The sequence below is a fragment of the Pinus tabuliformis genome, chromosome 3_2, assembly GCF_031772625.1.
Source record: "Pinus tabuliformis cultivar Carrire ecotype Pingquan chromosome 3_2, CPIR1, whole genome shotgun sequence".
Classification (NCBI taxonomy): Eukaryota; Viridiplantae; Streptophyta; class Pinopsida; order Pinales; family Pinaceae; genus Pinus; species Pinus tabuliformis.
In genome coordinates, this window is record NC_142302.1 from 482,239,175 (window position 1) to 482,296,641 (window position 57,467).

General features: G+C 36.9%; 3 protein-coding genes across 3 annotated transcripts; all 3 read left to right on the plus strand.

Annotated features, from left to right (window-relative positions):
* Nucleotides 1-15,675: 15,675 nt before the first annotated feature.
* LOC149181390 (UPF0496 protein 4-like) lies at nt 15,676-16,769 on the plus strand. Its single transcript, XM_089414185.1, has 2 exons — nt 15,676-16,087; nt 16,132-16,769. The coding sequence occupies exons 1-2, from the start codon at nt 15,676-15,678 to the stop codon at nt 16,767-16,769; spliced, it is 1,050 nt and encodes a 349-aa protein (XP_089270311.1).
* Nucleotides 16,770-28,575: 11,806 nt separating this feature from the next.
* Nucleotides 28,576-29,670, plus strand: LOC149181391 (protein BPS1, chloroplastic-like). Its single transcript, XM_089414186.1, has one exon. It carries the CDS (start codon nt 28,576-28,578, stop codon nt 29,668-29,670), a length of 1,095 nt encoding a protein of 364 aa, XP_089270312.1.
* A 14,563-nt stretch (nt 29,671-44,233) lies between these two features.
* Nucleotides 44,234-45,328, plus strand: LOC149181392 (protein BPS1, chloroplastic-like). The gene has a single exon (XM_089414187.1). The coding sequence runs from the start codon at nt 44,234-44,236 to the stop codon at nt 45,326-45,328; it is 1,095 nt and encodes a 364-aa protein (XP_089270313.1).
* Nucleotides 45,329-57,467: the final 12,139 nt, after the last annotated feature.

Consider the following 57,467-nt stretch of genomic DNA (forward strand, 5'->3'; position numbering starts at 1 on the left):
TGAATCACATCCTTTTAATCACAACTTTGTACATAATTATAAATCACAATTTTGTCCTTTGGAATGTTAACTGAAATATTGATTAAAAACTGTGAAGAAAATAACAAATACAAAACGCAAACACATTTGAAAGAGTATCTCATATAATAGCATTGTTTAACAGAGTGTCTCAAATAGTAGCAGTTTCCATCACAATTGGGGTCCAGTGAATAGATGAGAGACATATAGATGCCAATTTTATCATGTTTTCAATGCCTCTTCCTAATTGTGGATACTCTTATCAAACTCACAATATAAATACGATTTTTCAAGATCTTGGAGATGTTTGTTGCAGATATACATGAAAAGGTAGTGTCGGCTACTTCTATGGGGCAAGGGGAAATGACGAATGTGGGGATACTCAATTTTGAGATCATGGAAACAGAAGAGCCTTCAATTCAATTATTCTAATACAATTATCAACGCTGCTTCTTGGCATGACAAAAGGACAAAGGCTTGGATTCTTGTTTTAAATTATGAGAACCTAACAGGATTAGGGCTTAAATTATTCTAATACAATTAGGTCCGGTTCTCTCCTTGAGGGAGGGCAATATGTTATTAAAGTATAATTTGGGGAAAAAATTGATCAAAGAATAAAACTTGAACACGCAAGGGGACGCATAAGTTATGTCATTTTTTTTTTTAATTCTTAATACCATTTTTGTTTTATTAGAGCGGACACTAGGAGTTGTTGAGTATCCAGCCATTGGGGGTGGCGAGGGGTAAAGACGAGCGAAAACCGAAAAACATAAAATAAAGGATTCGGGTTTTGTTTAAGTTTTTGTGTGGAGGATTATGTGGCCAACGCCATATAAAATGGGAGTTGCCAACTTGCCAGTTTGGTAGGATGACCTGTTGCCGGCTGGAGCGGGCAGTGAGAAGGACGCGCAGGTGTGAGATTTGACCAGATGTGAAGCCACCCAGGCCACATGTCAGACAAGGCCACGAGTTCGAATCCTTGCGAAGCAACTATATTGCAAACCGATAGCGACACTTTGAATGTAATTAATGATTTCGTATGTCCGTATGATTTCGCCGGCTTGATCAGTTGGCATCAAGGCGCTAGCTACTTAATCTGCACGATCGCGCCTTTCTCCACAGAATTGCAGAGCAAACGAACAACGAAGGGGAATTATGATGGAGTCTTCCTCTGTATTTTCGTCTCTCGGGGCAGCGTTCCATGCCCTGCCGTCTCTGTCGTTCCATCGTCGAACCAGCTCGTCGTCAACAATATATCCCACGACTTACACGCATCCCCTTGTGGACGCCTTCCAGAGCTGGCTCAGTTCGGAGCTTCGTCGGCTACAGGAAAGCGGCACGTCTTATCAGCGCAGAGTGGCTCGGGCAAGCTCTGGAACTCTGCCTTGCCGTCCATTCTCGGGCGGAGGAGCTCTTTCCTCACATCCAACAGGCCATTTTGCACGAAAATCTCAAGTGGGTAGACAAGCCACTGGACGCCACCGTGAAGCTTCTTGACGTTTGCAATGAGCTGAGACAAATGATAAGTGATATCAAGGAATACCGCGCATCGCTGCAGACGATCGTTCGTGGCTTTTGGATGGTTTTACTCACAATTCGATCTGTGCCAAACAGCTTTTGAGGGCGCGGACGGCTCTTGCTAATTGTAAGGAATTCATGGTCAAGAAAGAGGCGCGGAGTCTGCAGCCCTCTTGCCAAAAGCGCTCCGCGCTGGATAAGTGCAACTCGATGCTGAGGCAAATAGGCGAGAAGCTGCTCGTGACTCCAACGAGCGGGAATTCAAGCAAGGCCGAGTTCCTTGAAATTTTGTAGGGATCAACGACGACGACGGTTTTCGTCTGCGGTGTTCTCGTGGCTGCTCTCTCTTTCAAATCAAAACGGCCCCTTTCGATTGCTCCTCATATGGGCCATTCTTTATCGGCATCCACGCTTCATGGCCTGCACCATAAACGCTTCATGGCCTGCACCATAAAGTGAAGGAAGAGATCGATAGGAGAAGAAGCAAGGGCGCACGGGCTCCATTACAAGAGCTTGACAGCATCGACGCCGCAGTCCAGCGTTTGCACGATGTGGTGAACAGATGGATAGCTGGCAAATCGTCTTGTTCGGCTTTAGGTAACGAGGCGCTGGAAATGAAGCAATCCATTCACTCATTGCAGAAATGCATCGCAGATATGGGGAAGCGATGCCTGCGTCCATATTTGAGTCAATGGATAGGTAGTAGGATGGCTCTCTTGGATAGCATCAGTGATTCTTAGTATTCCAAGGGTTCTATGGACAAATAGAGGACAAAGAGGGATTATGGAAACTTGAAAATCAAAGTGATCAGAATTTTTTAGATCGAGGACCAAAGCATAGATCTTGTCATCCTGATCGCAACGGTGTGAACGGTTCGTCAATCCGAAGTTGTATGAGAGAGAACGAGCCTGTCAAAGTTGGGCCGCCAGGTTTAAGGGTCCTACAATTTGACCGACCCCAGGGCATGAAACCTAGCTCCTGAAAGCGGACGAATTTCTTGGATCGTTACTTTGTTTAAAATCCCTGGTATTAGACAAATTCAAAAAAATGTTTGTTATTATATAAAAATAAATAAAAAAATATTAATTTGGGTGGCGGGCCATGATCCTCGCCACCCCCATCGAACCAACACATAGCAAAAATTATTTAAAGATTGGGCCAACATGGCATGACCTCCGTCGGCCCCAACCCACATAAACAAAGTCAATATTAATGGGTCGGCGACCATGACCCCATCGCACCCTCCAACCATCCACCATACTCTATATATAAATGTTAAAAAGCTGTGGGCGAGCCGCCTCCGATGGACCCGACCCACACCCAACCGCCATTACCATGTTTAATACAAATGTTACGCAGGTCGGAGGGTATCGAGCTCGGGCCCACCATGCAACGGCTCCATGTCACATAACAACGAACCAAACAACATTTAATACCATTTGCCGCAAAGGTTAAGGGGCGCGCCGCCCAATGCGGACCTGACCCCCAAAACAAAAAAATATGTGGGTTTTTCAAAACAAAATGCATGTAATTTTGGAGGGGTCAAGATTTTATGTCCCAACCTCCGCGCGTCTAATATGTCGACTTAACCACTAGGCCAACGACCTTGTCATTGTTTTATCCACCCGAAAAACATTATATAAACCCGTATTTTCTCAGTGTGTGGAGGCGAAGATGGAGCACGGAAATCGAGACATAACTTTTATTTAATTTATTGCAAGTGGAACCATGAGCCCAGAGAAGAGGTAGGTGGAACATGATTGGGCGAAATTCTCAAGAGGGTGAAATTTTTGCATTGTCCAAATTGAACAAATTTTATGTCAATCTTACACTTCTCAGCGACACGAACCTAATGGTACAGTGGGAATTTTGATCTGAGTAGCAGATTTTTAGATGACCTGGAGGAGGGAATCTTTGAGGAATCTAAGGGAATCTAAAAGATTCCTTAAGCCCAAGATTTTCATTTTCTCAGAATCCAGAAATTTGACAGTCGATTTTACCCTATTCGACACCACAAATCTGATGGTGCATTCTGATTTTCCATTTGATCATTTCATTTTTCTACCACTTTTCAAAGTGGAGTGCAGGTGTCAGCATTCATGTGCGAGCAGTGATTTCCATGCGATTCGACGCCGCGAGATCGATGGTACGGCCAACTTCAGCAATTTGACATCCTTTTCTTCAGATGTCCCCAGGATGTGAGCTATATGAAGTGTGTTCATGTATTTCTTTTTGCTATGAGATGCATTGTGCTACATAGATCCTTGTTCGTCGTTTGATGTGGGATCTTGTTTTCTTACTTGTTTCATGATTCTTGATTGATGTGATGCGGAATCATCTGTGGGATGTACATGCTCTCATGATTCGTCATGTTTTATTTGAGATCCTTTGTCGTCATATTGATGGGATACTCATGTTGTCACCATGTATATCTGAATTGAGATTCCTTTGATGCCATGTTGGCGAGATGCTCATTATTGTCATATGTATAATTATGTCATACTGATAGGAGTCCTTTTTTACTGAGAGTTCATATAGTGGAACATCTCTTGGAGCCACTCTTGCGTGAGGGCATCTTCCTTGTATAATAGCGACGCCACCACCTATGTACATCATCATTATTGACAACACTTAATGCAGCGGCGTACACCATCTTGATATTGGGGCCCGGAGACATAGTCCCTCCTGGACGAACTCCGTTATCAACGTCTTGTTATTTTATGTTGTTGATGATTGTCATGTTCCTTCTTCTTTACAACATGCCTATATGTTCAATTATGCTATTTTTAATGCAATTCTAATCACATCACGAAAGTAAAAGATACTGGTTAAATCTGGGAGTTGAGTCAACTCGGATCACCTAGCAATTTGAAAAGTCAAATGTTTCAAAATAGAATTGGCACTGATCCTGGAAGACTGTAACTCCAAGTATTTATTTAGAGTTCCTTGCACAATTTTGATCTTCAAATTTTTAAACTTGAGGTTGTACTTAGCAAAGAAATTCCACTGCACCTAATTGTTAGATACAACATCTTCAATCAATGAAATGAAAATTAGTGTCAACCTCGTCTCTTTGTAGGCAATTCGGCGGCACCATCGGTGTTTAAGCAGCTACAACTTAGTGTGTGATTATTCCCTTCGCTAATGAAGTGGATCGATGTTACAATGTTTCGATTGATGAATGGTTAAGGACACTAAGAGCTTGTTACCGTGGATTTCACAAAGTTACACATGATTTTCCATTAGGATGGGTGTTGCTTCAGAGATTATAAAAAATCTTGTTAGGTAATGCATTTTTTTTAAAAGGAACTCTATGCGATTTAAATCTTTAAATTTTTTTTTTTCTTCTGTTTTATCAATCTTGATATGTCGTTTGGACAGCCTCAAGGTCTCTCTCAAGGTCTCCTTCCCTTGGAGCACATGATCATTTTATATGTACATTATTATTGTTCAAAAATAAAACTGAAAAGTTTATTAAAAAAAATGATAGTTTACTAAAAAAAATATAGTTATATCAATTACTTTGGTATCACTCTTTATTCATCCTTAGTATTGAGAAAAGAAAGTATTGTGCTAACTTTCATGCTTTTAACAAAATAATGATCAAGGATAAGTTCCCTATTCTAGTCATTTACTATTTTTTGGATGAGTTTAAAAGTACTAAATTTTGTACTAATTATCACCAAATTTGAGGTCAATATTCCCTAAAACCACTTTTGGAACTCATGAAGGACACATTTTGGTAGTGCCCTTTGGCCTTTGCAATGTACCATCCATCTTCCAAAATCTCATGAACCACATCTATCAGCCTTTTTATATTATTTCGTCTCTTTTTTCTTTATGACATATTAATCTACAACAAAAAAACTTGGTATGTCCTTGTCACAAATGTGGATCATGTCTTATAATTGCTTTCTCATTAACAATTATTTATCAAAAGGTCTTAATGTGTCTTTGTTATCTTTGAAATAGACCATTTGAGTCATATGGTTTGTAATGATAGTGTGTGAGTGAACTTAAATATAATTGAAGTAATGAAGGATTAGCCATGTTCTAAGACTCCTAAATGTTTATGAAATTTTTTTGGTCTAATAAGGTACTACAAAAATTTCATCAAGAACTATGGAAATATTATTGCTCTCTTCACTTCCTTATTTAAGAAAAATGCTTTAAATTATAATGAAATTGTAATTTAAGCTTTCCAAGAATTAAAAAATGGTATATGTACAACCCTAATACTTGCAATGTTAGACTTCCCCCAAAACTTTTGTTTTAGAAAGTGGTGCATTAAGAAAATAAATTGGAGTAATTCACATGTAAGAAGGAATATTGTTGGCCTTTACCTTCTAACAACTTTGTAAGCGGCACTTGGACAAATCTTCCTAGGAAAATAAATATGGCTATATTGCATGTTGTCGATATCTAGCATCACTACTTGCTTATGCAACATTTTTAGGTTAAAATTGATCACCACAACCTCAAATACTTTATGGAGCAAATAATTTCATCCCTAGAGCAACAAAAAGTAATTATTAAAATGTTAGGTTGCGATAATGAGGTCATTTATAAAAAGGGAAAGGAAAAAGTGGTTGGCAATGCTCTCTCTAGAAAATATGAAGGGGAAGTGTTCCTCTTTTCACTCTTCTTCATGATAGCAAATTGATTAAATGAGATCCACAACTAATGGCTCACAAATCCCAATATTGATAGTTTGATCGAACAACTTCAACAAATTGTAATTCATTGAGCTTGTTCTTACACTTAGTTTCACTATGATTGACATATAGAGGTAAAGTTTCTAATAAGACAATAACCAACGAGGTTTTTGTTGCACATTTTTGAACAAGCAATAAATATTATGTAGGAACATTAAAATGCTAACGTTTTCCCAATATGACTTTATTTCAACATATAAATTCCTTCGAGATGAAGAGCTTATTCCGTCTACTTTTAAAAAATCCATTATAAAAAAATTGCAACTATAAATATTTTGGCTTTTGTGTTAGTTTTATGAACATCACATATAATATTTCAATATCATGTGTATACTTCTGCTATAATCTTTGCATTTTTTTAAGAAACAATTATAAATTTGTATTAATAAAAGAGAGATATTACAAAACTTCTGATAACTCGAAGTGTCAAATTTTCTGGAAGGTTTGGGTTAGAAGTGTAGGAACAACCTAAAAACCTTGATGACACCACTCAATTTGAAGATTGAAATTGTTCCACTAGAAAATTTTCCAAAAAGATCCCAAAATCCAAGTAAATTTACAACACATTTGTAAGATTCTTTTAGTTGTTTGGGATTTCACCTTTCATGAAGAGTTGTCCTTCGATTTTCTTTTAACTTGGGACCAAGACCATTTTTCCATTGAAACTGAAGAAACATCCAATTTTGGGGGTGTTCTGCTGTTGGGATCCATCATTTTGACTTGATGAGGGACAATCATTTCTACCTGGTCCACCCACGATAACAACTTTTGAGTATTAACAATTGTAGAGGTGAGCCCTACGAGGGATTTACAACCATTGCATTTGTCCAAGGGTGAGGATATTTGCACATTTTTTTTCTTTTGAAGGAGATTTGGAGGGACGAGAGAGTTGTTAGTTACCTTGCAACTCAAAATAATTCAGTTTTGATTGCCTTTAACATAGTTGAGGATGGGGCAAGAGACGACTCGAGAGTTTCATTCTTTGTCTTTGTAATTGCGATACCATTTTTCACACTAGGCTCCTTACAGAAAACATGTTCATTTTCCATGGAAGAGTGTGGAGAAGGATTTATTACGTTGTCCATACTTGAGGTGACATAGTCTTCCACATTTAATCTCATATTTTCTTTATTTTCAGCCGGGTTGTTTAATTCCCTTTTCAACTTGTTCTCTTTACCAAAGGTTGCAAGAGGGCTCTCCTTGGAGATGAAAAAGTAATCAAAGGTGGCTCAATCCAACCATTGAGGCTTTTTGCTAGATTTCTTCGCTGGATTTTTCCTAGCTTTGAGACATGATTTGATGAAATGTCTAGTTTTGTAACAACCTCTACAATGAAATAAAATGTTTTCATAATATAGTTTTTGCATCCATGAGAATGCAGGGCCTATTAAATTGATTTCAATAGGGAATCCCACTGAAATCCATTTCCATGTATATGCGTGTATATGTGGGCTTTAAGTAGTATTTTCTATCTACTCCTCAACAAAATAATTTTCCTAATACATTACTAATTGCAGTGAAAGAAGGGAGGTTCCATTAATGCAAAGGCAGGTTGGGAAGCCTTACTCAAACCAGAACAAATGAGAGAGGAGCCATGATGAGATCAAAGGAGGGAAACCGTGGATGCATGGAGAGCCCTGCGCTGCCCCAGAACCATAAACTAGAGTAATAGATCTCAGATCAAATCCTCTTACCAGAGGATATATGTTCAATTCTTCAGAAATAAAAGGGGTCCATTTCTCTGAGATCAAGGAGTGAAACTTTACCAACTTTGGCCGCAATCCAAAGAACCTGCACATTAATCCAACTTTTTTTTTCCAAACAAGAAAAAACAACTTCCTATTACAGTAGCAAAGAAAGTACATAGTTTTGTGGGAGGAATCAATTCTCGTACATCAACAGGGGGCTCCTAGATACCATCAATTCCTTATCTAGATGACAAAAAAGAAAACCAAAACATTCCCCAAAACAAAGCGACAATTTTCATGTGACCTTCCTCTTGGGAGAGTACAAATTTACACACACACATATATATATTTTTAGAAACATTATTTATTCAATTAATTTATAAATTTAATTTATTTTGTATTTTTTCAATTTAATTGGAATGTAATCATTAAACAAAATAAATAAAATTATACATTAAGTGATATTAAATTTAAAAGTAAGAAAAAAAAAATATAATTTAAAAGTATTATTTTTTTTTTTAATTATAATATATTTTTTTAAACTTCTTTTAATATAATAATATACATTTGATTATAATTTAAGAATTATTATTATACAAAGACCTTCAATTTAAATTCCGATCTTGATAAACCATCATCATCATAGCCATCACCATGATATTATAATTGTGAGATCTTGATAAGGGGTTGAACCAATTTTGAATTTGTCTCTAAAGAGGATTGTGAAGAAATCTTTTAAATATACATTTGATTATAATTTAATAATATATTGATAAGCTGCCATCATCATCACTTCAGTTTAAAATATTGATTGCTTGGGTTTACAATTGCTAGGGTTTATAATATTAGCACCTTAGGTTTATTGTTGCATTTGGGTTTATAAAATTAATAATTCCTTGGTTAATCTAGGTCAACCATGGTCCAACGTCACATTGTGACAAATATTATCTCAATATGAAAATCATCAATGGCCAACCATGGTCCAACATCAGAATGTGACAAAGATTGTCTCAATATGAAAATGAACCATGTTCAACCATGGTCAAATGTCACATTGTGACGAAGATTGTGTCAATATGAAAATCAACCATGTTCAATAATGATCAACCATGTTTATTTTAGGGTTTATAATATTTATCTTATATAGCTTGGGTTTATAATATTAATCCCCTCAGTTTAATATTATTTCCTTGGGTTTATAATCCTTTTGGTTTGAAGTATTAATCCCGGTGTTTATTAGTCACTTAGGTTTATAATATCAATTCCTTGGGTTTATTAATTTAGGGGTTCATATTCCTATAGTATAATATAAATACCTTGGGTTTATAATCATGGTCAACTATGGTAAAACCATGGTCCAATGTCACATTATGACAAATATTGTCTCAATATGAAACTCAACAATGTTCAACCATCGTCAACCATGGTAAATCTTGGTCAAGCATGGTTCAACGTTACAATGTGATAAAAATTGTCTCAATATGAAAATCAACCATGGTTAACCATGGTCAACCATGTTCAATCATGGTCAATTATGGTCCAATGTTGCATTGTGACAGGGATTGTCTCAATATGAATATCAATCACGGTCAACCATGGTTAATCATGGTCAACCATGGTCAAATGTCGCATTGTGACAAAGATTGTCTCTATGTCAAAATCTATCATGGTCACATTGTGACAAAGATTAGCTCATGGTCCAACGTTGAATTATTGTGACAACCATGGTCAACCATGCTCAATTATGGTCCAACGTCACATTCTAACAAAGATTGTCTCAATATAAAATTCAACCATGCTCATCCATGGTCCAACGTCGCATTATGACAGATTCTCTCAATATGAAAATGATCCACATCCAACGGTACTCAACCATGGTCATCCATGTTTGTTTTAGGGATTATAATATTTATCTTAGGGTTTATATACCTTGGGGATAAATATTAATCCCTTGGGTTTAATATTATTCCCTTGCGTTTTCAGTATAAATCCCTTAGGTTCATTGGTTTCTTGGGCTTATAATACCAATCCCGTGGGTTTAATAATCTAAGTGTTCATATTCCTAGGGTTTAATATTATCGATAGGGTTTATAATATTAATCCCAGGGTTTAATATAAATCCCTTAGGTTTATAATATTAATAATTCTTTAGGTTTAGTAATCCCTTGGTTTTTAATATTAATCCCTTGGGATTTTAATCTGTTTGGATTTTTATACAGATAATTCCTTGAGTTTATAAATCACAATCACATGGTTAACCATGGTCCAATGTCGCATTCTAACGAGGATTATTCCAATATAAAAATTAACCATGGCCAACCATGGTCCAACGTTGCATTGTGACAAACATTGTCTCAATATGAAAATCAACCATGGTCAACCATGGTCCAGTGTCTCATTATGACAAAGAATGTCTCAATATGAAAATCAACCATGGTCAACCATATTCAACCATGCTCAATCATTGTCAACCATGGTCAACCATGCTCAATCATGGTCAACCATGGTCACATTGTGACAAAGATTATCTCATGGTCCAACATCATATTGTGACAACCATGCCCATCCATGGTCAACCATATTCCAACGTCGCATTGTGGCAAAGATTGTCTCAATATGGAAATCAACAACGGTCAACCATGGTAAATCATGGTAAACCATGTTGAACCATGATCCAACATTACATTGTGATAAAGATTCCCTCAATATGAAAATCAATTATGGTGAACCATGGTAAACCATGGTCCAACGTCTCATTGCGACAAACATTATCTCAGTACGAAAATCAACTATGGTCAATCATGGTTAACCATGTTTGTTTTAAGTTTTATAATATTTATCTTAGGGTTTATATACCTTGGGTTTACAATATTTACGCCCGGGTTAAATATTATTCCCTTGGGGTTTTAGTGTTAATTTCTCAGGGTTATTAGTGTTTTGGGTTTATAAGAGTTCAGTAATCCTTAGGATTTATAATATTAATCCCTTGGGTTTGTTAATCCATTGGGATTATAATGTTAATCCCTTGGGTTTTATGATTGACGATGGTCAACTATGGTCTAACGTTGCAATGTGACAAAGATTGTCACAATGTGAAAATCAACCATGGCCAACCATGGTCAAGCGTGGTCCAATGTTCCATTGTGTTAAAGATTTTCTCAATATGAAAATCAATCATGGTCAACCATCATCCAATGTCGCATTGTGACAAAGATTGTCTCAATATGAAAATGAACCATTGTCAACCTTATTCAACCATGTTTGTTTTAGGGTTTATAATATCTACATTAAGGTTTATATACCTTGGGTTTACAATATTAATCCCTTGGTTTTAATATTATTCGCATGGTTTTTTAGTATTAATCCCTTGGTTTATTATCATCTTGGGTTTATAATATCATTACGTTGGGTTTAATAATCTAAGGGTTCATATTCCTAGGGTATAATATTATTGATAGGTTTTATAATATTAATGCTAGGGTTTAATATAAATCCCTTGGGTTCATAATATTAATACCTTCAGTTTTTAATAATCCATTAGGTTATTAATCTATTTGGATTTTAATATGAATAATTCCTTGGGTTTATAAATATAAACCCATGGCCAACTATGGTAAAATGTCGCATTGTGACAAATATTGTCTCAATATGAAAATCAACCATGGTCCAATGTCACATTGTGACAAATATTGCCTCAATATGAAAATCAACTATGGTCAACCATGGTCAACCATGTTCAATAATGGTCAATCATGGTTAATATGAAAATCAACCATGCTCCAAAATCTCATTGTGACAAAGATCGTCAATATGAAAATCATCCATGGTCAACCATCATTAACCATGGTCAATCATGGTCAACCATGGTCCAACGTTACATTATAATAAAGATTGTCTTTATATGAAAATATACCATGGTCAACCATGGTTAATCATGGGCAACCATGTTCAATAATCATGGTCACATTTTGACAAAGATTGTCACATGGTCCAATGTCACATTGTGAAAACCATGGTCATCCATGGTCAACCATTGTCCAATGTCACATTGTGATAAAAATTCTCTCAATGTGAAAATCAATCATGGTAAACTATGGCCCAACATCGGATTGTCAAATATTCTTAGGGTTTATCTATCTTGCGTTGAGAAAATGAACGATGGTGAACCATGGTCTAATGTCGCATTGTGACAAAGATTCTTTCAATACAAAAATCAATCATGGTCAACCATGGTCCAATGTCACATTGTGACAATATGAAAATTAATCATGGTCATCCATGTTTGTTTTGTGGTTTATAATATTTATCTTAGGGTTTATATATCTTGCGTTGATAATATTAATCCCTTGGGTTTATTAGTGTCTTGGGTTTATATCAATCCCTTGGGTTTAATCATCTAAGGGTTCATATTCCTACGGTATAGTATTATTGATAGGGTTTATAATATTAATCCTAGGGTTTAATATAAATGCATTTGGGTTTACAATTCATTGTGTTTATAATATAAATTCCTTAGTTTTGTTAATGCATTGGGTTTATAATATTAATAATCGCTTACATTTATTATATTTATCCCAAGGGTTTATAATATTAATCTGTTAGGTTCTCCATATTAATCCTTTGGGTTTTTAATATCAATCTCTTTGGTTTATTAATCCTTGGGTTTATAATAATAATAATATCTTTGTGTTTAATATTATTTATGAGATTTGTCTGCCTTGGGTAACTCAAGTGGTGATGTCCATGGAATGAAGTCTCACTGAACCAGAGATATTGGGTTTGAATCTTGTGCTACCCTCCCCGTAGTGAGTTGAATAATGTACATGTAAACTCGAAAATTAGAGAGTCCTACCAAACTTACAAAAAAAAATATTATTTCATGAAATTTATGATGTCTTTGACTTATAATATTAGTAACTTGATATTACTATTATAGTTATTAACATATTATTTAAGTTAAAACTATTTATTGTTATTTACCTATTTCATAATAATATTAATTGATAATAGTAGCAATATTAATTAATAACAATAATCTTAATGATTTTAAAATGATTATAATAATATTTTATTAATTAAATATTATATTTATATAACAATTATTTTTATTAATTATAATAATAATAATTTTGTTATAAATATTTTTTTTAATATTATATATTTATTAGTAGTTTGGTAGATACAAATGAAGCTTTTAGTTTTTATCAATTATATTACTATTTAATGCAATTGTGCTAGTTAATATAACAAAAGTTTAACCCAAACATTCCATTACTAAATAAAATATTATTATTATCATCGTAGAAATCATATTTAACCAATATATTTACATCTGCCAAATCAATACATGATGAAATTTAGTATAGTAGGACATTTTCTTTCTTTTCTTAATAATTAAAAAAAATCTTGTATTCATCTCATAGCCCCCAAAAAAAATGTAATGTATTGCAGATCTTTATATTTCCTTAATATAAATCCATGATGTTTTTTTTCTCCGAAAAAAGGAAAATCTTGTATTATATTATCATTCATAAGCTAATCATATTTAAAGAATTAGTGATTTGATTATGTTATCATTCATAAGCTAATTATATTTAAGGAATTAGTGATTTGAGCATATCAACACAGCCGTAGTTTGTTTGATCCATGTTTTGAAGGATTTTCTAACATTTTTGTTTTTTTGGTCTAATTGAGACAAAAATTGACCAGGGATTTCCTATATAAGTTAATATACTATCCACAGGGAAATAATGTTGTCTTATAATGTTATCAACACGTGATGATGATTGTTTGCATCGACGGGTAAATTGACCTGTCACGACACAATTTACTTGTCAAATACGTATTCCACAATGCAAAAAATAACCGTCAAACTAAACTTATAGGATAATTATCATTTTTTAATCCATGTTATAGAAACTTTTTTTTAATTGAAAACCGTCGACGTCAAGTATGTCGAAGTGACAACTATCAAAGTCGATTCATAAATGAGATTATTTTTAAGAAGTGAGATAGAAAAGAAACTAAAGAATACGTACGCATTCCGTAATAGATTTATTTATTTATCACCAACACAACCAAAAGCAACAGGATCGACGGATTCTAAGAGACGAGCTCTTCCGTACGAACTTCTTTTAATTAGTAATTTCTGTGTGATAGAAGGAAACTTTTTTGGAATTCGAAAACACATTTACATGTTTCATACTTTGACAGTTTTCAAACATTATAACTAAATATGTTTAACTTTGACTTTTAGGGGTTGTTTTTTGAAATAGTTTAACTTTGACTTTCACTGGTTGTATTTTGAAATTGAAACCGTCAACCTATAATCATATTGTTGAATGATATATATTTTTTCCAATAGAAGAAATTGCCTTCACGGCAGTTTTTAGGGGTATATAGTTTACCTCAAAATTGAACCATCCATAAGATCCGTGCGACCAAAACTGCTAGCGAACCATAAGATCAGTGGGACCAAACCTGCTAGCGAACAATTGGACCACATCCTTCCTTGTAAATCACAACTTTGTACATAATTATAAATCACAACTCTGTACATTGGAATGTTAACTGAAATATTGATTAAAAATTGGTAATAAAATAACAAATACAAAACGCAAACACGTTTGAAACAGTATCTCATATAATAGCACTGTTTGACACACAATTGGAGTCCAGTGAATAGATGAGAGACATATAGATGCCAATTTTTATCATGTTTTTAATGCCTCTTCCTATTTCTGGATACTCCTATCAAACTTACAATATAAATACGATTTATCAAGAAGATCTTGGAGTTGTTTGTTGCAGATAGACATGAAACGGTAGGTTGTGTGGCCTACTTGTATCTGGCAAGGGGAAGTGACGAATGTGGGGATACTCAGTTTTGAGATCATGGAAACAGAAGAGCCTTCAATTCAATTATTCTAATACAATTATATCTGGGATCCCCTTCCTAATAATTGTCAACGCTGCTCTTAGCATAAGAAAAGGACAAAGGCTTGGATTCTTGTTTTAAATTATGGGAACCTAACAGGCTTAGGGCTTAAATTATTGCATTACAATTAGTAAGGGGATAGCAATATGTTATTAAAGTATAACTTCGTTGATAATTGTCCATAGATTTGGGGAAGAAAAATTTGTTCAATGAATAAAACTTGGACACCCAAGGGGACACCGGCACATATGTTATGTCATTGAGATGAGATGAGACATTGTTGATTCTTGTTTGCTCGGTATTTTTTCGTTTTTATTCTTAATACCATTTTTGTTTTATTAGAGCGAACACTAGGAGTTGTTGAGGTTCCGGCCATTGGGGGTGGCGAGGGGTAAAGACAAGCAAAAACCGAAAAAACATAAAATAAAGGATTTTGGTTTTGTTTAAGTTTTGTGTGGAGGATTATGTCGCCGACGCCATTTAAAATGGGAGTTGCCAACTTGCAAGTTTGGTAGGATGAGCTGTTGCCGGCCGGAGCGCGCAGTGAGAAGGACGAGCGGGTGTGAGATTTCACCCGATGTGAAGCCACCCAGGCCATATCTCAGACAAGGCCACGAGTTCAAATCCTTGCGAAGCAACTATATTGCAAACCGACAGCCACAAATGTAATAAATGATTTCGTATGTCCGTATGATATCGCCGGCTTGATCAGTTGGCATCAAGGCGCTAGCGACTTGATCTGCACGATCACGCCTTTCTCTACAGAATTGCAGAGCAAAACGAACAACGAAGAGGAATTATGACGGAGTCTTTCTCTGTATTTTCGTCTCTCGGGGCAGCGTTCCGTGCCCTGCCGCCTCTGTCGTTCCATCGTCGAACCTCGTCGTCGACAATATATCCCACGACTTACGCACATCCCCTTGTGGACGCCTTCCAGAGCTGGCTCAGTTCAGAGCTTCGTCGGCTACAGGAAAGCAGCACTTCTTATCTCAGCGGAGAGTGGCTCGGGCAAGCTCTGGAACTCTGTCTCGCCGTCCATTCTCGGGCGGAGGAGCTCTTTCCTCACATCCAACAGGCCGTTTTACACGAAAATCGCAAGTGGGTAGACAAGCAACTGGACGCCACCGTGAAGCTTCTTGACGTTTGCAATGAGCTGAGACAAATGATAAGTGATATCAAGGAATACCAGGCATCGCTGCAGACGATCGTTCGTGGGTTGGATGGTTTTACTCACAATTCGATCTGCGCCAAACAGCTTTTGAGGCGCGGACGGCTCTTGCTAATTGTAAGGAATTCATGGTCAAGAAAGAGGCGCAGAGTCTGCAGCCCTCTTCCCAAAAGCGCTCCGCGCTGGACAAGTGCAACTCGATGCTGAAGCAAATAGGCGAGAAACTGCTCGTGACTCCAACGAGCAGGAATTCAAGCAAGGCCCAGTTCCTGGAAATTTTGTATGGATCAACGGCGACGACGGTTTTCGTTTGCGGCGTTCTCGTGGCTGCTCTGTCTTTCAAATCAAAACGGCCCCTTTCGACTGCTCCTCATACGGGCCATTCTTTATCGGCATCCACGCTTCATGGCCTCTACTATAAAGTGAAGGAAGAGATCGATAGGAGGAGAAGCAACGGCGCCCGGGCTCCATTACAAGAGCTTCACAGCATCGACGCGGCAGTCCAGCATTTGCACGATGTGGTGAGCAGATGGATAGCTGGCAAATCGTCTTGTTCATCTTTAGGTAACGAGGCGCTGGAATTGAAGCAATCCATTCACTCCTTGCAGAAATGCATCGCAGATATGGAAGCAGGCATCGCTTCCTTTGAAAAGCAGGTGGACAAACTGTTCAGAGTGTTGATAGGGAGTAGGATGGCTCTCTTGGACAGCATCACTTATTCCTAGCATTATGAAAGATCAAATGTTTCGGAATAGAATCGGCACTAATGCTGGAAGACTGTAACTACAAGTATTTAGAGTTCGTTGCAGAGTTTTGATCTTCCCGATTCTAAACTTGACGTTGTACTTAACAGAGATACTCCACTGCACCAGAATGTTAGATACAACCTCTTCAATTAACGAAGTGAAAATTAGTGTCAAGCTCGGTAGGCAATTCGGCGGCACCATCGGTGTTTAAACAGCTACAACTTAGTGTGTGATTATTCCCTTCGCTAATGCAGTGGATCGATGTTACAATGTTTCAGTTGATGAATGGTTAAGGACACTAAGAGCTTGTTACCATGGATTTCACAAAGTTACACATGCTTTTCCATTAGGATGGGTGTTGCTTTCAGAGATTATAAAAACTCTGGTTATATAATGCACTCTTTTTTAAAAGGGATTCTATGCGATTTAAATCTTTAAAATATATATATATATTTTTTTTTTCTTTCTGTTTTATCCATCTTGATATGTAGTTCGTGTGGACAGCCTGAATGTCTCTCTCAAGGTCTCCCTCCCTCGGTGCACATGATCATGATCATTTTATAGGTACACTATTATTGTTCAAAAATAAAACTGAAATGTTCATTAAAAAGTTTTATCCATCTTGATATGTAGTTCGTCTGACAGCCTAAATGTTTCTCTCAAGGTTTCCCACCCTCCCTTGGTGCACGTGATCATTTTATATGTACACTATTATTGTTCAAAAATAAAACTGAAAAGTTTATTAAAAAAAGTATAGTTGTATCAATTACTTCAGTATCACTCCTTATTCATCCTTAGTATTGAGAAAAGAAATACCGTGCTAACTTTCATGCTCTTAACAAAATAATGATCCACGATAAGTTCCCTATTCTAGTCCTTTACTATTTTTTGGATGAGTTTAAAAGTATTAAATTTTGTACTAACTATTACCAAATTTGAGGCCAATATTCCCCAAAACCACTTTTGGAACTCATGAAGGACACATTTTGGTAGTGCCCTTTGGCCTTTGCAATGTACCATCCATCTTCCAAAATCTCATGAACCACATCTATCAACCATTTTTTTTATATTATTTTGTCTCTTTTTTGTTTATGACATCTTAATTTACAAAAAAACAACTTGGTAGGTCCTTGTCACAAATGTGGATCATGTCTTATAATTGCTTTCTCATTAACAACTATTTATCAAAAGGTCTTAATGTGCCTTTGCTATCTTTGAAATAGACCATTTGAGTCGTATGGTTTGTAATGATAGTGTGTGAGTGAACTTAAATATAATTGAAGCAATGAAGGATTAGCCATGTTCTAAGACTCCTAAATGTTTATGAACCTTTTTTGGTCTAATAAGGTACTACAAAAATTTCATCAAGAACTATAGAAATATTATAGCTCTCTTCACTTTCTTATTTAAGAAAAATGCTCTAAATTATAATGAAACTGTAATTTAATCTTTCCAAGAATCAAAAAATGGTATATGTACAACCCTAATACTTGCAATGTTAGACTTCCCCCAAAACTTTTATTTTAGAAAGTGGTGCATTAAGAAAATAAATTGGAGTAATTCACATGCAAGAAGGAAAATTGTTGGCCTTAAGACCTTCTAACAACTTTGTAAGCGACACTTGGACAAATCTTCCTGGGAAAACAAATATGGCTATCTTGCATGTTGTTGATATCTAGCATCACTACTTGCTTATGCAATATTTTTAGGTTAAAATTGATCACCACAACCTCAAATACTTTATGGAGCAAATAATTTCATCCCTAGAGCAACAAAAAGTAATTATCAAAATGCTAGGTTGCGATAATGAGGTCATTTATAAAAAGGGAGAGGAAAATGTGGTTGTTAATGCTCTCCCTAGAAGATATGAAGGGGAAGGGTTCCTCTTTTACTCTTCTTCATTATAGCAGATTGATTAAATGAGATCCACAACTAATGGCTCACAAATCCCAATATTGCTAGTTTGATAGAACAACTTCAACAAATCATCATTGTATGGCTAATTGTTGTTTTATTTGTCTTTGTTTTTCTTGTCTAGCATCTTCTTCTACAAGTATTCAAAATGATTATTCCATAACTTCTAGAGGTAACGAATTTCGTTCTTTACGTGGAAATGGATTAACATGATTAATTCTATAAAATGATGTAAACTACAGTAATGACAATATGCCCAAATGGGCTACACAAGTTACACATGAGATCCTTGAATTGGAAACTAGAAATGGGTAAAGCAATTCGTTTCTTTATGAATGATATAAATGTTATACTAACCCTTCATATAATCTTTGATTTCATTTCTCCTTCTATCAGATATGATTTCTACAAAAATAAATTGAGTCCTAAAATATTTTTGCAATAAAATATAGCCAACCTAGTTAGAAAAGAGAAGTGCAATGGAAATTTAAAAAAAAAATGTAATAAAGATTTTTGAGTGGTTTTCTTCAACACACCTGGATAAAGGTCATGATAATCTTGAATAGAAGTATATCTAAAATAAAAATCATCATTCTGCAAATAAATTTAAATGTCTTACTAGTGACTATCATCATCTTGCAATCCCTTTTGTTTTGATTTGGAATCACATCCGATATTAGATCTGTTTCTGGCTTGGTCTTTTCATAAGATGTCAAACAAGGAAGATGACCTAGAGAATCCAATATGGTTTGATAAATTGTTTTGAGCCAAAAAAGATTTCTGCATAAAATATATCTAGCCTAGTTAGAAAAAGAATGCACAATGGAAATTAAGAAATAAATGTAACAAATATTTTCCGTCGGTTTTCTTCAAAAATCCCGGATAAAGGTCACGAGAATCCAAAAAAAAGCATATATATATATATATATATATATATATATATATATATATATATCATTCTACAAATAGATTTAAATGTCTCTTACAAGTGACTCCCATCATCATCTAGTCTCTTCTGGTTTGATCTCGAATCACATCCAATATGGTTTGATCTAGAATGGCGTCCTAAATTCAACCAGGGAGATCGTGAGGGAGGTCACAAAGGCAGGACGAGGGTAGGGAAGACTAATGATCGAAGTGACCTCGGTAAGTCAAAATTGCAGAAAAGCAACCCACCAAACAAAAATTCAAATTTGTTAGTTAAACTCACATTGCTATACATTCAAACCACACTAGTTAACTCGGCGTTGTAAATTGCATAGCCGAGAAAGATTTCTAGCAGGATGGTGAGTTTGACTAATTTGGAGATTAATGCCCCTAATTACAAATTAATTACTTTTTAATATTTTCTTTATTTAGGATATATTTATGGTCTTTTAGTTTGTTATGAAACAATGTGAAGATTTCATTCCCCTCACCAACATTTGTAATTATTTCTTATTGAGAGACATGCCCCAAATACACTTTATATCAAATTATTGAGCCACTAGTTATCATAATATTAATAGTTTTAATGTGAAAGTAGGCATGAAGAGTGAGAGGAATGTCCGGAATTTACCTGTCCTTATTGGAGCTTCTAGAGCCTTTTTCCTTAAAAAAAAATATAGGAAAAAGTGAAATTTAAGCAAATATATCTCTATTTGTATGCCAAGATATCTACTAAAAAAAATGGGTGATTGCGTTTGGAGTAGTCCATGATTCAAAACCCATGAGAATGAGTCCATTTTAGTAAGAATATAATGCAACATCCTAATATGGGCTTTACAATTTTCCCCGATGAACTCTCCAAGAAATCAAATTATTAAAAGGGTGAGGATATTTGCACATTTCTTTTCTTTTGAAGGAGATTTGGAGGGACGAGAGAGTTGTTAGTTACCTTGCAACCCAAAATAATTCAGTTTTGATTGCCTTTAACATAGTTGAGGATGGGGCAAGAGACGACTCGAGAGTTTCATTCTTTGTCTTTGTAATTGCGATACCATTTTTCACACGAGGCTCTTTACAGAAAACATGTTCATTTGCCATGGAAGAGTGTGGAGAAGCATTCATTACGTTGTCCATAGTTGAGCTCACATAATCTTCCACATTTAATCTCATATTTTCTTTATTTTCAGCCGGGTTGTTTAATTCCCTTTTCAACTTGTCCTCTTTACCAAAGGTTGCAAGAGGGTTCTCCTTGGAGATGAAAAGGTGATCGAAGGTGGCTCGATCCCACCATTGCGGCTTTTTGCTAGATTTCTTCGCTGGATTTTTCCTAGCTTTGAGACATGATTCGATGAAATGTTTAGTCTTGTAACAACCTCTACAATGAAATAAAATGTTTTCATAATATAGTTTTTGCATCCATGAGAATGCAGGGCCTATTAAGTTGATTTCAACACGGAATCTCTCACTGAAATCCATTTCCATCCATTTGCGTGTATATGTGGGCTTTAAGTAGTATTTTTTATCTACTCCTCAATAGAAGAATTTTCCTAATATATTACTAATTACTAATGCAAAGGAAGGTTGGGAAGCCTTACCCAAACCAGAACAAATGAGAGAAGAGCCATGACGAAGTCAAAAGAAGGAAACCGTGGATGCATGGAAAGCCCTGCGCTGCCCCAAAACCATAAACCAGAGTAATAAATTTGAGTTCAAATCCTCTTATCGGAGGGTATATGTTCAATTAGTCAAAAATAAAAAGGATCCATTTCTTTGAAACCCAAGAGTGAAAATTTACCAACTTTGGCTCCAATCCAAATAACCTGCACATTAATCCAACCTTTTTTTTTCACACAAGATAAAACAACTTCCTATTACAGTAGCAATGAAAGTACATAGTTTTGTGGGGGGAATCGATTCTCGTACATCAACAAGTGGCTCCTAGATATCATCACGATGACAAAATAGAAAAACCAAAACGTTCCCCAAAACAAAGGGCAACCAATAAATCACAAGCCATAGGGCCATAAATGAACGGCGGCTGTATATGCCCACCGTTCGATTTTGTTCGATTTTGCTAAGGCCGAAATCGAACGGTGGGCATATACAGCCGCCGTTCATTTATGACCCGATAGCTTGTGATTTATGGTTTGCCAAAACAAAGTGACAATTTTCATGTGACCTTCCTCTTGGGAGAGTACAAACTTAAACCAACACAACTTCCTATTACAGTAGCAATGAAAGTACATAGTTTTGTGGGAGGAATCGATTCTCGTACATCAACAAGTGGCTCCTAGATATCATCAGGATGACAAAAAAGAAAAACCAAAACGTTCCCCAAAACAAAGTGACAATTTTCATGTGACCTTCCTCTTGGGAGAGTACAAACTTAAACCAACACATATATTTTTAGAAACGTTATTTTTTCAATTAATTTATAAATTTAATTTATTCTGTATTTTTTCAATTTAATTGGTATTGTAATTGGTAAACAAAATAAATAAAATTATACATCAAGAGATATTAAATTTAAAAGTAAGAAAAAGAACGAATATAATTAAAAAGATTAAATTGTTTTAAATTATAGCATTTTTTTTTTTTAATATAATAATATACATTTGATTATAATTTAAGAATTATTATTATACAAAGAACTTAAATTTAAATTTTGATCTTGATAAATCATCATTGCCGTCACAATGATATTATAATTGTGAGACCTTGATAAGGGGTTGGACCAATTTTGAATTTGTCTCTAAAGAGGATTGCAAAGAAATCTTTTAAATATACATTTGATTATAATTTAAGAATATATTGATAAGTTGCCATCATCATTACTTCAGTTTAAAATATTGATTGCTTAGGTTTACAATCCCTAGGGTTTATAATATTAGCACCTTAGGTTTATCGTTTCCTTTAGGTTTATAAAATTAATAATTCCTTGGTTAATCTAGGTCAACCATGATCCAACGTCATATTGTGACAAATATTATCTCAATATGAAAATCATCAATGGCTGACCATGGTCCAACATCAGAATGTGACAAAGAATGTCTCAATATGAAAATGAACCATGTTCAACCATGGTCAAATTTCACATTGTGACGAAGATTGTGTCAATATGAAAATCAACCATGTTTATTGTAGGGTTTATAATATTTATCTTATATAGCTTGGGTTTACAATATTAATCCCCTCAGTTTAATATTATTTCCTTGGGTTTATAATCCCTTGGGTTTTAAGTATTAATCCCCGGGGTTTATTAGTCGCTTAGGTTTATAATATCAATTCCTTGGGTTTATTAATGTAAGGGTTCATATTCCTATAGTATAATATAAATACCTTGGGTTTATAATCATGGTAAACTATGGTCAACCATGGTCCAACGTCACATTATGACAAATATTGTCTCAATATGAAACTCAACAATGTTCAACCATCGTCAACCACGGTAAATCTTGGTCAAGCATGGTTCAACGTTACAATGTGACAAAAATTGTCTCAATATGAAAATCAACCATGGTTAACCATGGTCAACCATGTTCAATCATAGTCAATTATGGTCCAATGTTGCATTGTGACAGGGATTGTCTCAATATGAATATCAATCACGGTCAACCATGTTTAATCATGGTAGACCATGGTCAACCATGGTTAATCATGGTAAACCATGGTAAACCATGGTCAAGTGTCACATTGTGACAAAGATTGTCTATATGTGAAAATTTATCATGGTCAACCATGGTCACATTATGACAAAGATTAGCTCATGGTCCAGCGTCGAATTGTGACAACCATGGTCAACCATGCTCAATTATGGTCTAACATCACATTCTGACAAAGATTGTCTCAATATAAAATTCAACCATGGTCCAACATTGCATTGCGACAGATTCTCTCAATATGAAAATGAACCACGGTCAACGATACTTAACCATGGTCATCCATGTTTGATTTAGGGATTATAATATTTATCTTAGGGTTTATATACCTTGGGATAAATATTAATCCCTTGGGATAAATATTAATCCCTTGGGATTAATATTATTCCCTTGTGTTTTCAGTATAAATCCCTTGGGTTCATTGGTTTCTTGGGCTTATAATACCAATCCCTTGGGTTTAATAATCCAAGTGTTCATATTCCTAGGCTTTAATATTATCGATACAGTTTATAATATTAATCCCAGGTTTGATATAAATCCCTTAAGTTTATAATATTAATAATTCTTTGGGTTTAGTAATCCCTTGGTTTTTAATATTAATCCCTTGGGTTTTTAATCTATTTGGATGTTTATACAAATAATTCCTTGAGTTTATAAATCAAAATCACATGGTCAACCATGGTCCAATGTCACATTCTAACGAAGGCTATTCCAATATAAAAATTAACCATGGCCAACCATGGTCCAACATCGCATTGTGACAAACATTGTCTCAATATGAATATCAACCATGGTTAACCATGGTCCAACGTCTCATTGTGACAAAGAATGTCTCAATATGAAAATCAACCATGGTCAACCATCTTCAACCATGCTCAATCATGGTCAACCATGGTCAATAACCATGGTCACATTGTGACAAATATTATCTCATGGTCCAACATCATACTTTGACAACCATGCCCATCCATGGTCAACAATAGTTCAATGTCGCATTGTGGCAAAGATTGTCTCAATATGGAAATCAACCACGGTCAACCATGGTCCAACGTCTCATTGTGACAAACATTGTCTCAATATCAAAATCAACTATGGTCAATCATGGTTAACCATGTTTGTTTTAGGTTCTATAATATTTATCTTAGGGTTTATATACCTTGGGTCTACAATATTTACGCCTGGGTTAAATATTATTCCCTTGGGGTTTTAGTGTCAATTTCTCAGGGTTATTAGTGCTTTGGGTTTATAAGAGTTCAATAATCCCTAGGATTTATAATATTAAACCCTTGGGTTTGTTAATCCATTGGGATTATAATGTTAATCCCTTGGGTTTTATGATTGACAATGGTCAACTATGGTCTAACGTCGCAATGTGACAAAGATTGTCACAATATGAAAATCAACCATGGCCAACCATGGTCAAGCGTGGTCCAATGTTCCATTGTGTCAAAGATTCTCTCGATATGAAAATCAATCATGGTCAACCATGGTCCAACGTCACATTTTGACAAAGATTGTCTCAATATGAAAATGAACCATTGTCAACCTTATTCAACAATGTTTGTTTTAGGGTTTATAATATTTACATTAAGGTTTATATACCTTGGGTTTACAGTATTAATGCCTTGGTTTTAATATTATTTGCATGGTTTTTTAGTATTAATCCCTTGGTTTATTATCATCTTGGGTTTATAATATCATCACGTTGGGTTTAATAATCTAAGGGTTCATATTCCTAGGGTATAATATTATTGATAGGTTTTATAATATTAATGCTAGGGTTTAATATAAATCCCTTAGGTTCATAATATTAATACCTTCGGTTTTTAATAATCCATTAGGTTATTAATCTATTTGGATTTTAATATGATAATTGCTTGGGTTTATAAACCATGATCCAACAACGGATTGTCAAATATTCTTAGGGTTTATCTATCTTGCGTTGAGAAAATGAACGATGGTCAACCATGATCAATCATGGTAAGTCATGGTCAACCATGGTATAATGCCGCATTGTGACAAAGATTCTCTCAATACAAAAATCAATCATGGTTAACCATGGTCCAATGTCGCATTGTGACAATATGAAAATCAACCATGGTCATCCATGTTTGTTTTATGGTTTATAATATTTATCTTACGGTTTATATATCTTGCGTTGAGAATATTATTCCCTTGGGTTTATTAGTGTCTTGTGTTTATATCAATCCCTTGGGTTTAATAATCTAAGGGTTCATATTCCTATGGTATAATATTATTGATATGGTTTATAATATTAGTCCTAGGGTTTAATATAAATTCATTTGGGTTTACAATTCATCGTGTTTATAATATAAATTCCTTAATTTTGTTAATGCATTGGATTTATAATATTAATAATCGCTTATATTTATTATATTTATCCCAAGGGTTTATAATATTAATCTATTAGGTTTTCAATATTAATCCTTTGGGTTTTTAATATCAATCTCTTTGGTTTATTAATCCTTGGGTTTATAATAATAATATCTTTGTGTTTAATATTATTTATGAGATTTGTCCGCCTTGGGTAATTCAAGTGGTGATGCCTGTGGAATGAAGTCTCTCTGTACCAAAGATATTGGGTTTGAATCTTGTGCTACCCTCCCCGTAGCGAGGTGAATAATGTACATGTAAACTCAAAAATTAGAGAGTCCTACCAAACTTACAAAAAAAATAATTATTTCATGAGATTTATGATGTCTTTGACTTATAATATTAGTAACTTGATATTATTATTATAATTATTAACATATTATTTAAGTTAAAATTATTGATTGTTATTTATCTATTTCATAATAATATTAATTGATAATAGTAGCAATATTAATTAATAACAATAATATTAATAATAATAATGATTTTAAAATGATTATAATAATATTTTATTAATTAAATATTATATTTATATAACAATTATTTTTATTAATTATAATAATAATAATTTTATTATAAATATTTTTTAATATTATGGTTTATTATTATATATTTATTAGTAGTGGGATAGATACAAATGAAACTGTTAATTTTTATCAATTATATTAATGTAATTGTGCTAGTTAATATAACAAAAGTTTAACCAAAACATCCCATTACTAAATAAAATATTATTATTATCATCATATAAATCATATTTAACCAATATATTTACATCTGCGAAATCAATACATAATGAAATTTAGTATAGTAGGACATTTTCTTTCTTTTCTTAATAATTAAGGAAAGAATATTGTATTATATTATCATTCATAAGCTAATCATATTTAAGGAATTAGTGATTTGAGCATATCAACACAGCCGTAGTTTTTTGATCCATGTTTTGAAGGATTTTCTAACTTAACTTTTTTTATCTAATTGAGACAAAAATTGACCAGGCATCATCATGTGAGCGGAAATAATGTTGTCTTATTATGTTATCAATACGTCAGGATTGTTTGCCTCGACGGGTAAATTGAACTGTCACGACACAATTTACTTGTCAAATACGTATTCCACAATGCAAAAAATAACCGTCAAACTTAGCTTATAGGAAACCTTTCTTTAATTGAAAACCGTCCACGTCAAGTATGTCAAAGTGACATTTTCCTTCATATTTAATTACAATTATCAAAGTCAACTCATAAATGAGATTATTTTTAAGAAGTGAGCTCAACTAAAGAATACGTACGCATTCTGTAATAGATTTATTTATCACCAACACAAGCAAAAGCAACAGGATTGACGGATCCTAAGAGACGAGCTCTTCCGTACGAACTTCTTTCTGTGTGACAGAAGGAGACTTTTTTGGAATTCGAAAACACATTTACATGTTGAAATTGACATAGTTTAACTTTGACTTTCACTGGTTGTATTTTGAAATTGGAACAGCCAAACTATAATTATAATTATATTGTTGAATGATATATATTTTTTTCCAATAGAAGAAATTGTCTTCACGGCAGTTTTTAGGGGTATATAGTTTACCTCAAAATTGAACCATAAGATCCGTGCGTGCGACCAAAACTAACTGCTAGCGAACCATAAGATCAGTGGGACCAAACCTGCTAGCGAACCATTGGACCACATCCTTGTAAATCACAACTCTGTACAAAACAAAACGCAAACACATTTGAAACAGTATCTCATATAAATGCACTGTTTGACAGAGTGTCTCAAATAGTAGCAGTTGCCAACACAATTGGGGTCCAGTGAATAGACGAGAGACATATAGATGCCAATTCTATCATGTTTTTAATGCGTCTTCCTAATTCTGGATACTACCATCAAACTCACAATATAAATACGATTTATCAAGAAGATCTTGGAGTTGTTTGTTGCAGATAGACATGAAACGGTAGGTTGTGTGGGCTACTTGTATCTGGCGAGCGGAAATGACGAATGTGGGGATACTCAGTTTTGAGATGATGGAAACAGAAGAGCCTTCAATTCAATTATTCTAATACAATTATATATGCACAAGCTGTCATCTGGGATCCCCTTACTAATAATTGTCAACACTGCTCTTAGCATGAGAAAAGGACGAAGGCTTGGATTCTTGTTTTAAATTATGGGAACCTAACAAGTTCCGTTCTCTCCTTGAGATGTTTTCGAGGGCAATATGTTATTAAAGTATAACTTCGTTGAGAATTAATTGTCCATAGATTTGGGGAAGAAAAATTTGTTCAATGAATAAAACTTGGACACGCAAGGGGACACCGGCACATAAGTTATGTCATTGGGATGAGACATTGTTGATTCTTGTTTGCTCAATATTTTTTCGTTTTTATTCTTAATACTATTTTTGTTTTATTAGAGCGGACACTAGGAGTTGTTGAGGTTCCGGCCATTGGGGGTGGCCACTGGCGAGGGGAAAAGACAAGCAAAAACCGAAAAAGCATAAAATAAAGGATTTGGGTTTTGTTTAAGTTTTGTGTGGAGGATTATGTCGCCCGACGCCGACGCCATATAAAATGGGAGTTGCCAACTTGCAAGTTTGGTAGATGAGCTGTTGCCGGCCGGAGCGCACAGTGAGAAGGACGAGCGGGTGTAAGATTTGACCAGATGTGAAGCCACCCAGGCCATATCTCAGACAAGGCCACGAGTTCAAATCCTTGCGAAGCAACTATATTGCAAACCGATAGCCACACTTTAAATGTAATAAATGATTTCGTATGTCCGTATGATATCGCCGGCTTGATCAGTTGGCATCAAGGCGCTAGCGACTTAATCTGCACGATCACGCCTTTCTCTACAGAATTGCAGAGCAAAACGAACAACGAAGAGGAATTATGACGGAGTCTTCCTCTGTATTTTCGTCTCTCGGGGCAGCGTTCCATGCGCTGCCGCCTCTGTCGTTCCATCGTCGAACCTCGTCGTCGACAATATATCCCACGACTGACACGCATCCCCTTGTGGACGCCTTCCAGAGCTGGCTCAGTTCAGAGCTTCGTCGGCTACAGGAAACCAGCACTTCTTATCTCAGCGGAGAGTGGCTCGGGCAAGCTCTGGAACTCTGTCTCGCCGTCCATTCGCGGGCGGATGACCTCTTTCCTCACATCCAACAGGCCATTTTGCACGAAAATCGCAAGTGGGTAGACAAGCAACTGGACGCCACCGTGAAGCTTCTTGACGTTTGTAATGAGCTAAGACAAATGATAAGTGATATCAAGGAATACCAGGCATCGCTGCAGATAATCGTTCGTGGCTTGGATGGTTTTACTCACAATTCGATCTACGCCAAAAAGCTTTTGAGGGCGCGGACGGCTCTTGCTAGTTGTAAGGAATTCATGGTCAAGAAAGAGGCGCAGAGTCTGCAGCCCTCTTGCCAAAAGCGCTCCACGCTGGACAAGTGCAACTCAATGCTGAGGCAAATAGGCGAGAAGTTGCTGGTGACTCCAACGAGCGGGAATTCAAGCAAGGCCCAGTTCCTGGAAATTTTGTATGGATCAACGGCGACGACGGTTTTCGTCTGCGGCGTTCTCGTGGCTGCTCTGTCTTTCAAATCAAAACGGCCCCTTTCGATTGCTCCTCATACGGGCCATTCTTTATCGGCATCCACGCTTCATGGCCTGCAGTATAAAGTGAAGGAAGAGATCGATAGGAGGAGAAGCAAGGGCTCCCGGGCACCATTACAAGAGCTTGACAGCATCGACGCGGCAGTCCAGCATTTGCACGATGTGGTGAACAGATGGATAGCTGGCAAATCGTCTTGTTTGGCTTTACGTAACGAGGCGCTGGAATTGAAGCAATCCATTCACTCCTTGCAGAAATGCATCGCAGATATGGAAGCAGGCATCGCTTCCTTTGAAAAGCAGGTGGACAAACTGTTCAGAGTGTTGATAGGCAGTAGGATGGCTCTCTTGGACAGCATCAGTTATTCCTAGCAATTTAAAAAGTCAAATGTTTCGGAATAGAATCGGCACTGATCCTGGAAAACTGTAACTACAAGTATTTATTTAGAGTTCCTTACACAACTTTGATCTTCAAAATTTTAAAGTTGAGGTTGTACTTAGCAGATAAATTCCACTGCACCAGAAAGTTAGATACAACCTCTTCAATCAACGAAGTGAAAATTAGTGTCAAGCTCGTCTCTCTGTAGGCAATTCGGCGGCACCAGTGATTATTCCCTTAGCTCATGAAGGCGATGAATGTTACAATATTTCAGTTTCCCGGATTTCACTGAGTTGCACATCATTTTCAATTAGGATGGGTGTTGCTGCACTTTCTAAAAAATTACAATCAATGTTTCAGAGATTATAAAGTCTCGTTATGTGGCAAAATTTTTTGAAAGGGATTTTATGCTATTAAAAATTTTAAGATCTTCTTTTTCTCTTTTAACGATCTTGATATGTACTTCGTCTTGCCCAGTCTCAAGGTCCCCCTCCTTCCCTGGATGCACATGATCATTCTATTTCACTCATACCAAAAAGGAGCCTCCCACCCAATGTACACCCGTATTACTATCTGTTTGTTCAAAAAATGAAATTAAAAAGCTTATTTAAAATTTGCTAGCTGTCAAGTGTCAATTACCCTAGTATCACTCATTCATACTTAGTCATCACGGTATTAAAAAACAAAGGCACATATCCTCCTTATTCATCCTTAATCATCACAGTATTAAAAAACAAAGGCACTTGGTATATGTCTGCTAATTTTCATGCTCTTATAATCATCAAAGGATAAGTTCTCTATTCTACTCATTGGTAATTTTTTTAGATGAGTTTAAAAACACTTAATTTTGTTCCAAATTTGATGTCCATTCTCACTATCACTAAATTTGTATGAAAGAGGCTAATATTTCCCAAATTACTTTTGGAATTCACGAAGGACATTATGACATCTTGGTAACGCCCTTTGGAATCTACAATGTACCATCCACTTTCCAAAAGCTCATGAACCACATTTATCAATCATTTTTTTCTTTTTCTTTATGACATCTTAATCTACAAGAAAACTTGGTATGAGCTTGTCACAAATGCGGATCGTGTCTTATAATTTCTTTCTCATTAACAACTATTTAACAAAAGGTTTTAATGTGCCTTTGGTCTCTCTGAAATAGAACATTTGAGTCATAAGGTTTGTAATGATAGTGTGTGAGTGAACTTGAAGACAATTGAAGCAATCAAGGATTGACCATCTCTTAAGACTCCTAAATGTTCGGAGAACCGCTTATATTGGAAGGGACGTTGGCATGGGCAGAAAAAAGGAAACCTACGCGATGGCAAGCTTACCAAGACGGAAACGGAGGTTATGAATTTTTTTTGTTCTAATAGGGTACTACAAAAATTTCATCAAGAGCTATAGAAATATTATTGCTCTCTTCACTTCCTTACTTAAAAAAATGCTTTAAATTGGAATGAAGCTAAAGTTTAAACTTTCCAAGAATTAAAAAACGATATACCTACCACCCTAATACTTGCAATGTTAGACTTCCAAAAAACTTTTGTTTTAGAAAGTGGTGCATTAAGAAAGAAAATTGGAGTAATTCACATGCAAGAAGGAAGACCCTGGACCTTTACCTTCTAATAACTTTGTAAGCAACACTTGGAAAAATCTTCCTCAGAAAACAAATATGGCTATTTTGCATGTTGTTGATATGTAGCATCACTATTTGCTTATGCAACATTTCTAGCTTGAAATTGATCACCACAACCCCAAATACTCATGGAGCAAATAATTTAATCCTTAGAGCAACAAAAATTAATTGTCAAAATGTTAGGCTACAATAATGAGATCATATATACAAACGGCAATGGGAATGTGGTAGTCAAGGCTCTCTCTAGAAAATATCAAGGGGAAGGGTTACTCTTTTCACTCTTCTTCATTATAGCGGATTGATTAAATGAGATCCATAAGTAATGGCTCACAAATACCTGGATTGCTAGTTTGATCGAACAACTTCAATAAATCCCCGATGCATCTTAAGGCTACACTTGGTACAATGAAGGGATTTGCTACAAATCAAATTTGTGTTTAAAAACACAATCCACCTTCAAATCAATTGTGTTATACAAACTCCATCTGTCTCCAACAATAAGTCATTTTAGCCTCCAAAAAAAATATGAATGGATCAAATGATTACTTTTTTGGGAAGGCATGCAGAAGGACATTTGCACTTTTATGGTCAAATATGATATTTGACAATCACATATAGGAGGAATAGTGAAAAATATACATGAACTACAATGGAGAAACTTTCTATAGACTTGATTGTAGGTTTACCCAAATCTAAAAATTAAATCTATCATCGTGATTGTGGTTCACTACCTTTCCAAATATGTTCATTTTTTTGCTCTACAACACCCCTCTAAAGTTTCAGTGGTTTCTCAAGTCTTCATGGATAACATATCTAAAATACATGGTATGCAACAATGCATTATGACAAGTCATGGTTCCATTTTCATTAGCAATTTTTGGCAATAACTGTTTAGGCTTTATGGCACTCAATTGAATATTAGTGAAAATTTGTCACCCCAAAAGTTATGGTCAAAATGAAGCTATCAACAAGTGTTTGGAAGCGTATTTAAGGTGCTTCCTAATGAACAACAATCACAATGGGTTGAATGGTTACCCCTAACAGAATGGTAGTACACTAAAACTCATCATAGTGCTACCCATTTGACCCCCTTTAAAGTTTTCTATGGTCAAAATCCCCCATTGATACTATCTTACTTTCCAAAAATCTCAAAAGTACAAGAGTTTGAAAACCATCTAATAGATTGAGCCAATATTCTCCATAGTCTCGAAGATAATATGACAGTTCATCATAATTATATGAAGCAATAGGCAAATAAACATCATTTTGAACATCATTTTAAGGAAGGGGATTAGGTGTTCCTTCATATGAAACCTTATAAGTGAACCTTCTATAATCACCTCATCCCACATTTATCCACTTTCAGCAGTTTACCCAAGGTAAACATGAGCTGAGCGTTACTATGATAAGACTCAACCTCCTATATGACCTTAAGGAAATGCAATTGACAACTTAAGACCTTACTGACTTCCCTCATGTGTTACAAGACCTCTAGGAGCTACCCAACTCCTCCAAGTGTCCAACCCTTGAGCTAACTCCCTTTTTTCATTGACCTAGAGCCTCAATTTCTCCCTTGAAAAGGCCTCCAAGCAAGTGTAAGCCTCCAATCGCTCCCATAAGCCTTCTTCCTAGTGACCGTGGACTTTTACAGTCAGTTATGTCCTAGCAACCTCGAATTATGGACCACATTTTTAACGCTAGGACTCAGGCCTCTACCCAGAACTCAATGAAACTTCCAAAAATGATAATTAACATAGAAACAAATCCTCTAAACCAAAAACTTGAACAAGGACTTGACCTAACCCCTCCCAACCAGGACTGTCATTTCGTCAAACATATGATGAACATACAACCTACAGGTCATGAATGCATATTTGAACATAAGGATCTGGAAACTTATCTGAGGTTTAACAAGAAGGATTTATGCCTTCTCATAATAGTTGACATACACCAATTAGGTCATGCATTTATTAATCAAACATTCATTAAATGAAATGTGATAAGATCTATTCTTAGATCTATCATATAACCATGCTTGTAACCATCATATAACTAGATAGATAACAATGATAGAAAAACCATTAAAGCCACATAATAACAAGTAAATTTACTTATGAAAGACAAGAGGAACTTAGCTCTTATTAACTATATTCAAAATCCAACCAAGTCAGGGACTTCCACGTACTAGGCAACCATATATTGGGCTGAACTGAATCTTTCTTTGAGCCACTCACCCCCATGCCATATTCCAAGAATGAATATGGGATTTCATGGGATAAAATAATCCATGAAAAACGAAGGGAATCCAAAGTTTAAACCACCTCCACCCTCACCATCCAATGATCTCACCTAAACCGGTCTTGAGATTACAAAACCAAACTGAGCTTGGATGCCTCAGAATTCCTTCACCGTCCCTTGAGGAATTTTCTTATCTCCACCCACCCATTGAGAGCTTCTCGGAGAAAACCATCTCCACCCCCAACCCTTGGGATTTTCCTAAGACCACCTCACCCGGATCCAAAACCTTTTGACAATCCAAGGATCAACCAAGAAAGAATCCCATCACACCATGGCTAACCGAAAATGGAAAGGAAAGGCTAGAAACCATTGTTAAAACTCGAAAAAATCCATGCCATCGACAACCATGAAACCAAATACACACTTTCACATACCATGCATGCCAAAACCAACTAAGAAATCATTCATGCAACTTGTTACCTGCAAGTATTCCCACTAAAGTTGCTTGATCCAACCTTTCCTTGCTTGATCCTTTCTTTCCTTTTCTTTCCTTGTCCTTCCTTGTCCTTCCTTTTCTTACTTGCTTTCCTTCTCCTCTTGGTTCTCTTCTCCTCTTTGAAGACCAATTCTGGAAATGAACTGACAAAAAGCTACAAACTAATTCTTTGATTTCTTTTTATTCTTAAGGCCTCTAATTTTTTCATTTTTCCTTAATTTTCCTTCAATTTCCTCCTCACATGCAACCTGTGACCTTTCACCTCCCTTTTCTCCTATTTCCCTTTATTTTCATAAAATAAAATGACAATAATACATTTTTTCCTTTTCAAAGCCTTTGTCAATGCCTTTTCCAATTTCCCCTTAGCCATAATAAACATCAAGTGATTCCCACTAGGATACTTCACCCAACATTCAACTTGGAATAAGTGTCCCTTGACCTTGGCCTTATTTTTCCTTTATTAACCTTTATTACTTGAAATTTTAACTCGGGGTTGTTACATACCTCTCCCCCTTAGCGGAACACTATCCTCGGTGTTATTATATGACACCTAAAACCAGTAAAACTACTGAAAACCAGAAGCATACTGCCTATGGAGCTTTATAACTTAGCTCGTTGTAGTATTTACAATGAAAATATTGCTCAAAAGAAAAACCATCATGACAAACATGACAACATGATAACCATACCGCTTATTGGAGCTTTATAACGCATCGAATGGAAGTATTTACATCCATGTATATATATACATATACCAAAACTTCTTTTCCTCAACTGACAAACAATGAGGGATACATAGTCTACATATGATAATCCATCTCCCATGTAGCTTCATCGGGCCCAAAGTGCTTCCACTGCACTTTAACCTACTCGGTTTCTCTATTTTGGAGAATGAGTTGTTTTCGCTGCAATATGCATTCAGGTTCTGACTGGAATTCTCCTTTTGGTTCCACATGCAATATAGACCAGTCAGTAACATGATTAACATCCTTTACATATCTTTTAAGCAATGAAACATGGAAAACATCATGGACTTTCACTTTTGGAAGTAGTGCAATTTTGTAGGCCACTGGTCGAATCCTCTCAAGTATCTCGAAAGGCCCACAATATTGTGGTGCCAACATGACACATGATCCAATCCTCAAGGAGCTATTCTTAGGATTGACGCGCAAATACACATGCTTCCCAACCTGAAATTCCTTAATTTCCCTGTGCTGGTATGCATAACTCTTCTGCTTATCATGTGCTTCCTTTAGATTCTTCTTTATAACCTGCATCTCCTGTTCCATTTCTGCCAACGTATCTGATCCAATGAGTACCCTATTCATTGGATCACTCCAGCGGATGGGAGCATACTACTCCACCCATAAAGTGCCTCAAACGAACTCATCCTCAGTGACTCCTGATAACCATTGTTGTAAGCAAACTAGACCAATGGCAGGTACTCCTCCCATCTTCTCTACTGGTGCATGAAGTACATCCTCAACATATCCTCCAAAATATTGTTTAACCTCTTTGTCTATCCATCTGTCTGTGGATAATAAGTTGTATAGAAGGCCAACTTTTTCCCCAAAATTGTAAACAACTCCTTCCAAAACTTGGAAGTGAACTTAGAATCCATTTTCGACATAATCTTCTTCGAAACCATGCAACCTCACTATCTCCCTGATAAAGACATGTGCCACCTCAATAGTTGAATAAGTAGTCTTCACTATAATGAAGTGAGATACCTTTCTCAGTCTATCAACCACAACCATGATAGAATCATTTTTCCTTGACGTCCTCGAAAGATCTATAATGAAAGCCATCGAAATGACCTCCCATTTCCATTTTGGAATCTGAATAGGATGAACCAACCCACCTAGATGCTTACACTCTGCTTTCACTTGCTGAAAATCTAAACATATAGCCATAAACTTTCCCGCTTCTTTCTTCAGATTCGACCAATAGTAGAACTTCTTCACTGTTGTCAATGTCTTCTGATATCCTAGGTGACCTGAATATGGCTTGACATGAAATTCCCTTAAGATAAACTTCTTGAGCCCACTGTCATCTGACACATAGATATTGTCCTTGAATCTCACCAAACCATCTATTGTGAGATGATAGTCCACATCCTGATCACTTGTATCTTGTTGTAACTTGTGCCTACACTCCATGTACCTATCATCATGTTGGCCTGCCTGTAAGATTTTATCCTGTAAATTTGTCCCATAAGAGCTCACTGCTGCAACGTGGTTCATCCACGATCTCCTACTGAGATCATCTGCAACCTTGTTCTCCTTACCCTTAATGTATCTGATCTCGAAGTAAAATTCACTAATCGTGGCAAACCACCTAGCTTGCCTATCATTCAAATTCGGTTGGTCAAACAAATATCTCAACCCACCGTGATCACTCATTAATAAAAACCTCCTGCCAAGAAGACAATGGCTCCACATATTCAAGGCATGAATAATAACTGCCAACTCAAGATCATGAGTCATAGCTAAAAACACCTGTTATCTGTATATTGCATTAGTCAAAAAATATGAGAAGATTACAATGCTTTCCTCAAGCTTGAGCAACCTCTGCACTCCTAGACAAACCTAGGCTAATACTTAACCAATTTTATGTTTTCCCAAGTCCCTATTTCCTTGGGAATTAGCCCCTATTAATTGGGGAAATTCCTCAATTGGAATTGCACAATCCTCATAGGCCTTCCTCTGACTGCATGCACCACCTGTACAATTCAGATGATTATACAATTGATAGTACATTGTCCCTTAACTCCAATCTCCACTGGGTAACTCTTAGATATGACATGCAAGAGTTATTTATGAGTGAATCATCAGTTAACTGGTTGATCACTACAGGCAGCACCACACTACTAGACCTCCCACTAGTAATTCTTCCATTAGTTGGAACTAGTTTAACTAACTTTAACTCAATTAAACTGAATTAATTAATTACAACTCAAAATAAATTCAACCAGGGCTCCTATAAAGTAGGAAACACTCTACATGACTCAAGTTAGACCCTCAACTCGAATTAACTGAGCCAACGAAGTCAAATTAACTTCTTAACTAATACAAGGTGTCATGTGATGTGGAATTACAATTGTATCCCAAATTTAATTCAAGGAAAAAATTAAATTAGGATTTTCTTATTGCATTTTCAACATGTTATGTACATTAGAATAATAAATTAAAACATTAATATTGATATAAAATGAAATCGAATTAATAATATAATAATTATATATAAATTAAAAAGAGACGCTATTTCAATGTAAAATGAAAAAAATGAATAATTTATATTAAGTTAAGGAATTTGAGTTGAATAATTCATATTGAACCTTTATTTTAACATCTAATTTGTTTGAAATAATTAAGAACATTTGTTAGTTGTGATGACGATTTTGAAAGAGATTGCAAAGCATTCATATTCAACTTTGAAATCTGTTATAATAAATAATCATTAGATAAGAATAGCTTCCTTATGGGAGGGAAGATGGAGGAGTCAATCTCAATGGAAAATGGAGAGGAAATTATTCCATTGGAAATCTCAAAATCTCTTGTAAATCACTACCCAAATCAAGGTGAAGGCACCACAATAATCTCTAATTGACACCAAACTATATACCAAGGATCACAATTAGAGACTATCTTACTAGAGCTTTATTTCAGTTTGAATGAACATAATCAAGTTATATAAGGCTTATTAGCAAATGTTAAGGGCTTCATGAATACATGTGCCATTAATGATAGGAGTGTGTGAGGGCTATTTCACAAGGAATCATTACTAGGAACATTATGAGTTCCATTCTTCAACTTTGGGTGTGCCTCTATAGCCATTCCAAGTAAATTGCACTCCCTAAACATGTTATGCTCTTAACTTGCAAAATGATACCCAATACAGAATATGCGAAGAAAAGATACCCAGAACACAGAATAGCAATGATTTTATTATTCAGAGAGTAATGTTCACTTGCCTCTTCGAGGGGGCAACCTCCAATAGAGCAGAGCTCGTTTACAAAATAAGACACGATACTCCTCGCAGGGAGTCTCTATCCTTTATATATGACTCATACATGCAATACCACGGGCCAATACCGTGGGTTTTATTAATACCATCTATCTAATACTACGGCCCATTTGCAACTAACTGTGGTCCCGTCATTAATTGCGGGTTAACCACTTACAAATATTAATATGGGCTTTATTGACTCTTGATTATGACGTGATCCCATGACATAAATAAGGGGGTTAGGGTGGGACCCTAACATGCCCTCCCCCTTAAGACTAGCCTTGTCCTCAAGGCTGAAGCTGCGGAAACTGCTGAAGAATAGTGGCTGGTTCCCAAGTTGCATCTTCCGGAGAGGTGTCTTTCCATTTGACGAGGACTTCCTTAATCATGCGGCCGCGCAGGTGTTTGTCTCTTGTGTCTAGAACCTGTTCGGGTTGAAGCCAGATTGACCCTTCTTCGTCCAATTCAGGTAGACTGGTTTGAACTCGGCAATTGTTCCCGATCACTTTCTTGAGGCACGATACATGGAAAACTGGATGGATTTTTGCAGTAGGTGGCAAAGCCAACTTGTAAGCCACTTCTCCAATGCGCTAAAGTACTTGGTATGGTCCGTAGAATTTTGGAGATAGCTTCTGACAACCCTTGTCTTTGAGTGATGTTTGCTTATATGGTTGCAGCCTCAAAAAGACCTGATCCCCTTCTTGAAATTGGCGCTCTGAGCGATGCTGGTCCACCTGTTGCTTCATGCGGTTCTGAGCTTGATGAAGATTCTCTCTAAGATGGGCGAGCATGGTTGCGCGGTGTTGTAGGAGTTGATCCACTGCTTGTACTTTGGAGCACCCCTTGAGATAAGAAGTAGGGGAAGGCAGAAGTTGACCATAGACTCCTTCATAGGGAGTCATTTTGGTGGTGGCATGATAGTTGGTGTTATACCACCATTCAGCCAGAGGTAACCACTGTACCCAAAGGTGTTGCTTTTCTGAAGTGAAACACCTAAGGTAGGTTTCTAGACATTTGTTGACGGCTTCAGTTTGACCATCCGTTTGTGGATGATAGGAAGTACTGAGTTTTAGTTGAGTGCCTTGTATCCTGAAGAGTTCCTGCCAAAAATTACTGGTGAAGATCGGGTTGCGATTGGACACAATAGAAGTGGGCATGCCATGCAATTTGAAAATCTGATCCATGAAATATTGAGCGACCAAAGTTGGTGTAAATGGGTGGGGTAGTGCGCAGAAATGAGCATACTTCGATTGTCGGTCCACAACCACCATGATGACTGACTTGTTCCCGGACTTTGGAAGAGCTGTAATGAAATCCATAGAAACTTCCATCCAAATGGATGTCGGAATGGGCAATGGTTGTAATGTGCCTGGTGTGTTGACTGTTTCCCCTTTGTGGCATTGACAGACATCGCATTCTGCTACAAAAGTAAGGATGTCCTTTTTCATGCCTGTCCAAAAAAATGATCTTCTGGTGTGAGCATACGTCTTCTGAAAGCCCGAATGTCCTGCAATGGGCGATGAGTGCAATTCTGCCATAATGCGACCTTTGAGGGTGGATGTTGGGGATATTACGACTCTGTCCCTGTAGCGAAGAATATCATCCTGCCACGAGTAGCCCTTGGTGGAATGTGGATCTTCCTGCAATTGAGAAATGAGTTGGGATAGCCCGGGGTGTGAAAACCATTCCTTGCGAGCCTCTTCAATCCATTCTGGAATGGGGAGGGAAATTGCTAGCAGAGTACTTTCTTCCTCAAATTGGCGAGATAATGCATCTGCTACACTATTGTCTTTCCCTTTCTTGTAAATGATCTCATAATCATATCCCAGCATTTTGGCAAGCCATTTATTTTGTTGTGGGGAGGATAGACGTTGCTCCAAAAAATATTTAAGACTGTGATGATCTGTGCAGATTTGGAAACGTCGCCCCAATAAGTAAGGTCGCCAGGTCTCAACGGCATGTAAGATGGCCATCATTTCTTTTTCGTAGGTAGATTGGCCCAGATTCCGCCCACTTAGTTGTTGGCTTGTGAAGGCCAAAGGTCGCCCTTCCTGCATTAAGACCGCCCCAATACCGGTCCCCGAAGCATCACATTCAATGACAAAGGATTTGGTGAAGTCAAGTAGTGCAAGGACTGGAGTGGAACACATGGCGTTTTTGAGAGCGGTAAATGCCTGTTGTGCTTCCTCATTCCAGAAGAAGGAATTTTTCTTTAGGAGTTGAGTGAGGGGCTTCGCTATGCGGCCATAGTTGCGGACAAATTTACGATAATAGCCTGTGAGACCCAAAAATCCTCTCAAGCTCTTCAAAGTCTTAGGTTGAGGCCATTCTTGCATTTCCTGGATCTTTTTGGGGTCCACCTTGACACCTTCACGCCCCACAATGTGGCCCAAATACTCAACTTCTTCCATGCCAAACGAACACTTGGACATCTTGACAAATAATTTATGCTTGCGGAGCAGGTGTAAGAGTAGATCTACATGCTGAAGATGTGCAGCCCAAGTGCCACTATAGATGAGGATGTCATCGAAGAAGACAAGGACAAATTTCCTGAGATATGGTTTGAGAATGTGATTCATAAGGCTCTGAAAAGTAGAGGGGGCATTACAAAGACCAAATGGCATGACCAGGAACTCATAATGGCATTCATGAGTTCGAAAAGCAGTCTTGGGAATGTCGACTTCCTTCATGCGAATTTGGTGGTAGCCTGAGCGAAGATCCAGCTTAGTGAAGAATTGAGCCCCATTGAGTTCGTCCAGCGAATCGTCAACCACCGGAATGGGAAATTTATCTTTGACTGTCAACTTATTGAGGGCCCTGAAGTCGGGACACATCCGCCACTCCCCATATTTCTTGAGCACCATGACCACTGGGGATGAATAAGGACTAATGTTGGGATGAATGACACCTGCTTCCAAAAGTTCTTTGATGATTTTTTCTATTTCATTCTTTTGGGTGAACGGATATCTCTATGGCCGCACATTTGGGGGTTGGGCCACTGGAACCAAAGTGATGCTATGATCATGTTCCCCTCGCGAGGGTGGAAGCTCATGAGGCTTGTCAAAGACCGGCAGATGGTTATTTAAAATCTGTTGCATCTCAGGATGAATTGGCAGAGACTTGGTTTTGACGACCTCGATGGCATTAAATTGAGCTACCACTCCATGATTGCCCTTTTTTAACAATTTTCCATCCGATGCAAGCTGATGATAGAGGGGGCTCCCGCCTGGAGTCCACGGAGGGTATGTGTGTAGTTGTTCTGCTCAAAACTCATATATAACTCCTGAAAATCCATTGTGATTGGCCAAAGCGTGCGGAGCCATTCAGCGCCGAGGACAATGTCGCAACCCCCCATGTGTATGGCAAACATGTGGGTTTTCAACTGATAATCCCCCGTTTGAAGTTTGACATTTTCACAACGGCCTTCACATTTCATTGTGCCCCCATCCGCAATTTGGACTTGGAAGTTAGAAACTGCTCGTACAAAACAATGCACTGCTTCTGCGATTTTTTGATGGATGAAATTATGGGTACTTCCACTATCAATCAAGACTACTACTGGGCGATGTTTAAGAAAACCCTTGATTTTGAGAGTTTGAGGGGAAGAAATCCCTGCCAATGCATGCAGCGAAATAACTGGTTCGTCAGAGACATTCTCCTTTGGGTTGTCTTCTTCTAGCGCCTCATGTTCCTCAAGTGGTGGATCTTCCTCTGTTGAGCTGTAGTTAGTGGCATCTATTTGAAAAAATTTGGGCTCCTTGCATTTATGACCTGGGGAGTATTTTTCATCACAGTAGTAACATAGTCCTTGCTTCCTTCTTTCGGCCATTTCCGCAGGTGACACCTTTTGGACCTTAAGTGTTTGAGTCGTGTTGTGAGCCTGTGGGAGACGACCTTTAGTGGGGAAATTTGGGCAACTGTATTGGGCTGCTAATGCACGTTCCACGTTACGGGCTACCTTGCAAGCCTCTGTCCAAGTGGGAGGGTGGTGCAGTAAGACTTGAGCTTTGATGGCTTCTTTAAGACCACTGATAAAACATTCCGTGTAGAAATCATTTGAGAGACCCCAAGTGCAGAAGGCTAAGGCTTCAAAAGCTGTAATATATTCATCCACGGTACCTGTCTGTCGGAGCTTAGTAAGACGACCCAAAAAAGAGTCCTCCTGTTCAAAGCGGTCTCGAAGAGCTTTGGTAAATTGGGTCCAAGTCTTAAAAGGTCCATTGCAACGTTGATGCCATTCCCACCATTGCCACCGTTCATTGTCCAAGTACATGCTCCCCAACATAAGCTTAGTCGCATCATCTAAGATATGATTTAGTTTGAAATACTGCTTCATTTGTGCTATCCATGCGGACGGGTGAGAACCGTCAAATTTATGCATATCCAACTTGGGAGGTCGCTCACTGGGTGGTGGGTGGGTGTGCCAGACGTGAGGAGAGTGGCTAGACTCACCCTCATTGTATTCATTGTCATTATACGCCTCCTCGTGGGCTGGCTCCTTTCCCTTCGGGATTAATTGCTGGACCTGGAGAGATAGTCCGATAAGCTGCTTATTAATGGATTGGATGGATTCGTCAAGTTTGTCCAGTCTTTCATTGGCCATTGCTTGAGCTCTAGTTTCTACCATACACCAACCTGATGAAAAATTGGGACCGCCTAAAATTTTTCACTAATAATTGAATGGTACCACCGTGCTCAGCTCGTCGTCTTGATTCTGATGGGCTAGATCACCAATAAGCGCCCGAGAAGATCTCGGATTTTTTTATTTATTTTTTTCCTGAAAACTCCTAATGGAGTTTTACTCTTTCCTGATCAATACTACAGTCGCCAAATCCTCAAAATGTCAATGCGGCCAAACGTCCTGCAAAAATTATACCTCGGTATAGGAACCCTTCACAACAACTTCGATCTGGTGGATCTGAGAGATTTGAATGGCGGATCAGATAGCTCTGGGCGGCGGAACACACTGCTGCTGCGGATCAGCCGGCTCTAATAGATCTGAATGACTGATCTGCAAACTCGAGACTGCGGGACTGATGTCGGCTGCTTCTGCACCCCTTTGCACCAGCGGATCTGGAATAGATGATGTGCGATCCCCCGAGAGAAAAGGGAACTATGGTCTTGAGGAGTGTCAGGTGCTACAGATCGCAATATACATAAGGGTCTGGCAGTAGTACTTGTAGAAATTTCTGTTTTCCCACCCCGGTTTTCAGTTTCTCCTTATTTCTCCCATATAGTTAAATGCCCTTTCCCATAACCATACATTTAACAAGTTGAAAAAAATAAATTTGCTGAAGACACAAATTCTGGAAATTTTACAAAATGCTGGAAATTACAGAAATAAATATCAGCAGTAATAAACAGCCATTAAAACACATTTAAACACTGAGATTTTTGGTCAATGTGACCCTGGAAAAACCCCCTACAACTCTTGGGGAAAACCAGTTTGAGAGCTCTTCTTTATTCCTGAAAATTACCTTTTACAGTGAGAAATTTTCAGCAAAAAATCAGCAAGCAAATTTACTACTTATCTCTTTTCCCATGCTTCACAGCAAACTGGAAATTACAGCAAACAGGACAGCAATAAATGCTGTACGGTCTCCTTGATTTTCGTGCCCACTTTCAGCATTAAATGTTGTTGTATGAAGAAAAATTTGTTCAATGAATAAAACTTGGACACGCAAGGGGACACCGCCACATAAGTTATGGGATTAGATATTGTTGATTCTTGTTTGCTCGATATTTTTTCATTTTTATTCTTAATGGTATTTTTGTTTTATTAGAGCACTAGAAGTGTTGAGGTTCGGGTCTGTGTGGGTGGCATTGGGTAGAGACCAGCAAAAACCGAAAATAAAATAAAATAAAGGATTTGGGTTTTGTTTAAGTTTTTGTGCGGAGGATTATGTCGCGACGCCCTATAAAATGGGAGTTGCCAACTCGCCAGTTTGGTAGCATGAGCTGTTGCCAGCTGGAGCGCGCAGTGACATTTGACCAGATCTGAAGTGACCCAGGCCATATCTGAGACAAGGCCACCAATTCGAATCCTTGCGAAATAACCATATTGCAAACCGCTAATTAATGATTTCCTATTTCCGTAGCTACTTAATCTGCACGATCACGCCTTTCTCCACAGAATTGCACAGCAAACGAACAGTGAAGAAGAATAATGATGGAGTCTTCCTCTGTATTTTCATCTCTCGGGGCAGCGTTCCATGCCCTGCCGCCTCTGTCGTTCCATCGTCGAACCAGCTCGTCGTCAACAATATATCCCACGACTTACACGCATCCCCTTGTGGACGCCTTCCAGAGCTGGCTCACTTCGGAGCTTCGTCGGCTACAAGAAAGCGGCACGTCTTATCTCAGCGCAGAGTGGCTCGGGCAAGCTCTGGAACTCTGCCTTGCCGTCCATTCTCGGGCGGAAGAGCTCTTTCCTCACATCCAACAGGCCATTTTGCACGAAAATCGCAAGTGGGTAGACAAGCAACTGGACGCCACCGTGAAGCTTCTTGACGTTTGCAATGAGCTGAGACAAATGATAAGTGATATCAAGGAATACCAGGCATCGCTGCAGATAATCGTTCGTGGCTTGAATGGTTTTACTCACAATTCGATCTGCGCCAAACAGCTTTTGAGGGCGCGGACATCTCTTGCTAATTGTAAGGAATTCATGGTCAAGAAAGAGGCGCAGAGTCTGCAGGCCTCTTGCCAAAAGCGCTCCGCGCTGGACAAGTGCAACTCGATGCTGAGGCAAATAGGCGAGAAGTTGCTGGTGACTCCAACGAGCGCGAATTCAAGCAAGGTCCAGTTTCTGGAAATTTTGTATGGATCAACGGCGACGACGGTTTTCGTCTGCGGCGTTCTCGTGGCTGCTCTGTCTTTCAAATCAAAACGGCCCCTTTCGACTGCTCCTCATACGGGCCATTCTTTATTGGCATCCACGCTTCATGGCCTCCAGTATAAAGTGAAGGAAGAGATCAATAGGAGGAGAAGCAAGGGCGCCCCGGCTCCATTACAAGAGCTTGACAGCATCGACGCAGCAGTCCAGCATTTGCAAGATGTGGTGAACAGATGGATAGCTGGCAAATCGTCTTGTTTGGCTTTACGTAACGAGGCGCTGGAATTGAAGCAATCCATTGACTCCTTGCAGAAATGCATCGCAGATATGGAAGCAGGCATCGCTTCCTTTGAAAAGCAGGTGGACAAACTGTTCAGAGTGTTGATACGCTGTAGGATGGCTCTCTTGGACAGCATCACTTATTCCTAGCAATTTGAAAAGTCAAATATTTCGGAATAGAATCAGAACTGATAAACTGTAACTACAAGTATTTATCTAGAGTTCCTTACACAATTTTGATCTTCAAAATTTTAAACTTGAGGTTGTACTTAGCAGATAAATTCCACTGCATCAGAAAGTTAGATACAACATCTTCAATCAACGAAATGAAAATTAGTGTCAAGCTCGTCTCTCTGTAGGAAATTCGGCGGCACCATCGGTGTTTAAACAGCTACAACTTAGTGTGTGATTATTCCCTTCGCTAGTGAAGGGGCTGAATGTTACAATGTTTCAGTTTCTGAATGGTTAAGGACAGAGTTACACATCATTTTCAATTAGGATGGGTGTCGCTAGCGACACTTTCTAAAAAATTACAATCAATGTTTAGAGATTATAAAGTCTCGCTATGTGACAAAACTTTTTAAAAAGGGATTTTATGCTATTTAAAATTTTAAGATCATTTTCTTTTTCTCTTGATATGTACTTCGTCTTGGCCAGTCTCAAGGTCTCCCTCCTTCCCTGGATGCACATGATCATTCTATTTCACTCATACCAAGGAGTCATTGGTGATTTTTTAGATGAGATTAAAAACACTTAATTTTGTACCAAATTTGATCTCCATTCCAACTATCACCAAATTTGAATGAAAGAGACCAATATTTCCCAAATTACTTTTTGAATTCATGAAAGACATTATTACATCTTGGTAATGTACTTTGGAATCTACAATGTACCATCCACCTTTCAAAAGCTCACGAACCACATTTGTCAACCATTTTTATTTTATTTTGTCTTTTGTTTTTTTTGTTTTTCTTTATGACATCTTAATCCACCAGAAAACTTCGTATGCGCTTGTCACAAATGTGGATCGTGTCTTATAATTGCTTTCTCATTAATGATTATTTATCAAAAGGTTTTTAATGTGCCTTTGGTCTCTTTGAAATAGAACATTTGAGTCATATGGTTTGTAATGATAGTGTGTGACTCAACTTGAAGACAATTGAAGCAATCAACAATTGGCTATCTCCTAAGACTCCTAAATGTTTATGAACTTTTTTGGTCTAATAGGATTCTATAAAAATTTCATCAAGAACCATAGAAATTTTATTACTCTCTTCACTTCCTTACTTAAACAAAATGCTTTTAATTGGAATGAAGTTATAGTTTAAGCTTTTCAAGAATAAAAAAATGGTATACGTACAACCCTTATACTTGCAATGTTAGACTTCCACAAAACTTTTGTTTTAGAAAGTGGTGCATTAAGAAAAGAAATTGGAGTAATTCTCATGCAAGAAGGAAGACCCTGGACCTTTACCTTCTAACAACTTTGTAAGAAGCACTTGGACAAATCTTCCTAGGAAAACAAATATAGCTATTTTGCATGTTGTTGATATCTAGCATCACTACTTGCTTATGCAACATTTTTAGCTTAAAATTGATCACCACAACCCCAAATGCTTTATGGAGCAAATAATTTCATCCCTAGAGCAACAAAAATTAATTATCAAAATGTTAGGCTACAACAGTGTGATCATTTATACAAAAAGAAAGGGGAATGTGGTAGTCAATGCTCTCTTCAGAAAATATCAAGGGGAAGGGTTCCTCTTTTCACTCTTCTTCATTATAGCGGATTGATAAATGAGATCCGTAAGTAATGGCTCATAAATCCCATGATTGCTAGTTTGATCAAAAAACTTCAACAAATCCCTGATGCATCTTAAGGCTACATTAGGTATAATGAAGAGATTTGTTATAAATCGAATTTGTGTTTAAAAAATAATCCACCTTCAAATCAATTGTGTTATACGAACTCCATGTGTCTCCAACAATAAGCTACTTTAGCCCACGGGGGCTTCATTGGGGGAGCATATCATACCACATGGGTTCATATTGGGGGATATATATTGACGGAAAAATGACATAATATATTGGGGGATATATAGGGGGGTAAAGGGTTTTTATATTGGAAAACATAAAAAATGGACCTCAAAGTTAATGAAAAAATATAAAGGGGTGTAAATAATGTTAATGAAAAAATGGATACCTACAATATCTAGTGAAATTAGGGGTTTTTTAAATTGCGAAGCTATATTGGATTTATATTGGTAGGGGGTTAAATAATGTGATTTTTAGAGGGATTTTCCAATATGTAGTCAAATTAAGGGTATTGTTTAATATGCCACGAATGCATGTGATATGTCAGAGGTTCACTGAGTGAATCCCCCATGCTTTAGCCTCCAAAAAACACATGAATGGATTAAATGATTACTTTTTTGGGAAGGCATGGAGAAGGACATTTGCACTTTTATGGTCAAATATGATATTTGACAATCACACACAGGAGGAATAGAGAAAAATATATGTGAATTACAATGGACAAACATTTTATAGACTTGATTGTAAGTTTACCCAAATCTAGAAATCAAATCTATCATCGTGATTATGGTTCACTACCTTTCCAAATATGTTCATTTTTGTGCTCTCCAATACCCCTCTAAAGCTTTAGTGATTGCTCAAGTCTTCATGGATAACATCTCTATAATACATGGTATGCAACAATGCCTTATGACAAGTCATGGTTCCAATTTCATTAGCAATTTTTGGCAATAACTGTTTTGGCTTTATCGCACTCAATTGAATATAGGTGAAAATCTGTCACTCCAAAAGTTATGGTCAAATTGAAGCTATCAACAAGTTCTTAGAAGCATTTTTAATTTGCTTCCTAATGAAAAACAATCACAATGGGTTGAATGGTTACCCCTAACAGAATAGTAGTACACTAAAGCTCATCATAGTGCTACCCATTTGACCCCCTTTAAATTTTTCTATGGTCAAAATCCCCCATTGATACTATCTTACTTTCCAAAATTCTCAAAAGTACAAGAGTTTGAAAACCATCTAATAGATTGAGCCAATATTCTCCATAGTCTCGAAGATAATATGGTAGTTCATCAGAATTATATGAAGCAATAAGAAAATAAACATCACTTTGAACATCATTTAAGGAAGAGGATTAGGTGTTCCTTCATCTGCAACCTTATAAGCGAACCTTCTGTAATCGCCTCCTCCCACATTTACCCATTTTCACCAATTTACCCCAAGGTAAACATGAGCTGAGGATCACTATGATAAGACTCAACCTCCTATATGACCTTAAGAAAATGGAGTCAAAAAATTAAGACCTTACTGACTTCCCTTGTATGTTACAAGACCTTTAGGAGCTACCCAACTCCTCCAAGTGTCGAACCCCTCAACTACCTCTCTTTTTTCATTGACCTACAACCTCAATTTCTCCCTTGATAAGGCCTCCAAGTGATTATAAGCCTCCAATCACGCCCATAAGCCTTCTTCTCAATGAATGTGGACTTTTACAAACAATTATGTGCTAGCAACCCTGAATTATGGGCCACTTTTTTAATGCTAGGACTCAGGCCTCTACCCATAACTCAATGAAACTTCCAGAAATGATAATTGACATAGAAACAAATCCTCTAAACCAAAATATTGAACAAGGACTTGACTTGACCCCTCCTAACCGGGACTAACATTCCACCAAGCACATGATGAAGATACAACCTACAGGTTATGAATGCATATCTGAACATAAGGATCTAGAAACTTATCTGATGTTCAACAAGAAGGATTTATGCCTTCTCACAATAGTTGTCATACACAAATTAGGTCATGCATTCATTAATCAAACATTCACTAAATGAAATGTGATAAGAACTATACTTAGATCTATCATATAACCATGCTTATAACCAACATATAACTAGATAGATAACAATGATAAAACAACCATTAAAGCCACATAATAACAAGTAAATTTATTTATCAAAGACGAGGAACATAGCTTTTATTAACCTGTTGACAATGCTGGACCCGCCAACATTCAGGGGAACACCCCGGTATGAAGTCCCAATTAGACCTCACACTGTTTGGGGTAGGAGTTCCATCCTATATGATGGCCCGGTTGCCATTATCTTAAATGTTTGCATTAGTTCTGATGCAGGAGCATCCAGACTTAGCCAACAAAGTGATTGTATGTTCACATGTTGTGGCTAACAAGAGATGAATTTTATTGACCTGAGTGGTCAAGATCAATTCTTAGGAGAGAGGGTTGGATCTCTCGAATTGATATTTACTTTAATTATTGTAACAATTAAATCATTGTATTATTTTTAGAACAAGAGATAAGTGTTAGGATAGGTGTGTATCAGAGCTTGAGAATAGGGATTTAATAGTTGAGCAGATAAAAATAGAGATTGAGTTGTCAATGTTGTTAGGATAGGATTTGATCCATAAAAGAAAGGAAAAATGTAATGATAGAGATTGGATGGAATAGGAGAGTAGTAAGCGAGAGATTAAGAGAAAGAGATAGGGTTTGAGAGTGAAATAGAGGTCAGACAAAATGTTGTAATCAAGCTGAGAGGGCCAAGGCTCTGTAATTTATATCTTATTGAATAATTGATTAAGTGTGGTGTTACGTGTTATTCCTCATTCAAAATTTCTCTTGAATCTGTGTATCGGTGTTCTGGACCCTAATTGGGTATTATTTTCTGTTTATGCATTTTATTGATAATTCACATTTGGTTAGCATTAAGGGTTATTCCAAGCTTAAGCGCTAAACCTTTGTTAAAACGTATTTATTAAAAGCGCGTATTAAGCACATGATCAATATTCCCAAGTGGTAAGTGATATCTTGCGCACTTAAAGATAGTAAGTGGTATTTCTAATATTATAGGAGCTGCTCGAGAAGGGGTTCATGAGACCTAGCGCATCACCATGTGGGTCTCCAATTGTATTGGTGAGAAAGAAAGATGGCTCATTGGGAATATGCATTTATTACTGAGCACTGAATAAGATAACAATCAAAAATCGTTATCCCCTTCCTCGCATAGATGATCTATTGGATCAATTAAAGGAAGCTGCTTATTTTTCCAAGTTGGACTTGCATAGTGGCTATCATCAAGTCAGAGTTGCAGAGCAAGATGCATGGAAGACTGCTTTCAAAACAAAGCAGGGATTGTATGAGTGGTTCATTATGCCTTTTGGCTTAACTAATGCTTCTGCTACTTTCATGAGAGTAATGAATGATGTACTCAGACCTTTTCTTGATGATTTTGTCATTGTATATTTGGATGACATTCTTATATTCAGTAAAACATGGGAAGAACATTTAAAGCATGTTAAGCAGACTCTAGATGTTTTGAAAAAAGAAAATCTTTATGTTAAACTCTCAAAATGTGAATTTGGAAAAACATATTTGAATTATTTGGGTCATATTGTAGGGGGTGGTGAATTGAAGATAGATCCCTCTAAGGTTGCAATCATTGTAAACTGGCCTAAACCCAAATCTGCTACAGAAGTTAGAAGCTTCTTAGGAGCAACACAATATTGGAGAAAGTTTATTTCTAACTTTTCCTTAATTGCAGCTCCCTTACATGCTTTAATAGGATTGAACAAGGTGTTTCAGTGGGGAGGCAAACAACAGAAAGCCTTTGACACCTTGAAATAAAAGATTAGTACGACACCAGTACTAGCACTGATCGATCTTCAAAGACCATTTGAGATTGAAACGGATGCTAGTGACTATGCCATGGGAGCAGTGTTGATGCAACACGGTAAACCCATATGTTATCATTCTGAGACATTTAATTATGTAGTAGTTAACTATCCCACATATGATAAAGAATTGTATGCATTAGTACAGAGTGTGAAAAAGTGGAAACATTACTTAATGGGCAAAGAGACAGTTATACATACTGATCATCAACCACTTCAATATTTACACTCCCAAACTAAGTTGCAACAATCAAGACATTATAGATGGATGGGTTTTCTACAACAGTTTCATCTAGTCATCAGGTATAAAAAGGGCATACACAATAAAGTTGCAGATATGTTGTCTAGACCAATCATAAATGCATCCACTATACTTAAGCATAATTCAGTATTGCATGAAAGCTACATTGAACAATATGCTCAAGATATATATTTTAAAGATGTATATGCAACTTTAAGTCATGGCAAACAAGTAGAAGAATTGGATTATCATGTTAAGGACTAGCTCTTGTATCATTTTGGGAAGCTATGCATTCCACAAACTGAAAGAGTAAAGATAATTTGAGAGGCACACACTTCTCTAATATCAGGTCACTTTGGTGTAAGTAAAACAGTTGCACAGCTGCAACGATTTTGTTATTGGCCAAAAATGAATGAGACAGTTTCTAGATATGTAAGAGGGTGTATGATGTGTGTTAAAAGCAAGCCCAGCAATAGAAAACTAGGCTTGTACACTCCACTACCAGTTCCTTCTCATCCTTGGGAAAGTGTTTCCATGGAGGATTGCCTAAATCTAGGAAAGGTCATAACTATTTATATGTTGTTGTGGATAGGCTCAACAAAATGTGTATTTTAATACCTTGTAACAAATAGATTACAGCGGAACAAACTGCAAAGTTGTTCTTTTAGCATGTATGGGTTCATTTTGGATTACCCACTTCCATTATATCTAATCAAGATACCCGATTTGTTGTGAAATTTTGGTCAAGTTTGTGGGAAATGATGGACACCAGGCTGAAGAAGAGCGCAATTTTTCATCCGCAAACAGATGGCTAAACAAAATTAGTCAATAGGAAAGTGATCTAGTTGCTCAGAGGCTATTGCAGCAAGCATCCCAAGCTTTAGGATGAACATTTATGTTATGTGCAGCATTCTTACAACCGAGCTAAACATTCTTCTACACATAGAGCTCCTTTTGAGACATGTTTTGGTTTCACACCAAGGTCTCCCTTGGATTTTGTCTTTGGTAAAGACACAACAGTTGATGGACACAGTGATGTGGACAAGGAAACCAAGTTCATCGAACAAATCCAAGAGATTCACCTGGTAGTACAAGAATAGATGGAAAAGAGCCAAGCCAAGTACAAGGCAAGGCATGACAAGCATCGGATGGAGCATAGTTTCCAAGTTGGTGATCAATGCTGGCTGTATATCAACAAAGACAGAATGCAAGGTGAAGGTAAGAAGCTGAAGCTAATAAGGTATGGACCTTTCAAGATACTTGAGAAAATTGGTGAGAATGCTTTTCGCCTTGATTTACCAGCTTACATGCACATCTACTCAGTTGTTAATGCAGACAACTTGAGATTAGTTGAACCTTCATTAATTGAAGATCCCGTAGTGCAGAGTCAATTACCTTCTATTGATGATTTGTTGCCTGAATATCTTAATGAATTGCAGGAAGATACAGTTCTGGACAGGAAGGTGAGAACTACGCGCAGAGGGGATGTTGAGTACCTCAGGATTGGACTCAAAGGTTCAAAACCAAGCAGTGTGAAATGGATAGAAATTAGACAAGTAAGGAATCAGTACCCTCACTTGATTGATGATTAAAAATAAACTTTTGGGGTCCAAAAGGTTTTTCAGTGGGAAGGCCGTGATTCAAATTGGATCCTAAACACTCTCTAAGTTTTCATAAACTCGTTCAAATTATGCCAAACAGATTCAAGTCTTAGAAAGATCAAGCTATCAGAAGGAATCCTCGTGATAGTTGCAATTGTGATCAACGCAGAGCAACGAGGACCCTCGGTCGAGCGCGCAGACCATTGGCCCATGGTAACGCGCGCTGGCGCAAATTGGAAAAACCTGGCTAATTTAAGAAACGGGGGTGGTTTCTGATATGCGATTAGCGCTTTGCAGGGCGTCCCCCTTAGTGAAGGAAAGCCCCGAAGTGCCTGGATCCGAAATGGTTATGAAATGTAGAAAAGTAATTAATTCGGTTCCATGGATTCCACAAAACTGGTAGTGTATTGGAAGGCCTCGAGGCAGTAAGCAGTTTTGACCGAGTCCCACCCAATGCCACACATTGAGTGACACGCGTCCGACGGAAGAGAGAGAAAACCGCTCACATCGGACAGGTAAACGTCACGCTACTTACCCGCCTGATATGAACGATGATCGTAGGATCTGGGGGGCCCAGATCAACGGCGGAGGTGCGTCCCGATAAATGACCAGATTTGACAAGTTTATAAAGAAAATTTACATGGGATTTGAATTCCGACGTGGACGATGAGTTGGAAGAAGATTCGTGTTTCATGGGCATCTTGGAGCAAACAGAAATAACGACCATTCAATTGTGTCCAAGGAACCTAAAACACTCACCCGTTGCATAATAGGTGGCCACCTCCTTGTGAATTGTTACACAGTGATGATGACGTAGAACAGGGGAGTTCGAATGGACAGAGGCAGGAAAACCAGAACGCTGAGAAGCGGAAATGAACTAACAGAAAGCAGACTGGCTATAAATCCATAAACTGACAGAAGCAGAGGACACACACACACACAGAGGAGTTAGTTAGACGCAGAAAGCTAAGAGAAGAGAACAAAGAGAAGAAGCCGAGCTGACCTAAAGGCAGCATCGAGCTAGACAGAGCCAGAGAGAGTCAGAGAGTCTGTGCACTCCAGAGAAAGCTTGAGAGGTTCAAGCGAGCTCCTCGGCATAGGCCTGTCATGTATGAGTTTCATATTGGACTCATACTACTGTGACCAGTAGAGGTCAAGTACCAGTAAGGAGAGTCTGTGTACTCCAATCCTACTGATTCATATTTATTGAGTGAGACTCAAATTGAGCTCATTGTTGTAAAGAAACTCTGCTTTGAAAACATAATAGAGAGGCCACCATTGAAAGTTGGACCAGGAGACGTAGCCCAGGAGCATTGGGTGAACTCCTTATTAAACTTGTTGTATTACATGTTTTCCTGTTATGTTTTCTCTAACTGCCTCAGTGTCTATGTATTTTGCAATCTTATCGATCCATTGCATAAAGTAACATAGGCACATCCATGCACATGAGTCTGTAATACCTTTAATTCTTTGTCCTGGATAAATTCCAGATCAAATACACTTTATATCAAATTATTGAGCCACTAGTTATCATAATATTAGTAGTTTTAATGTGAAAGTAGGCATGAAGAGTGAGAGGAATGTCTAGAGTTCACCTATCCTTATTGGAGCTTCTAGAGCCTCTTTCCTTAAAAAATATGGGAAAAAGTGAAATTTAAGCAAATATATCTCTATTTGTATGCCAAGATATCTACTAAAAAAATGGGTGATTGCATTTGGAGTAGCTCATGATTCAAAACCCATGAGAATGAGTCCATTTTAGTAAGAATATAATGCACCATCCTAATATTGGCTTTACAATTTCAATAGGGAACCCCCACTGAAATCCATTTCCATGTATATGCGTGTATATGTGGGCTTTAAGTAGTATTTTCTATCTACTCCTCAACAGAAGAATTTTCCTAATACATTACTAATTGCAGTCAAAGAAGGGAGGTTCCACTAATGCAAAGGCAGGTTGGGAAGCCTTACTCAAACCAAAACAAATGAGAGAGGAGCCATGATGAGATCAAAGGAGGGAAACCGTGGATGCATGGAGAGCCCTGCGCTGCCCCAGAACCATAAACTAGAGTAATAGATCTGAGATCAAATCCTCTTACCAAAGGATATATGTTCAATTCATCAGAAATAAAAGGGGTCCATTTCTTAAGACCCAGGAGTGAAAATTTACCAACTTTGGCCGCAATCCAAAGAACCTGCACATTAATCCAACTTTTTTTTCCAAACAAGAAAAAACAACTTCCTATTACAGTAGCAAAGAAAGTACATAGTTTTGTGGGAGGAATCAATTCTCGTACATCAACAGGTGGCTCCTAGATACCATCAATTCCTTATCCAGATAACAAAAAAGAAAACCAAAACGTTCCCCAAAACAAAGCGACAATTTTCATGTGACCTTCCTCTTGGGAGAGTACAAATTTACACAGACACATATATTTTTAGAAACATTATTTTTTCAATTAATTTATAAATTTAATTTATTTTGTATTTTTCCAATTTAATTGGAATGTAATCATTAAATAAAATAAATAAAATTATACATTAAGAGATATTAAATTTAAAAGTAAGAAAAAAAAAGAATATAATTTAAAAGGATTAAATTTTTTTAAATTATAATATATTTTTTTAAACTTCTTTTAATATAATAATATACATTTGATTATAATTTAAGAATTATTATTATACAAAGACCTTAAATTTAAATTCCGATCTTGATAAACCATCATCATCATTGCCATCATCATGATATTATAATTGTGAGATCTTGATAAGGGGTTGGACCAATTTTGAATTTGTCTCTAAAGAGGATTGCGAAGAAATCTTTTAAATATATATTTGATTATAATTTAAGAATATATTGATAAGCTGCCATCATAATCACTTCAGTTTAAAATATTGATTGCTTGGGTTTACAATCGCTAGGGTTTATAATATTAGCACCTTAGGTTTATCGTTGCCTTTGGGTTTATAAAATTAATAATTCCTTGGTTAATCTAGGTCAACCATGGTCCAACGTCACATTGTGACAAATATTATCTCAATATGAAAATCATCAATGGCCGACCATGGTCCAACATCAGAATGTGACAAAGATTGTCTCAATATGAAAATGAACCATGTTCAACCATGGTCAAACATCACATTGTGACGAAGATTGTGTCAATATGAAAATCAACCATGTTTATTTTAGGGTTTATAATATTTATCTTATATAGCTTGGGTTTATAATATTAATCCTCTCAGTTTAATATTATTTCCTTCGATTTATAATCCCTTTGGTTTTAAGTATTAATCCTTGGGGTTTATTAGTCGCTTAGGTTTATAATATCAATTCCTTGGGTTTATTAATATAAGGGTTCATATTCCTATAGTATAATATAAATACCTTGGGTTTATAATCATGGTCAACTATGGTCAACCATGGTCCAATGTCACATTATGACAAAGATTGTCTCAATATGAAACTCAACAATGTTCAACCATCGTCAACCACGGTAAATCTTGGTCAAGCATGGTTGAACGTTACAATGTGATAAAAATTGTCTCAATATGAAAATAAACCATGGTTAACCATGGTCAACTATGTTCAATCATGGTCAATTATGGTCCAATGTTGCATTGTGACAGGGATTGTCTCAATATGAATATCAATCACGGTCAACCATGGTTAATCATGGTAAACCATGGTCAACCATGGTCAAATGTGCATTGTGACAAAGATTGTCTCTATGTCAAAATCTATCATGGTCAACCATGGTCACATTGTGACAAACATTAGCTCATGGTCCAGCGTCGAATTATTGTGACAACCATGGTCAACCATGCTAAATTATGGTCCAACATCACATTCTAACAAAGATTGTCTCAATATAAAATTCAACCATGCTTAACCATGGTCAACCATGGTCATCCATGTTCCAACGTCGCATTGTGACAGATTCTCTCAATATGAAAATGATCCATAGCTAACGATACTCAACCATGGTCATCCATGTTTATTTTAGGGATTATAATATTTATCTTAGGGTTTATATACCTTGGGGATAAATATTAATCACTTGGGTTTAATATTATTCCCTTGCGTTTTCAGTATAAATCCCTTAGGTTCATTGGTTTCTTGGGCTTATGATACCAATCCCTTGGGTTTAATAATCTAAGTGTTCATATTCCTAGGGTTTAATATTATCGATAGGGTTTATAATATTAATCCCAGGGTTTAATATAAATCCCTTAGGTTTATAATATTAATAATTATTTGGGTTTAGTAATCCCTCCGTTTTTAATATTAATCCCTTGGGTTTTTAATCTGTTTGGATTTTTATACAAATAATTCCTTGAGTTTATAAATCAAAATCACATGGTCAACCATGGTCCAATTTCGCATTCTAACAAAGATTATTCCAATATAAAAATTAACCATGGCCAACCATGGTCCAACGTCGCATTGTGACAAACATTGTCTCAATATGAAAATCAACCATGGTCAACCATGGTCCAATGTCTCATTATGACAAAGAATGTCTCAATATGAAAATCAACCATGCTCAATCATGGTCAACCATGGTCACATTGTGACAAAGATTATCTCATGGTCCAACATCATATTGTGACAACCATGCCCATCCATGGTCAACCATAGTCCAACGTCGCATTGTGGCAAAGATTGTCTCAATATGGAAATCAACCACAGTCAACCACGATAAATCATGGTCAACCATGT

What these genes read in the sequence shown, in the direction of transcription:
- LOC149181390 (XM_089414185.1), top strand. Translation starts at nt 15,676, where the DNA reads ATGACGGAGTCTTTCTCTGTATTTTCGTCTCTCGGGGCAGCGTTCCGT. An exon ending in ATCGCTGCAGACGATCGTTC is followed by an intron (nt 16,088 to 16,131) that starts GTGGGTTGGATG and finishes TGCGCCAAACAG; the next exon opens with CTTTTGAGGCGCGGACGGCT.
- LOC149181391 (XM_089414186.1), top strand. Translation starts at nt 28,576, where the DNA reads ATGACGGAGTCTTCCTCTGTATTTTCGTCTCTCGGGGCAGCGTTCCAT.
- LOC149181392 (XM_089414187.1), top strand. Translation starts at nt 44,234, where the DNA reads ATGGAGTCTTCCTCTGTATTTTCATCTCTCGGGGCAGCGTTCCATGCC.